The following is a 69773-nucleotide window of genomic DNA, read 5'->3' as shown; positions in this document are numbered from 1 at the left end:
GATGGAATATGCTTCTTATATGTTAGCTAAACTTTTAGGCCCTGATCTTGTGTCAAGGTCCAGTAGTGCAGTCCTCTGTGCCCATGTGGAGTCCCATTGACTGCAGTAGAACTCTGCAATGATGCAGGGCTTTGCACTGTTAGAACATGATGCAGGTTTGAGGAGCGCAAGAAAGTTACTGTTGTAATCCGCATCATTTAGTGGGGAGTAAGTGGTGGAGGGCACTGCTAGGACCACACTACTCCTGTTCTCTTTTGTTATGCTCGTTTCACATGTAGTTACCAGATTTGTTCACATAAATATGGTAACTGTGCAAATTTGGTTCACAACACTACCTAAATTATTTGGAAAAAGCGGCCCATAAAGTGTCATAATCAGGCTTAAGAGTCAACACCCTATTGAGATGACTGGGGGACAGTTCACACCTCTCCTAGAGTTGCTGTTTCAGGCTACTTTCAGGCTACTTGTCTCCTACTGGAGACAACACATCAGCTTTTCAGGTGTTTATACTCAGGCCTGGCCTAGACTAAAAAATTATATCGACCCAGCTACATTGCTCAATGGTGTGAAAAATTCACACCCCTGAGTGGCATAGTTAAGATGACCAAACCCTGGTGTACATAGTTCTAGGTGGATGGAAGAACTCTTCTGTCAGCCTAGCTCTCACCTCCCAGGGAGGTGGATTACTTGCGCCAACAGGGGAACCCCTCCCTTCACCATAGGTAGTGTCTACACTGAAGCGCTACAGTGACCCAGCTGCAGCTGTGCTGCTATAGCATTTCAAGTGTAGACAAGCCCTCAGTTCATGTTTAGAAGACTGTCTTTGTAGAACACTTTAAATATGCAGAATCAGATATTCATGGGGCCATGTAATACCTGAGGCAGGCAAGATTTGCCCATGGGTTGGGTGTTTGGCTCCACTGGCTCAGACCATGGACATCTGTAATAGGTAGGTATCAAACATCTGTCCCGTATATATATCCCTCTTCTGTTGAGAGAGACCCATCTGACAGAGAGGCAAACTTCATTTCATAGTTATCTTGGGGGTAGATGGATCTGTGAGGAGGGTGGGTTTACATCCCCCTGTGGTGATGGAGGGCCTACCTGCTCCTTGGACAGTTAGGTGTCAACCTCTTCTCACACCTGTAGCAGAGAGGAATGTATTGCCTAAGGGGTGAGGGTGGAGTTCTTCCCAGCTCTGAGGTGGGGGTGTAGCCCTTTGAGGGGTGGAGGTCAGGGGGTCCGTTCCCTTGCAGCTCAGAGGTGGGGAGATAAGTAGGGTATGTTTGGGGTGGATATAGGTTTTGATATTTTCTACATATTAGTGGAAACTACATCCTCTAAAATCTTGGCATGGGGAGGTGCAAAGCTCTTGGGGTGCTGATAGTATAAACTTCTGTGTTTTTCTAAGTAGGATGTGTCCTCTGAAGAGGAATCACTTTCTTTCAAGTATAATCCCATAATGGAGTGGGTGGTTTGTGCTGGGACGGTATTAATCCTAAAAATGATTTGAGGGAGGTTATAAAGAGAATTCCAAAACAAGGGGGTGAATCTGCAGTGGGGGTGGGAATGTGTCCTGGCAATGGCTGTGGTAAAAAGAGGGGGGAATTTGACATCAGTGGAGAACCAGGTGATCTAGTACGGCCAGGATTAGATGTAGTAAACTGAAGGAAACTAGGTCCTGGGTGGAGAAAGGATGGTGAAATTGCTGATGTGGAGGGGAAGTATTACGTGGAGAAAACAGGGAAATACATTTTGGTTGGGATGAAACATAAGGTAGAGGTTATATAATAAAAATGGGAGGAGTAGATCCTGGGGGAACATCGATGTGTGGAAAAGGGATTAGACCATTGGCAGTAGGTTGTGTGGTCAAAGTGGAGGAATTAGATTTTAGGAAGGAGCTGGGGCAGTGGAGATGAGGGCTGTAGTAGTGATGGGGAAGGGTTGCCACTTCATAGTCAGGAGGTGTGTGAATTCAGAATGAAGATGAGCTCCTGGGGCTGGGGTGCAGGGAAAAATTGTAGTAAAGGTACTTTCTCAGGGTAGAAGAAGAAATTACTTTGAGTGTTAAGGATGTGATAGAGGGGGTTCACTGAGAGAAGGAGTGTGTTAACCAAATGAGGATGTGAAAGGAGTAAGAGTAGGTGACAGAGTGGAGGTGTGATTAGTTTTCATGTCTCATGTTATCTCTTGGGAGGCATGGGAATCTATTTCTGGGTTATCAAATGTGTCATTCTTTTTATCCAGTGATAGTGAATTGCTTATATTAATGTGTGTCCCTTATGGGGCTCTTGGGGTGGGGTTGCGCTCTTTCTAGTGAGAAGTAACTCCTAGATTTTTAAGTCCAGAAAGGACTATTATGATCATCTAGTCTCATTACAATGATCATCTAGTTTTGATTACAAGGAAACTGCCTCCTATGAACTCCCTTGGTGCCAAATGCACCACACATAGTAGCCAAAACCTTAGTCTTCTTCCTTGATGACTTCTACAGTGTAGTTGTGAGTGGTTGGTACAAAATTCTTTAGCTTATATTGACAACTAATAGTGGGGATACTGTAGAACAAATTGAGTTTAATATAAAAAACAAGAGCCACTACTGATTATTTTAACTTTCATTCAACAAAAACCTTATTTGCCAAAATTTCCTTCCTTTTTTTTTTAATCTACCACAAGAGTGCCACAGATTTTAGAGTGATGATAGCCATCTTGGTCCCAGGATGTGAGAGAAACAAGGTGGGTGAGGTAATATCTTCTATTGGACCAACTTCTGTGGCTGAAAGAAACAAGCTTTCGAGCTTACACAGAGCTCTTCTTTAGTCCTGAAAAAGATCACTGTATAAGCTCAAAAGTCTGTCTTTCAACAACAGAAGTTGATCCAATAAAACATACTACCTCACCCACCATGTTTCTCTCAGATTTTAGGTTCAGTTGGCTGTACAATATGGGAACCTTGACAAAAGGGAGTTCAACTTCCACTTCAGTGAAACGCCTAGGTGTTCAGAACAAGTTGACTTATGAGGTTGGTCATTGCTAACAGCAGTGTGATCTCCACTATAGTCTACATTTTTAGGGCACTTGGGTATGTCCCTCTTGACAGAGGCACATACATTTTGTACTGTTTTCAGAATAAATGAACCTGAGGCAGTTGGATTCACTTACAGTTAGTAGGTATGATGAATGTTGCCAAGATGGAGGGCAGATTCGCCTTAGAACAGCAATTGACAGTTGTGATTTTTATTTTTAATATTTTGTATGCTAAGGATGGACTTCAGCATTCATATCCCTACCAAGTTGTAATGACTGTTGAATACTGCTAGTCTTGTGTATTTAGTTGTCTTCAAAAGTGCTGGTATGAAATGCAGAATTATCATGTGACGCATTCCTTAGTGGGTACATTTCAATTGCCCGCTCTGTCTGAGAGCTGCCCTGTCTAACAATAATTTTTATACAGGGCAACCTTTCCTTATACTGTATTAGTAACACAATAGCTGACATTTAACAAACTCTGATTTATGCAGACCATGACTGTTTTTCTCCCTTTGTAGTATTTATATATAAACTACTCTGAAGTTCAAGTATCAGGTTTGTATGGGTGCAAGCTTTTTAGGGGAAAATATTTTTATGTATTGCATCTCCTGCTTTAGGATCTGGGAGTGGCACAGACTTTTCCTGCCTTAGTTTCTTTCCTGATGCTGCCTGAATGTTATTGAAAATGACCTGCAGTCACTTGTCTTGCAGTCCAGTTCTGTCAATTTCTGATGGTTACCACAAATTTTCTGTTGAACAAAGTTTACAAATGTTACCTGCTTGACAGGAACAGACAGCCATGAGGATTTCGTGAGGAGAAACATCCAAATAGTGAGATCTTTTTCCTTGTGGTGGTGGTGGTATTTTCCGACTCTGCCAATACATGGGCTAGTTAAAAACTTTAAAAGCAAACAAAAAAAATAGTTAAAATAACTGTGGCTTTGCTGTGTGAACTCCAGAGAAAGCACTCTCCTTAAATAATCCATGAGGGAAATCAGGTAGGAGATTGCATATCAGTGCTCTCTTAGTCTGTTTACTAATTAATGACAAGAAAAGCCCAGTTTCTAGGTAGGGTATAATTTTCCAGAACTCAACTGGATGGGAGCCCACTGTTAATCCAGTCTGAGATCAGTTTTAAAGTGAATATAGAACACAAGAACGGCCATACTGGGTTAGACCAAAAGTCCATCTAGCCCAGTATCCTGTCTTCCAACAGTGGCCAATGCCAGGTGCCCCAGAGGGAATGAACGGAACAGGTAATCATCAAGTGATCCATTCCCTGTCGCCCATTCGGAGCCTCTGGCAAATAGAGGCTAGGGACACCATCCCTGCCCATCCTGTTTAATAGCCATTAATGGACCTATCCTCAATGAATTTATCTAGTTCTTTTTTGAACCCTGTTATAGTCTTGGCCTTCACAACATCCTCTGGCAAGGAGTTCCACAGGCTGACTGTGCATTATGTGAAGAAATACTTCCTTTTGTTTGTTTTAAATCTGCTGCCTATTAATTTCATTTGGTGACCCCTAGTTCTTGTGTTATGAGAAGGAGTAAATAACACTTCCTTATTTACTTTCTCCACACCAGTCATGATTTTATAGACCTCTCTCATAACCTCTCCCCTTCCTCCCCCTGTTGTCTCTTTTCCAAGCTGAAAAGTCCCAGTCTTATTAATCTTTCCTCATGCAGAAGCCGTTCCATACCCCTAATAATTTTTGTTGCCCTTTTCTGAACCTTTTCCAATTCCAATATGTTTGTTGAGATGGGGCAACCACATCTGCTTGCATATAGTGGTGCTGAAATCTCCCTTTCTGACTTGAAGGAGCAGTTATTTACTGTTGCCAAGTGGAGAAGTCCAGCAGCTACAAGCTTGATAAAGGGTTATAGTTTGGATATGGCTGGCCAAAGCCCCAGCAGAACAAGGTTTATATTTGGCAGACTGATGAGGAGAGAGAGAGATTGGCTTTGCATTGGAATTCTTGCAAGAGCTTTTGCTTTGGGTGGTGTCTATTACAAATTTGCAGAGGTATATGCTTTTTTTATGCATTCCATGACTTTCAGCCTTTGGTGCATGACTTGCACCCTTCAGTTATCCTGTAATCTATGATATTCTAGTGGCACAGCACCAATTGGCACAATGTGGCATGTGTGGGGAAAAGGACACTAATGTGTACCACTGTCTTATACTAGATGTATTAGTTTGGCAACACTTGTTTACTCTGGTACGTTAATAAAGCTTTTAAAATTGGATTGAGTTTCTCTTCTGCCAGTCTCTTAGGTAACGTAGCACTAACACCTGCCATACTTTGAGGATAACAGGGAACGATAGGATGAAAGCTCCTTCAGCCCAATTCAGAAGTGGGAATGAAAGAGCCTGTGCTTTAATGAGAATACTTGGGGTTGGACTTTTAGTTGTGATATAGCTGCCGCAATAGAACTTGGGAACCTGAGAGAATTCAGTAGACTTCATCTAGAACAGGTCCTAGAGTTTTTGGGTCTATGAAACAAAGCCAGACAGTTTTCCTTCCTCTAATGCAGTGATACTCAGATGGAGGCTCAGGAGCAACAAGCAGCTCTTTAATGTGTCTCCTGCGGGTCTTTGCAGCACTTGATATTAAAACACTGTGCGATTTAATTATTAACCAGTCAAGATGCTTTTATGATGTTAACCAATTGTAGAATACTTGGTCATTTTGCTGTGAGAATTATATAAATAAAATGGTAAATGAAACAATGAATTCACACTACTGTGATTCTTCTGGGTAATGCCGATTACTAATTTGGTTCCTGAACCACTGAGGTTTGAGTATCACTGCTCTAATGTAACTGACTTCTGTGATCACACTACAATGCACAGAACTAGCCTTAATATTTAAGGGAGGATCAGTGAGACTTTTTTGGGGGTGGGGGAGAGCCTCCCAAAGTCAACAGACTACATAAAGTGTTTGTTGGGCATGGAGTGGGAGAGAGTGGAAGGAAACCTCCTGGCTACTAGCAGCCTCCTGTTGCAGGACTAGTTCCCAGTTGTTTGGGCCAGGTTGCATATGTCACTGCCAATACTTACACAAGTTTTGCATGCGATAGTTGCCCAGATAAATTGGGGACCATTAGAGGGATCTGTGGGTATTCCTTTGAAATTTAACCCTTATAAAGTTGTCTGCAAACATCAGCAGATTAATTGCCTCAGTGAGCACCCCTGTCAGATGGGTGTAGTACTTTCTCCATTTTACAGATGGCAGAACAAACTTTCCTGCCATTTCCAGTTATAAAGGCTTGATCAAATTTTCTTTTGAGTTTAAGTTGCAAACTCTTCCCTTGTTGCCTGAGTTGACAGAGAGGGGTCTCAGGCTTTATAAAATCTGACTCATTTCTCCACAGCTGAGCATCACCACCCATTTAAAAGGAAACTGGAAGGATAGCTTTGGCTCAAAGTGTAGTTCAGGAGGCAACAATGGTGGGAGAACAAGACTGGGGTAGCCAAACTTACTAACCCTCCGAGTCGCATATGACACTCTTCAGAAGTTCAAGAGCCAGGGCGCGCCTGCTCCTGCTGAAGCCTCGATCCCCAGCAGGCACGCGCCACGGGGCTGAAGCCCTGTGACCTCCCTCCCTGCTGGGCAGAAGCCCCTACCCCACCACCCCGCTACAAGGCACAGTCCGGAGCTCCCCCCACAAGTCTGGTAGGTGGAAAATGGGAGGGAGGCGTGGGAGGCTCCACGAGCCACACTTTAACTGTAAAAGAGCCGCATGCAGCTCGTGAGCCATGATTTGGCCACCCCTGGATAAACTTAAACATTTTGTCTATTGGTGTTGGGTTTTTTAATCTCTGAATTTCAATAGAATGTTTTGTTTGGATTTTAAAATTTGATTTTATTTTCAAGTTGACGTTGTCCCTTTAACAGGCAAATGGATTCCTGGAAAAAAAGATGCAAAACACCAGTCCTGGTAAATCCAAACCAATTTACATTTCTAGTTGGATTATGAAAAATTCAGATTGCTGGAGTTCCTGTATCCCTGTAGATATGCAAACCAAGTCCCTGTTGCCAAATTGAATTTGTTTTTAATGTAAACCACAGCAGTCACTAGTTCTTCTGTTTTAGGGTTAAGAATGGGATTTTTGAGTACTGAGTGAAGGAAAGACTACCTTCTTTTTGACCAGATAGGCTTCACTGTGGTCATCTACAGTGTGTCTAGATATTTTATTTAGAGTAACATGCACTTTGTGCTAAGCCCTTTCCAGATATAAGAACAGTCCCTACTCCAGGGAGCCCACAGTTGAGATTAGCCAGACAAAGAGGCAGAGGTTAGAGGAAAGGGAATGATAACAGACAGTTTGTATGTAAGTCAACTTCTTTTAGAATGTTTCCAGTAACTACACTGGACATCTTTAAACATTGGTTATTTCAGAGGTGGACCTAAGCCTTAATTCTGAAAGGTGGTATTTTCCCCCCAGTGGTGCGGTAGAGAAATAGATGCAGGTTTGGAAAGGATTCTTTTTCATTCTTGCTCCTTAGGCCACTTGGTGGGGGGGTTATTCATCATAATTTTGCACCTCTCCGATACCTGGTAAAAAGTGGTAATTTCAGAATGAGCAGGCTGTTTTCTTTCCTAGCTACATGAACACTGCTACAATTACAGCTGTTAATGAGCTTATGTGGGGAAAGTAGGAGTGAGTGGAAAGCCTCTGGACCCATCTGAGTAGTCAGACTTTGCTCTAGTTCTTTCCTTAGAGAAACCTGTTTGGTATATGCGCTTTCTAGGGCTGATGAAGTGAGGGGAAGATTTCCCTGGATCTCTGGGGGCAACAGGCAGCCACAAGAAATAATTTTTAAAAAATTGGATAATCTTGTCAGTGCTCATCTTGTTCCTCTGGAGACATTTTCTGCCAGCTTAGTCTGACTCTTATAACTGGGTCATCTTCTGTAATGGTCACATTACATACTATTGAAAAGAGTTCAGCCGTGTTCTGTCTAGATAAACTTGTAACTTTCTGGTAATATTCTGCTGCTGCTGGAAGTAGTGAAGCAGTGCTTCTACTACCCACTCTATGGATTGTTACTATTTAGTGATGTTTGTATCCAGGGATGTCTTATTTATACACTTACTCAGAAAGGTCAGGAGTTAGATAGCTGTTGCAACATTCCTCAGGCCACCAGTCTTCTGGGAGTTCTTGACTTCCAGTTCAATTAGTGTCAATGTAAGCACTCAGACTCAGTGTGACACTTGTTTTAGGTGTAGGGCCCTGAAGAATCCCATGCTCAGAATTTTCTGCAAGGAGAGCTTGGTGCCAGAAGAACTTCCACTGAAAGGGAAAAGGCATTCCCATAACTTAGTTACGCTCTCAATAAAATATACAAAGTGCCTTTTCAAAACAGTTTTCAGAAATACCTGTCTCCAGAACTGTGAAGGGTGCAGGTATCTCATAGGAAGCTACGTTTTGCTGACATTTTGTATAGAATTCTTCTGCTGAGAAGTAAATTGACACACAAGAATTGCCACACATCTTATTTATTAATATTACTTTTTTGTGCTGTAAATGTACACCACCCTTTAGAAAACACAAGTTCTCTGATATGAGGGGCTTACTATTGAAATTAATGAGAGCAGATTTTAAAAGTTGTCAATCTTGTTGTTTTTTTTTTTTAATGGCTAATTTAACTGTGGCTTAAACTAATCAAAATATTTTTTTTAAATAGAATTTTAAGCATCTCAGTCTCAGCTTTCTCATCATTCTAGTGGTGAGCTGCATTTCTTGTGTCCTACCCTACAGAGTCAAGCTCTCAAGATGGCATACTGTTTGCATCTTGTTACTGACTTGAATGTTAGAGAACGGATTTAATCCTTTGAATAGATATAGAAAAGAGGATTGTAATGTGCATGGTACCTAGCACAATTGCTTCTGATCTCTGATTGGTGCCTTTAGCCGCTACTCTAATACAATTAATAATCAATTATACACTTCATATTTCATTTAACTGTGGTCTCATGCTTTTACTCTGCATAGGATAAATTAAGTTTTGTGGGGTACTTCCAATAAGGATGTTATATGAAATAGTGATAAGCCCATTCGCAGTTTGGTTAGGAAAATTTCAAATGGTCTCTAAGAGTTTGTTTGCATGGGGAAATTGACCAGCATAGTTATAGCACAGGGGCTCTCAAACTTCATTGCACCGCGACCTCCTTCTGACAACAAGAATTACTACACGACCCCAGGAGGGGGGACCAAAACCTAAGCCTGCCCAAGCCCTGCTGCTGTAGGCGGGGGGCCAAAGCCGAAGCCCAAGGGCTTCAGCCCCAGGCTGGAGGCCTGTAACCTGAGCCCCACCACCCAGGGCTAAAGCCCTCTGGCTCGGGCTTTGGCCCCAGGCGCCAGCAAGTCTAACTCTAGCCTTGGCGACCCCATTAAAATGGGGTCACGACCCACAGTTTGAGCTGCTGCTGTAGCAGTTTCCAGAGTAGTGTTCACACCTGGGAATTACAGCCGTTGCAGAATCTTTCTGAATTATCCTGCTATAGCAATGTTGGTCAATTTCCCCATGTAGACAAATCCTTAGTGTTGAACAATCTTTAATCTTTCTAAAGCCAGACTCTTTTCCTCCTTCACCCCTCTGTCTGATCTCCAATATAGCATTGCCTAGAAACCTAAGACCGTGATTCTCACTTAAACCATGTTTGTGGTAGAGGTGGGCCTTCTCCAAGTCTTTAGAAATCATTGGTTACATTCACCACTTATGAGGAGGTGCTGAGATTTCTTCAGAGCTGTACTGCATCACTACGGGCCTCAAGTACTATGATGCTTTGCTTCGGTGACACTTGGTTTCCTTGCTTTGCAGTGCTTAGTGCCCCAGGATGTTTTTTGTCTCTGTGGGCAGGATGACAATTTTGTATTTTGTTTTAGTATCTGGTGAGGATAGTAATGTGAACTGTAGGTTAGAGTAATCCAGCTGCTGGCACTTGTCTCCATGTGTCTGCCTTTTCAGTATTACATGTGCTTCTGCTGAAGATTAGGGAGTTCAAATACCTGTTGCAATCAGGAGCAGTGACCATTGTTGCTTTTAGGCCCTGTTCATGCTACAGCGTGTATTGAATCAGTTAACTGGCATGGTTGGCTCTGGCACATGCTTGCCTTCCTGTAACCAGTTCAGCACGCACTGTATTTTGCAATGTGGACATGACCCAGTCTTCCCCCCACTTCCCCCCAACACATTTATGTGACTAGTTTGGTGGTTCCTTCTTTCTCCTAGCTCTATGTGCAATAAGACATCCTGGACATGGAACAATGCCACACTGCATTTCCTCCATGTACTCTAGTCTCTGAGATTCACTATAGGATAGCTAAATTTTCCCTAAATGAACAGGTATTGTCAGGCAGTTTGGTATGTGCAGATGCACAAACAAGATTGTGAAGGCTAGAAAGTTGCTGTGTGGAAACAAACTTCTCTTTATTGCTTGTAGCCACTTTGACAGTGCCTTTTAATCTGTTACAAAATCACAGGTCAGAAATAGTGTGGACGGGGGCCTCTGTTCTGTCTTGTGCTTTTCCCCATCATTTTTGTTGTTTGACATACTGAACATTTTGTTCACTTTGTTGGCTTCATTGCTGTTTGGTTTGAAGGGAAGTGTGTCCACCCAGATTTGAGAGCTTAAATGATGGAAGCAGGAAGTGGAGATGATAGCGTTCATGCAGAAATAAACAAGTCACATGCTACATATAGGCTCTGTCCACACTACAGGTGTAACTGTGGTTTTGTAACCAGTTCATTACACTCATTTGACCTAGGTACAACTCAGCTGTTTGAGTTGTCCATAGTGCAGCTTTTCTTCCTCACAGCTATGGGTTGAACTGTATTTTGCATGTTCCCGCCTATCTCACTGCCTAACCGTGTTGGTATCGGTACATTTTGGCCAGGAACTTAAATCATCTTTTTTTGCCCTCTTGAGATTGGGGATGAAATACGCATTAACCCTCCCCACCCCACCCACAACACATTTCTTATTGAAAGGGATGAGAGAATTGACAGTGCTGGTCACTTTTGGTTTTAAAGAAAATGGAAGATGATATGCAAGTAATGTTACATTTACTTTAAAATCAAAAATGACCACTACTGTCAAATTCTCTCATTCTTCCTCATATAGAACTGTGGAGGTAAATACATATTTATCCTTCCAGTCCCAGAAGTTTGTGTGGAATTGTTGGGGAATCTCCAGTGGGTGGTGGTTTTCTGAGGTGCCTTTTCGGAGGGGTTCTTCATACTGTACATCCTGTGTCAGGCTATTACTGCATGACTTAGGAAGCCATCTACTGTGAAATTTGCCCTGTTGACTAGTATGATTCACTTTTTTCAACAAAATGATGAAATCGTTCCTCTAGAAGAAGCTAGACCAGATGGAGCACTCTAGAATTCTTATTGATATTTAAATCCTTGTAAGAGTTCAAACTAAAACAGCCAAGTCAGTTTAGACTAGCTTAGAATCAGCTAGTTCTACAAAGAGTATTACTAGAAAACTCTCCTTTGCTATTATGCCTACAAAACTTGACAATGACTAGATCGCTGGTATGTTGAGACCACTGCATATCATGCTGACTGATATTTTCTCATTGTTTCCTTGTCTTTTCCCCTGCCCCCCATCCCGCAAATCTGTCTGTCTCCATCCGTCTTGTCTTATACTTGGATTGTAAATTCTTTGGGGGAGACTGTCTTTTTGTTCTGTTTGTACAATGCCGAACACAATGGGGTCCAGGTCAGTGACTGGGCTCCTAGGCACTATAATAATATAAATAATCTCAAATTAGAAAATTAACCAGCTGAAACATTGCTAATTAGTCTTGCATGATTTCTGTGCATCCAACCAGCTAGGTTTCTAACTTTAGCTTTTTAGTTGCATAAATGGAAAGTCTCTGTCACTCTGCTGGGAGGGAGCAGGGTAAGGAAGTGAATAAAAATGAAAGTTTTGACTTGAAATGTACGATCTTAATAGATTGCAGTATACTAAGTGCATTTTAGTAAACTTGTGGATTCTTGCGGTGTATAATTACACTTCAGGGGCTTTTCCATCTATCTGCACTCCTAATTTCTAGTTGTGCAGGTCATGCAGAGCCACACTCATGGCCTTAGACCTTAGATGATTGCTGCATGGTTTTCTACAGTAATATTAGTTTGTTGCAAAGGCATAATACTCTCTTCTGCTATTTTCAGTTGGTGCTCCAGGCCCACTCAGCTGAGCTGCTCTGAAATGCACCAGTAAATGAGTCTTTTATTCTGCATTGTATTGGAGGCGTCAATCATATCTCTGATTCAGACAGTGCGATGAGGATGCACACCTTCGTAACCTTGAGGCTGTATTATCACAATGACTTCTACTTGGAGCTACACTTAAAAAGCACCTGCATGTGGCAGTTACTGCAAAATGCTGCAGCCCATGATCTGAGTAGGGTCCTACCAAATTCATGGTCCATTTTGGTCAGTTTCAGTCATAGGGTTTTAAAAATCATAAATTTCATGATTTCAGCTATTTCAATATGGAATTTCATGGTGGTGTAATTATAGGGGTCTTGACCCAAAAAGGAGTTGTGGGGGGAGGGAGGTCGCAAGGTTATTGTAAGGGTGGGTTGCAGTATTGCTACCCTTACTTCTGCACTGCTGCTGGCGATAGCGCTGCCCTCAGAGCTGGGCAGCTAGAGAGCGGCAGCTGCTGGCCGGGATCCCAGCTCTGAAGGCAGAGCCGCCACCAGTAGCAGTGCAGAAGTAAGGATGGCATGGTATAGTATTGCCACCCTTACCTCTGCATTGGCAATACCGCAACCCCCCTAAAATAACCTTGCAACTCCCTTTTGGGGGTCAGGACCCCCAATTTGGGAAATGCTGGTCTCCCCTATTAAATATGTATAGTATAGGGTAAAAGCGCACAAACGACCAGATTTCACGAGGTGGGAGACCAGATTTCACAGTCCGTGACGTGTTTTTCATGACTGTGAATTTGGTAGGGCCCTAGGTATGAGCCACTAAGAGCACCTAACCAGTGCAGAGAACAGATTCTACTTGCTTGTTTCTGGGTATAGCTCAAGATGTTGGTTACATTGTACAAAGTCCAAAAGAGTCTCAGATTCTGGTCACCTGAGAAATTACCTCTCCCTTTGTCCTTACATAGGGATTATGGGCCAGTAAATTGCTTCCTGCAGTTGGCTTGTCATCTATTAAGGGCAGGGGATGGAATGCTCTCAGTGGAGAGTCTATACCTCTGGGACTTGTCCCTTTGGTTGGGTGGCACAACCTAAATTTAGCATGCTTCAGGGTGCTGTGCAAGGCTTGTTGATAAAGCCATAGAATGTAGAGCTGGAAGGGATCTCAAGAGGTTATGTAGTCCAGCTTCCTGTGCTGAGGCAGGACCAAGTATACCTAGACCATCCCTGACAGGAGTTTGTCGAACCTGTTCTTACAAACCTTCAGTGATGATAGGGCTTCCACAACCTTCCTTTGTAACCTGTTCTAGTGCATAACTATCCTTATAGTTTGAAAGTTTTTCCTAATAGCTAACCTAAATCTCCCTAATTGCAGATTGAGCTGATTACTACTTGTCCTACCTTCAGTGGACATGGAGTACAGTTGATCACCGTCCTATTTATAACAGCCCTTAACATATTTGAAGACTCTCATCAGAGCTCCCCTCAGCCTTCTTTTCTCAAGACTAAACATGCCCAGTGTTTCACCCTTTCTTCGCAGGTCAGGTTTTCTAAACCTTGTGTCATTTTTGTTGCTCTTCTCTGGACTCTTTCCAATTTGTCAACTTCTTTCCTAAAGCGTGGCACCCAGAACTGGACCGTTCTCCAGCTGGGGCCTTTCCAGGGCTGAGTACAGTGGTACAGTTACCTCCGGTATCTAACATACGACATTCTTGTTCATACGCTCCAGAATATTAGCCTTTTTCACAGCTGCATCCTACTATTGACTCATATTCAATTTGTGACCCACTACAACCCCCCAATCCTCTTCAGCAGCACTACCACCTAGCCAGTTATTCCACACTTTGTAGTTACACATTTGATTCTTTCTTCCTAAGTGTAGTACTTTGCACTTCTCTATTGAATTTCACCTTGTTGATTTCAGACAAATTCTCCAATTTGTCACGGTTGTATTGAATTCTTATCTTGTCCTACAAAATGATAGCAGCTCCTCCCCTCTTGGTGTCATCCACATATTTTATAAGCATATGTCCATTCCATTATCGGAGTTATTCATAAAAATATTGACTAGTACTGACCCTTGTGGGCCTCTGTTAGATACACCCTCTGTTTGACAGCAAACCATTGATAACTACTTTTTGAATATGGTCTTTCAACCAGTTTTGCACCCAACTTATAGTAACTTCACGTAGAGTACATTTCCTAGGTTATTTGAGACTGTCATGAGGGACTGTGTCAAAAGCCTTACTAAAATCAAGATATCACATCTCCTGGTCCTTCCCATCCACTAGGCCAGCAGTCCCAATCTGTGGGGCTTGTCCCCTAGGGGAGCGCTGAGGAACATTCAGGGGGGCATGGCTGGGACCCGGGCCAGCCCCCACGGTGGATAGGGAGGGAGCACCACCCAGCCCAGCTCCTGGCCCTGCGCCCAGGGCTCCGCTTCCAGCTCACCAGCCCCACGCCCGCCTCCAGCTGTGGCCCCACGCTTGGCCCCTTACCCCAAGGAGGGGGGCACGGACAGGGGTGAGGGGGACACTGCACTAGGCCAGTAACCCTATCAAAGAAGGAAATAAGGTTGGTTTGGCATGATTTGTTCTTGACAAATCCATGTTGGCTATTTCTTCCCACCCTGTTATCCTCTGTTTACAAATTGATTGTTTAATAATTTGTTCCAGTATCTTTTCAGGTATCAAAGTTAGGCTGGCAGACTTGTAATTTCCCAGGTATTCTTTGTTCCCTTTTTTTCTAGGTCACTAATTGACCAGTGGAGCTATTACTTCAGTAGATACTTAATTAGACTACAAAATATGAATAGAGGCCTGTGTTTTTTGTAAGGAGCAAGGTGTAAGGTGCAGCACGTACATGGTTGAATTATTTAGATTGTGCCCACTCTGATCTAGGTGTCTTCCACACAAAGGAAGACACAATCTCTACCCCGACTGTACAATCTAAATAGTACACTTCTAAGGGTTTGTTGCGGGGGGGGGGGGGGGAGGGAGGGGGTTGTTGTGGACCATTCTGAAATACAGCTGTCTTCTTCTTTTCCAAAACTGTTTTCTAAAGCTAGCAAAGATTTTTATTTGGGACCATTTAAACCAGTGGTTCTCAAACTTTTTTTGTATTGGTGACCACTTTCACACAGCAAGCCTCTGAATGCAAGGGTTTCGGGGTAGAGGCTGACAGCTCGCAACCCCCATGTAATAACCTCCTGCCCCCCCTGATTTAAACAAGTGTGTTGCCTCACCCCTTGAGTTGAAGGGGTGAGGATATGCAAGAATACAGGAAATATCTCCCTCTTTAGGAGGGAAGAAATGTAAGATTGCAAACCCCAGGATTCACTTAATATGACTCTGAAGGGTGAGTGTCCTGTAATGCACACCTGTGGTGCAATATAAATACTAGTCACTTCTATAGAGCCTTCCATCTGAGGAGCTGTAGGTGCTTTATGGTCTCTAAGTGAGCTCATAACCTTGTGAGAGAGCTATTCGTCTCAATTTATGGATACTAATATGAGATCGTGAGCATTGATATCTGTTCTAGGAGTAATCATGACTCTAGTCTCTTTAGATTTGTATACTATGCTCAATACCATAGGATCTATGCGCCTTCCAAAAGTGCATTCAACAATGTGACTAGTATCTCTCCTGCATGACTTTCTCCCTTCCTCCTACCAAGGAGATATTGTATGGGATTTTTTAAATGGATTATATGTACACTTTGCTCTGTTTGTATTACCAAAGGCAAGGTCAAAATATGCCTTGCATTTGGAGCAAAAGGTGGTGAGGTTTGTGGTGGGTTAAATGGTACTGAAGTTCATTCCACCATATTGGACCAGCTCCTGAGAGAGCTGTCTTCTGCACAAATGAGCTTTACCCTTACAATGGACAATTCCATTTTGCCTGAAGATCAGAGTAGTCAACCGCGATCCCCAGCCCAGTTTTAGGTGATATTTTAAGTGCTCTGGGCCGAGACCATTGCATGAGCATTTAACAATAATAGGTGGCCCTTGTGGAGGAGTAGACTAGTTATGCTATGTGTTCAGGTCTAGATTTCAGACCAGATGGAAGTTACCCATAACATTTTAAATATCAAATTTTTCCCTTGGAATTGAAGTTAGTCTGTTCTGACTCATTCTGACTGGTTATTACAGTGGCATTAATTTACATTAAAGCAAGGGCAAAGCTTAACTGAACACTCAGTGAGAGTCACACTAAAAACGAGAACATGAGAAACTGTTTGCAATACTCCTAACAAGCAAGATGCAGAGCAGTGTCGTCAGACAATCATTTGAATGTGAGACCACAGCGTTGAGAGCCACATCTTCTTGTAGGCCAATCAGATTTGAAGTCTTAACTTTTTATGGTCAAGTGATCAAAATTATTTTCCTCTGCCTGTAGAATTTCCCCTAGTTAATGCAGCAGGCCCTGGTGATGAGTCACAAGCTATTGAGAATAGTTTCAAACCAATGCTTAAAACTCTGGATAGCTCACAATGATCAGTCTTACTAAGGCCATGTCTACACAGTTCTTGCACTGGAATAACTGTCAGCCAGGTGCGGTTTTTTAATGATGCAACACTTAGTCTGGACACGATTACATCAATATAAAAGTGTCTTATACAGGTATAGCTTATTCCTTTTCCCATATGGGAATAGCTCCACAGGTATAAGCACCTTTATAGTGATATAACAACATGCACACTGGGGATGTCCTGCCTTAACTATACCAGTAAAGTTAAAGCAGTACAACTTTTGTGTGTAGGTAAGCCCTAAGGTACATGCCGAGCCCTTAAAAGCATGAGGACCGAGAGACTGGCTGTTGTTACTATCTTGTTTGATCTTAAGTTAATGTGTCAAAGTTGGCTTTTGTGTGTAGAGGATGTCAGCGTTGGGACGTCTGTGCAGAAGAATATGAACATAGACACTTCTCCGCTATTTCTCAGAACAAGAGGAAGTTGGAAAAGTTTTACACCACAAAACAGAAAAAATATTCAAAGGAGTGTTGGGTTGACTTCAGTTACTTTGTTGCTGTTAGGTTGCATTTGGGGTCCTAGACGTGTTTTGAATCTACTAAACTTAGACTTTTATTTCTTGAGAGAGTAAGTAAGCTGTATTAAAAAGTCTGGTTATTTCTGTTTGACACAAGCCTTTTCAACGAGATTTGTGGTCAGTACAAACTTTCCTGCTTAGATATGGAAGGATCCTTGCTCTGAAGCAAATTTCAAGGGTTTTTTACGCAAGTTATGGGAGGTCTTATGGAGGTGGCTAACCTTTATCTAAATACATAATGGGAGAGAAGTTGTTTATCTAGTTACTAGCTAATTCCTTAAGTGGCATGGAGAAGCCACAGCAGTGACTCAAGGCCAGTGATTCTTTCCATTCCAAAAAATGGATATATGTGGTCATAAAAGCATATCTCCTGCATGTTAGTCTAGATAAAATGCTTGGATTTATATCTGTTCTCAGTGGAGGAGATGGAGTACATTACAGATGACAAGCACTGGGAAGCAGTAGAGAAGGATTTGTTTTACTGCAGGATTGTTGGCTGGGACACTAAGCATCAATATTTTTGTTCATTAACATAGCATCCACAGTGTTCTAGATGCTTTAGCGGTAAAAAAAAAAAAAAAGCCACAATCTCTGCCCTGAGGAGTTTTCACTCTAGATGGTATAAAACTGTGTTGAATGATCAGTGAAATGTGCACAAGTCTTGACGTGCGGTGACTTTTTTTCTTTGCTTTTTGCAGATTTAGGATTTGTTGGATGTGGAAAAATCAGTAGCCAACTATTTTAAATTAGGATAGGGATCCCTTTGGGCAAGGGTTGTCTGCTCTTGGTTGAGTGGTTGTACTCGCAATAGCTGGGATAAGACAGACAGTGTTTACTAAATATATGCTGGGTAAGTCTCTCACCACTTTGAAATGCCCCATCAACAGAAGACCTCTTTGAGATCTCTTGGGCCATTGGCAGAGGCCAAAGCAAGGAAGTGTTTCTAGACACCCAAAAGGTCTTTCATTTCTAAACTTCACTTTTTTTTTTACAGTTTTCCCTGGTATTTTGGCTGTAGATGGAAAACTAATTTTCTGAACATAAAATAACTTTGGGATTAGACTGGAATCGGGTTGAAACTCTTGGGCTTGAGTTTAATAAAAAGCAAGCATAGGGACAAGGGAGAGTGAAAAGAAATGTATAAGCCTCTTTTCATGCATATTTGCACTACAAGGTAACGAAATCATAGGCTACTTTTGCCCCGATGCATTTATAGTTCTTAGACACACACGATTATAAGTAAAGATTGAAATATTTAAATACAAAATATTGTTACTGTTTTTATAAAAAGTCTACTCCAGAAAACTTGTCAAACTGCCCATCATCCCCCTATATTATGCAGCATCATTTATCACTGCATTACAAATAGGTGGTGTATTCCAGTCATATACGTCACCTTTTAATGTGGATATAGTAGATTGGGCTCTTCAATGCACGGTGACTTGGGCATTGTTTCTCTACTGGAGGGTTAAGGAGTTGGATGTTGTTGCTTTCAGAACATGGTTAAACTAGGAGTTTGTCTGCAGATTCAGACCACACTCATTGATTCCCATTTGCAACCATGAAAGTTAGAAAACTTTTTTTAAAAGTGAAATTTTGAATCTGCCAAAATGGATGGGGTAGTGCTCCTTCCCACTTACTCAGGGTGAGCAAGCAAATACGTTTTTCAAGCCCTGAGGAATGATCTCCGGCCCATGGCCAGTTTCCAGTTCTGCTGGACAGCTTTTAATGATTAAGTTAAACATTTTAATATTGCCTTGAGATTTTAACCTTTGTTCGTTTTGTTTCTGTAGTTGGAAAAACCAAAGGCCCATCCGAGGCCTTCACCCTGTGTCCGGTTTTGAGCTCAGAGGCTACCAGAAATCTAAACACCTAATATAACTCCACCCAGCAACCTGTCCGATATGTCAGGACCCGTGCCAAGCAGGGCCAGAGTTTACACTGACGTAAACACGCACAGACCCCGAGAGTACTGGGACTATGAGTCACATGTTGTCGAATGGGGGTAAGTGTCTGCACTTCATATTGACTGTGCTGGGCATGGGGTTGGTCCTTGTTGGATCTGGCTGAGTGGTGTGTGGGAAGCTATCAGTTCGAGCACCTATAATGCTTAAGGTTTTTCTTGCGTTTTGCCAGTATTCTAGTAAGAATGGTGTACGTTAGGGTTGTAAGGTTTATCATTAATTGTAGAAATAGCACAGTGCCCCTTCACAGTGTCTGAAAGATTTTCTTGTGTCACTATTTTAAAACCACAACAGTATAAGAAAACTTTGAGCAGCTCCCTCCTTCCTTTAATCTAGTTGCTTTTCAATGGTGATGGAGAAACTAAGATCTTAGCTCTGGGTGAATAATTTGGAAAGCTGTCAAGGTACCTCTGTAAACTGGGTGATAATAGAAGAGACTTTTTTTTCAGTGTCTCTGTGTATATCACTTTGTAACAATCTCATTGCTCAGCTCTCTGCAAGGGTCTGGAGAAGTTTTGTACATTTAATTCAAAGGAATGGAGTGTTTAAATTGAGCTTAGAACTAAAACCTCCCAAGATTCAGACAGCATTGGTGCCAGCTGATATTGCAGCATTTCTGCTTTTATATAGCAGCATCTGGGCTGTGTAGGCCCTTCCTGTGCCTGACTCTGGAATGTACGTTGTCTTCTGAGCATAAGCAGTGCCCCAGGCTCAGTCCATTTTAAACAGGTTTTATAGCACCTGTCTATAGGTGCTGTCTCCCTTAGTAATTTTAATTGATGTTAACAGTCTGTTAGATTTTTGTGATGTGCATGGAAGTCATACACATCAAGTCTGTGCTGGAAGGACCGAACAAACGTAGTGGGGTGGTCTCAACTGAAACACACCATTTTTCCCAGCCCTTCACTCAAGGGAAAAGATTGGATACTGGGCTTATCTTGTCGCTTGTTGGAGGAGAAACACCTTAACTGATTACTCTCATTATAGTTAGTATGGCAACACCCATTTTTTCATGTCCTTGGTCTATATATATCTTCCTACTGTATTTTCCACTGCATGCATCTGATGAAGTGGGTTTTGGCCCATGAAAGCTTATGCTCAAATAAATGTGTTAGTCTCTAAGGTGCCACAAGGACTCCTCGTTCTTTTTGCTGATCAGTTCAAGTGAACTTGGTTCTTGTGACATCCCAGGGAATAAATCCCCTATCCAAGAAAAGATGCAAAAAGGCAGTGACAATGAAAGGTTTCCTACACTCCTCTCCCGATGTTCTTCAGCCCTGAACAGGAGGGGTCACCTCTCTGTGTGAGGGTAGCTGTCTACATGGTCCCTTCAGTCCTTGACCTCTCTTGATGAGAATGCTTCAAGGTCTCCATGTATGAAGGTGGGTTTTTTTGTGAACTCCTGTTGAGGAGGAACTACATGGAGACCAGATCATTACAAATAGGCAATTATCAAATGGCAGCTACTCTTGGTCATTACTCACCTGGGTTGGATTTGTATTGAGATGGAAAGGTGAGGTTCCATATTTCTCTATCAGTCTTTGATCTTTTATTTTAGAAAGAGGAGTCCAGGCAGCCATACTGCCTAGCTTTTATAGAAGACTAGGCAGACAGCTGATGTCTGTAGAGGGACAGTTTTGTGAATGAAAAAGGACTGACTGAGCTCTTTGGGGACTCTGTGCCTTTATCTCTCCACAGAAATCAAGATGACTACCAGCTAGTTCGGAAATTAGGCCGGGGCAAATACAGCGAAGTGTTTGAAGCCATCAACATCACAAATAATGAAAAAGTAGTAGTTAAAATCCTCAAGGTGAGCAAGGGACCGTGTGGAAGATGGAAATCTGTCCCTGGGGTATTTAGGTGGATATAAAGTGCAAGGCTTTGGCATAGAACATCTGAGTCTCCTGAAATAATTCTGTTATGGGAAATGTCACTCAGTGGCACTTGGAACCCCTTTGAGGTTCCTGTAACTTAGCACTATTCTCAGTCCATCTGTGCAAGCCCCATGCTTGCTTACCATGTCAAATCTGTCTATAGGAAATTTCTGCTTGTAGCAGCATCCGCTTCTGTGCCTATCCATCCTTCCAAAGTGCTACTCTATATCACGGTGTGCTGCCATGGCTTTCTCCGCACTGCATTAGGAAACTAGGTTTTCTTTGAGATCAATGCCAGTGCACCAGACATTAGCTTTTAGAGCTGAGCTCATAACCTGTTGACACCAAAGGGATGATTAGAAAATTCTCTTGCCCTGTGTGAAGCCATGAGCTCCCTCCCCCATGAGCACTCTGGCTATTTCCCCCTTAAGAACAGAGAGGCAAAACACCCAAGAGTCAAGCTGGAATTGTTCCTCTTTAAGGCCACGGATTAGCTAAACCAGGGGTCGGCAACCTTTCAGAAGTGCTGTGCCGAGTCTTCATTTATTCACTCTAATTTAAGGTTTTGCGTGCCAGTAATACATGTTAACGTTTTTAGAAGGTCTCTTTCTATAGGTCTATAATATAGAACTAAACTATTGTATGTAAAGTAAATAAGGTTTTTAAAATGTTTAAGAAGCTTCATTTAAAATTAAATTAAAATGCAGAGCCCCCCGGACCGGTGGCCAGGACCCGGGCAGTATGAGTGCCACTGAAAATCAGCTCGCGTGCTGCAGGTTGCCTACCCTTGAGCTAAACTTTAGTGACTACTAACCTTAGAGCATTGCTTTTCTGCTCTACAGAATGTCACCATAGTTAAGATTTACATCTAAAATGCAGACTCAAGAGGTAGGCTCTCAATTGCTAACTGCTAAAGACTCTGGCATGTTGTCTCTGGCTAATAAACGGTCACTAGCACTGGAACGCACACATCTTGCAGCCTTAATTGGTGAACTGTTGTAATCCAGAGTTTCTCAAACTGGTTGTATTGCTGGTGTTCCACTCAGAGCTTGCTGGTCACATGGTGCTACTTCTCATTTCCAGCTGTCTGATCAGATAGATAGTATCAGGATCGTTTTGTATTTTTGGCTACCTTTCCAGGTAATAAGTGGCTTTAGCTGTTGCTCTCACCAGGTGGTTGTACAACTGAGAGTGGAAGGAGAGATGGTCTGTTATCACAGCTGTTTGAGACGCCCCTCCTTCTAATGCATGCAAAATCAGATCATGAAACGTGAAAGTTTGGCTTTTTAACCTAATTCCGTAAGGGCTCTGACAGCCCCTTTTAAGAGAGAGACAGATGCTGAGCTGCGGCTTTTCCATTAGTCTTACTCACTGGAATGTTTTATTTGACCAATGCTTTGGGGTTTTTCCTTCAGCCGGTAAAAAAGAAGAAAATCAAGCGTGAAATCAAGATCTTAGAGAACTTGCGAGGTGGTCCCAATATAATCACCCTTGCAGATATAGTAAAAGACCCTGTGGTGAGTATAAATGGCTTAGGGATGGTGCTCAAATTGCTGGGTTTGATTTCAGTGTTGACCTGTCCTCACTCTGCTTTCTCCTCTGCTCTTAAATCCTGTCTTTAAATTGTTTAATCAGATCAGCCTTCTAATCAGTTTAGCTTCTTTCAGAGGGCCCTACCCCATCCAGAGACCATTTCTTAGGCTTTGTCTACACTTAAAACACTAACAGCGGCACAGCTGCAGTGCTTCAGTGTAGACACTCGCTACAGCAACTGGAGGGGTAGCTATGTTGACAGACAAATTCTTCCATCAACCTAGCGCTACCTACGCTGGAGGACATAGCTCTATCTCTCAGGGGTGTGGATTTTTCACACCCCCGAGAGGCACAGTTATACCGATGTACGTTTTCAGTGTAAACCGGCCCTTACCCTTCTAGCGTAAGGGGCAGTAACACTGAACTGAAATGTGGGAATTCATTCTGCAAACACAGGGCCAATGCAAAGTAGTGCTGGCTTCAGCTCTGCCATCTCTTTGTGAATCCCAGAAAACAACTGAAGCATGTCAATTGTCCAAGGGGGAAGGGATTTTAGTGGTAATCATAGAAAATCACCAGATTCATTCATAACTGTGTACAAAGATTGCTTATCAAAGATTTAACATAGCTAAATACTTCTTTCTCTCTTCCTAGTCCCGGACCCCTGCTTTGGTTTTTGAACATGTAAACAACACAGACTTTAAGGTACAGTTTGAGATATCTGCTTGTAATTGTATCAGAGGGGTAGCCGTGTTAGTCTGAATCTGTAAAAAGTAACAGAGGGTCCTGTGGCACCTTTAAGACTAACAGAAGTATTGGGAGCATAAGCTTTCGTGGGTAAGTGAGGTTCTTACCCACGAAAGCTTATGCTCCCAATACTTCTGTTAGTCTTAAAGGTGCCACAGGACCCTCTGTTACTTTTTACTGCTTGTAATTGTGTTCTTTTCCATTTGAAAGCCACCTCCCTTAACTTTTATTTATGGAGGGGGGGACTAGTACCATTGTCTTGGGCAGGTAATTCAATCGCTGTTTCCTTTTGGCATGTTAGCCTAACATTAAAGGGGGCAGAGGTTTGTAACTTGCTCATTCATTATGTCTCCGTAGTAGAACACTTAATAGAATCCAGGAATCCTGATCCCAAGTCCCATACTGTTAAATACTTCTTGTGCATCAGGTGAATCTCCCCAACATTCATTGCCCTGGTCACTTCCCAATTTTGAAATGTGAAAATGCATGTTACTGTGGCTTCAGTTCTGTGGAGAGAGAGTTAAGTGCTGCTTGCCCTGACCTCTTTTGACATACCTCTGGAGTTATTTACCCCTTCACATAACACAAGAACCAGGGGTCACTCAAAGAAATTAATAAACAGCACGTTTAAAACAAACATAAAGGAAGTACTTCTTCACACAATGCACAGTCATCCTGTGGAACTTGTTGCCAAGAGACTTTGTGAAAGCCAAAAGTTAACGGGGTTCCATGAAGAATTAGGTTCATGGAGGACAGGTCCATCAATGGATATTCAACAAGATGGTCAGGGATGCAACTGCATGTTCTGGGTGTCCCTAAACCTCTGACTGCCAGAAGCTGGGACTGGACGACAGGGGATGGATCAGTCAATAATTGCCATGGTCTGTTTATTCCCTCTGAAGCATTTACCACTAACCACTGTCAGAAAACAGGATACTGGGCTAGATGGACGATTGGTCTGATCCAGTATGGCCACTCTTTTGTTAACACCATCTGGAATAGTTGTCTTAATTCTGCGGAAATCTTCAGCCTCTGAGAGCCAGCCTGCAAGCCATTGCTTTTCATGACCCTGCATTCGAGGGTGGAGGGTGTCTGTGGGAAATGAAATCAGAACTGTACTTGGAAGTGAGCATTACATTGGCCAAAATTAGAGGTGAATGATGCAGCTGAATTATGGGAGGAAGGGGGCAGGGCTGAGTGGCTAGTGGATTGAGGAAATGTTGCTACTGCCATGAATGCAGCTGGAAAAACATAGCTGCAGGGAACCTGGTTGTTTTATTCTGCATTGGCATGGCTGTGATTTCCTGCTCTGGTCTTAACACTGAAGTGATGTCTTTGTCTCCCACAGCAATTGTACCAGACATTAACAGACTATGATATTAGGTTCTACATGTATGAGATTTTGAAGGTAAGTGGATGTTCTCCAGTTCATTGATTTTTATCAGTTTTGTGTGGATCTGGGATTTGCCCCCAATACAGTCCTACAGTGGCTGGCGTGACTAGTCAGTGATAGAAAACAAATGCAGGTGGGAGAAGGATCGGGTCTCTGAATGACAGAAGTGAGAGGGCTAATATCGAGTTTACAGGAACTGGCCTGCCTTGTTCCCACATATTCTAGCCCTGCTGGGTATAGACGGGCTGCTGCCTTTGAATTTTTGGGTACATTGAGACAAGTAGAAATACTAAATCAGATGTGCGTGTACAGCCTGAGAAAGGGGAAAACTTGGATTGGAAGCTATGATGTGCTGGCTTCCTGCCTTAATGTAGTCTGTGAACTGAGTGCGTTTGCAGCACAAAATCCCCTTTCTTACCCAAATGGGGGGTGTCCCTTTTTCCCCCTTCATCAGAGTTTGAAGGAAGCAAGACCTGTTTGGTCCATGGTGCCTTATATCTCTGCTTTTACGGACATTATTGAAATTCCACTTACATTAGGAGGCATCTGAGGTGAAGCTAGAAGCATTGCTCTCCCCAAAACATATTGATGGGCCTACTCCTGGGGAGAAGGTATTGAAAAGCAAGTTCTATAGGTTTTCTTTTCTGAGTAGAACAGACCTCGGATGATAGTCAGGTCTGCTGTGTGGTGAGATTGGGGTATGCATGAAAACACTTCCCCACCTGCTGGGTTTGCAGAAAGCTGTATCTCAAACATTATTCCTGTAACCAGTATTAACTTTACAATGGTTCGGTTCATAAATATGTCTGAAGTAGGGCAGTTATCTATTTTTGGAATCCCTCCTCATACAGCTTCCTCCTTTCCTATACATGGGAGCCTTGTCAAGGGAGTAGATCTCAAGGAACACCAAATGGTGTCGTTCCTTTGTGACCCCTGCTTTGGTCAGAGTGGGTGCAAAAGAAAGCTGCTAACCTGTGTTGAATGACTTCTTCCTTTCCTCTGTTCTATACACAGGCTTTAGATTACTGTCATAGCATGGGGATCATGCACAGAGATGTCAAACCCCACAACGTCATGATTGACCATGAGCACAGAAAGGTAAGGAGCAGAATGCTGGATGGGTTTCACTTTTTTCTTCAGATCTACAGCACCTCCATCATGCCATCGCTGCGCTGTGGTGCTGCCAGAGATCAAGGCTCAAAGTGGCAGCTTTTCCATCATGTGAATAAGTCTAAAATGAAAATCTGTAAAAAGCCTTTAACTAAATAGCTACAGTTAAACTTTATACAGAATTACAACTGTTTAAGTGACGGCTCTTCCTCACATGTTGTAGTTCATACTGTAACATGTATAGCTAGGGGTGATTACGTGTACATGCATTCAGAGGTGATTCCTCTGTGTGGTTGGAATGTGGCCACTGCTTTTACTTGCAAGTCTAGCTATGCTAGTGACTATAATGTGGTTCCTTTGTCCCTCAAAAACTGATCTTGTATGAGACATCCCCACCCTGTTAACCCAGACAGAAGCAGCTTGTGCTAAGAAATTTCCTTCCTACTACGTTAGATCTTGGAACTGAAATGCAATGCTCTGACTTGCTCAAATAGTCTCAAATGTGTGGGGGGGGTTGATTAAGTATTTCCAGCACAAAGATAGAGGGGTAGCGGTGTCGAGTTGAGACTAATCCTCTACCAAGAATCAACACACATGTTCATGATCTCACTTCTAGTGGATTAAAAAGACCCAATTTAGTCCAAAATTTCACCAAATTAAAATTTTCTGAGACATGGTGTCTAAAGTATTTGGAGAGCCAAGGCCCAGACCAGGCCTTCTTACCTCTTCCTCTTCCATTTTTAGCTGAGGCTAATAGACTGGGGTCTGGCTGAATTCTATCATCCTGGCCAGGAGTACAATGTCAGAGTGGCTTCCCGATACTTCAAAGGACCTGAACTCCTTGTAGATTATCAGGTAAGAATCACAAGTGAGGTTCAGACCAAAGTTGCTTAACTCTGGCTTATGCAGAAGCCCAATACCATACCAGAGTAGGAGACTAAAGGAACTAGAACATCTGAAGACTTGACAGAATTCAAGAACCTTGGAGGACCTGTCCTCCAATGCAGGGAAAAAAAGGAGCAGAGGGTATTCAGCACCAGTATACTGGAGAGACTAATGTTTCTAAGAGGCTCTAGAGAAGAGCCAAAAAACTTACAGGCCTGCTTCCTTGATTTCAGAAGCAAGGGAAGATAAGGGGACCAGCCTTGTACTAAGGAAGAGCATACAAAGAATTGAACTGGATCCATGTTTACACTCAGGGTAACTAAATGTATGGCATAAATTACTAAATGGAGCCATTAAAATCCTAAAGAAAGGTTATTGCTGTAGTTCATTTTAGCTACAGGCTGTTTCCATTGTGGAGGGTTACAAACTGCGTGCTGGGGATGGAAAGATGTTACTGACTGACCAAGGGGCCCAGCACTCCCAGATTCTGTTCTGGTTCAGGGCCAAGCCAACTTCTCACCTGCCAATTTTTCCTAGGGGAGAAACAACCTGTTTCTATTCTTCCTTGCTTACCCCACATTACTTCTCTGGCAACACAACCTGCCAATTGATCAGTTCCATAATATCTACTTCCAGTGAATGTAACAAGGTGTGTGAGGGCTGCAGTTCCATCAAGATAGAAAGATGGAGCTGAGGACAACTGCCACTGTTCTTTTAAGTTCCCAGAGCCCAGTTTGAGCAACTGGAATTTTAGAGCCAAACAAGGTTTTTTAGGATCGTATTGTGTGAGCACGTTTCATTCTTTATTCCTAACATCATCTGGCCTATATATCATTTGGACAACACTCTCTTTAGCATTGGAGTCACTTAAGAAGTTAGCTTGCCAGAAGGAGTGAATCGTGTCTTTGCTTTTTCCAGATGTATGATTATAGTCTGGATATGTGGAGCTTGGGTTGCATGTTGGCCAGTATGATCTTCCGAAAGGAGCCATTTTTCCATGGCCACGACAATTATGATCAGGTGAGTTTGGCAGGTGCAATCCCCATGGTCCAGGTTTCTGGTTTGCATTTCCAGCCATCACAAGGGGCTGAAGAATTAGCATTTATCATCACTATTTTTGTCAATCTGAAGCCATGTTTTAGTCTCTATTCAATGTGTAACATTTATCTACTGATTCAATGGAAACGTATGGATAGAAGGAACAGTACATCATTTGAGCCCTGTCTCAGCTGGTGTATCTGAAGATACTTGTTCTCCTCAAGAGCGATGATTCTATTTAGCATAGTAGACCGTGTGTTTCAGAACAACAGCATGAACCAGTAACATTATATGAAAAGCCCTTCCTGATACCCATCTTCAGTCTTTCTCTCAGACTTACCCAGCATCTTCATGGTTTCTCTTATTCAATAAAGTGACTGATTTCACACAAGGTTCATTATTTATCCCCTTTTGGTACTTATGCACCAGAATTATATAGGTTCTAGGACCATGGGCCAAAACTTTCAAATGGAACATGTCTAAAATTAAGCCCTTAATCCCCATGGATTTAGGTGCTCCCATGGATTTAAGTGCCTAAACTGATATGTGAAGTTAAAGAATGTTGGCCTTCTTGTTCAGACCTTCATTCCCGAGCCCTCTAAGATAGTGTATTGCCCTTCAGTGGCTCATTCTGGGGCTTCTGCCTTTTCCCTGGTTTTATTCTTGCCTTCCCACACAGTTGCTATTTTGGGACTTTTCCTCTACAAATTGAATTAGAATATTGCATGCCCTCCTCTAATAGACTGACATGACTGACCAGAAGAACTGAATATCGGTAAGGGCATGTTTGCCGTATTTGTGATTCTATGCAGTCTGGGGAGTAGGAGCCACAAGACCACCCCTGAACGTGGATTCAGTGTTCTGGAATAGCACTTCAGTGCTCATAAGGGGATATACTGTTACTTTCATGATGGTTGTATCACATCCTTCTTCCCCCTTCATAGCGGTTTATCTTTTGTTGTTTGATACCAGTTGGTGAGGATAGCCAAGGTGCTGGGGACAGAAGATCTATATGACTACATCGACAAATACAACATTGAGCTGGATCCACGCTTCAATGACATCTTGGGCAGGTGAGCCAGGAACCTTTAAGATCAACCCAAAATCTTTGAGCAGGTAGACTAATGCTCTGGCAGCAGCGCTGTGTGTAGACACAGACCACTGTCTAGGAAGAAAGCAGCTGTAGGGCTCCTAAAACTAACCTGGTTCTTGTGTGATATCAATCCAGTAGAGCAGTGCTGCCTTGAAAAGAATCCTGTCTGCAGATGTGGCTAAGGACAGATGCTGACAGATTCTGGGAGATCTTGTAGGCAATAAATGTACAGTTGGAGTTAGTGACTAGGCAGATGCTACCACTCTTCTTCAGGGGAATTTGATGAGGTAGCTGTTGACTTTGTTATAGCAAATCAATCACTGTTTAGGAGGAGGTAGATTTTTCTAGTACAGTGATCGTTTTCAGTGGTGACATCCACCAAAACTACCTTGGGGGAGGTGGAGTAGGGAGAGATAGGGCTTATCTACACTACCGGCCAGATCGACGGGCAGCGATCGATCCAGCGGGGGTCGATTTATCGTGTCTAGTATAGACACAGTAAATCGACCGCCAATCGCACTAGCGTCGACTCCGGTACTCCACCTCAATGAGAAGCGCAAGGGGAATCAATGGGAGAGCGTCTCCCGTCGACACACCGCAGTAAGTAGATCTAAGTACGTCGACTTCAGCTACGTTATTCACATAGCTGAAGTTGCATAACTCAGGCCTGGTCTACGCTGGAGGGGTGGGGATTGATCGATCTAAGTTACGCAACTTCAGCTACGTGAATAACGTAGCTGAAGTCGACGTACTTAGATCTACTTACTGCGGTGTCTTTGCTGTGGTAAGTCGATGGGAGAGCGCTCGGCTGGATCGATCACTGCCCATTGATCCAGCGCGTAATGTAGACAAGCCCTTAGATCGATTCCCCCCATAGTGTAGACCAGCCCGAAGTGTGGGCTGGGAGTTAATTTCACAACCTGAATCAGAGTGCTGTAAGAAGTCGCATTGACTACTGTGCCACCAAGAGGTGGCATGGTGTACTTCAACTTTATAATCTACAGTACAATTTTGATCATATTTGCTGCCACATTGAATAGTGACAGTATCTCTTGTGGCATACACCTGGCCAACAGGCCCTGTTTAAAAGAGGAAAAGCCATATTCAACAGTGGTGGTGCAGACACCGCTCATTTGACTTTCCTCACTCTACAGGCACTCCCGTAAGCGATGGGAGCGCTTTGTTCACAGTGAGAACCAACACTTGGTGAGCCCAGAAGCTCTGGATTTCTTAGACAAATTGCTGCGGTATGATCACCAGTCACGACTCACAGCAAGAGAAGCCATGGAACACCCCTACTTCTGTAAGTATAAACCTTCTCATGTTTTGCTACAGTTTGAGCTGCTGGTTCTATTGGTTAATGATGATGGAGATGGGGCAAGTGGCTGTAAAGTGAGCCTTGTCTCTCCAGACACTTGCATAGGATCTGAGAGATTGTTTGCCTCTGACGTTGGTAGATGGGGTAGTCCATTACACCTAAGCCAGCCTGGACTTGCCCTTCTGGGAAGGGAAGGCACTCCCAGGAGGGAGAATGAGTTGTGGTATATGGTATTGTCAAACCAGTCAATCAGCTGCCTTGTTAATGAAGACACTTAGTGGTGCTGCTTTGGTGATAATTGCAGCACAGATGCCTGATTTCTTATCTATCTCCTGTGTTTTAATAAAACCAAATGAATAGTACCTCATCCCATCTTGTTGTTTAATGTGTAACTGAATGAATAACTTGTTTTAGTTTTTGCCTATATTTTGTTTGATAGTATGGCAAAATTCTCATACATTTGTTCAAACTTATTTGCGATTTCTTCAACAAATAATTCTTGGTCTGCAGATTTTTTGTGAATAGTTGCAAAAATGTTAAATCTGATGATTTGCTTAGTAACACTAGTCACGTTGTCTTCTTGGTCCCTGATTGACTCATACAATTAACCAACACAGTCTACAATGAAAATTTTGCAACTTAATACACAACTCAGTTTGCTTTTGGCAAATGTTAAGAGCTAAAAAATGGATTGTCATGGTTATTAGTAATTGTAAAGCTTGAGTGCTAGAACTTTCATGACGAGCAAATGCAAAAGACTTCTAGAAAGAGCCGAAGAGAATTTTATGCTAAATATGAACAAGTATCTGCAGAAAAATGGTTTCAAGATTTACTCAGCTCCTAGCTCAGCAGCAACCAGGGAAACATTTATGGTTCCTTGTGCTGCTGCTGCAGAAGCAGGCTCTGGGTCTTTTATCCTCAGCCATGGGTGTGGCCCTGTCTGACTGCAGCTGGGACGAAAAGGGGCAGTTAATGAAACAGAGGCTTTTTATGAAAGATAAAGACCTAAAAAGTAATTGTCACCCCCGAAGTTATAGTATCATGTTAAATCCTCAATACACTGAACAACTTAGGGTTGTATTTGGAAATTATCTGTTAATTTGGGATAAATCTTGGTCTCTGGTCCACTAAACTCACTTTCAGAGATCAGCTTTATTACAAGTCAAATCACTTAGTCTTTCCTTCCCAAACTAACTTTGGATGCATTTCCTTCAGCTTCCTTTTATTATGTCAAGCACACCCACTGAGACTAGAGTGCTGCATTAGTGCAGCTTATCAGTGATCAAATGCAACCCTCATACACCTGTGTGCATTTCCTGCTGAAGTCAGAGGGCAGAATTTGACACTTCATATACAAATGCTTAGTACATACTTATACAGCAGTTAGCAGTGCATATACAGGTCTTGTGCTTCTGAGATGCTGTCTGGCAGAACAAAACCTAACCCCTCGTATGTTGTTAGATCCCATTGTGAAGGACCAGGCTCGGATGGGTTCATCCAGCATGCCAGGTGGCAGCACTCCTGTCAGCAGCGCAAGTATGATGTCAGGTCAGTTCCTTCTTGGTAATTGCTGTAAAACTTCCTGTACAACAGCGAGATGGGAGGTGAGGAAAGCAATCAGGACTAGTGAATTCTGCAGGCAAAGCTGCTAGCTGTCGGCCCCAGGGTATGACCTATGTAAGGGGGCTACAAACGAGTTGGGGATGAAATAGGAGGAAAGATTGGGTATGGCTTCACTAACCTGCCATGGTCTCTGCTTGTTTCACAGGGAAGTGCTCTATTGTTTTGAATGCCTTTGGGGCAGGGTTGAAAGATGTCGAGATGGGAGGATAGCACTTATCCAGAGTCACGTGTCTGCTCCCAAGAGGAGACGTGTACAAACATGATTCTCCCCCCACCATTTGAGACCAATGGTGATTGTTTAGAGGCCAATGAAAGCTCTTGTTCTTTAGAACGTAGTGGCATTTTGCTACACTCCCACTAAAGTGACCTCCCAAAGTAGCTGGCCTTGAGAAGCATATTGGGTTGCCTCAGGTATGATGTGCCATGCCTGCTCTAATTCATGCTGAACTGTCTTGTTTCAGGGATCTCTTCAGTGCCAACACCTTCACCCCTTGGACCTCTAGCAGGCTCACCCGTGATTTCTGCCACCAATACTCTGGGGATGCCGGTTCCAGCTGCTGCAGGAGCTCAGCAGTAGTGATGGGTTTTGTCTCCGAATGCCTGAGCTGAGTCAGGTGGGGAAGAGGTTCCCCCTCTACCTCTCCCCAGGCTGCAGCTTGCACCTGGCAGGGGAAGGGAGGGGATGGAACACTTTGGAGGCACCGTGTCTGAACAGTTGCTTGTGGATTTATAGTAGTTCAGTCATTATATAAAAAAATTATTATAGGCTGATTTTTTTTTTCTTTTTTTTTTTTTTTTTTTACTTGAACTTTTCGTAACTCAGGGGAATCCCTGAAAATACTGCAGATGGAATATTTCTCGGACAATTTTTTTCCCAAACTCCTCATCACTTGAGAACAAAGATGAACCAACTACATTTCCAGGCTGTTGTATCCTGCTGGAAATCTCTTCTCTTCATAGTCCCACCATTACTCCTCCACCAGCTCACCCTTTGGGGGGATTGTCTTGTGCTTTTCTCTGGAGTCTACCAGACCAAGTCTTCACAAGGCAGTGGGAGGGGGATTCTTAAAGTACCAGTCACTTTAACACCATATTCTGCATATGACTCAACTGGGGTACATTGAGGAGACAACTTCAGTTTGTAGAGATGGTAAAAACTTGTAAGAAATAAGTGCAGATAAGGCCTAAAACCCTATTCTGTCCTGTATGAATCATGTCTCTCTAGGAGCTAACCAGAGCGCTGACTCTCTCCCTTGCATGTAATTTTAGTCTTAAAGCATAAAGTTACTGATCCAGTTGACGTTCTTGCCATCTGCTGTTGAAGGTGCTCCAGTAGGGTAAGCTGTACTCTAATCAGTACCTTTTCCACATAAGGTTCTTCCGGCCAATCCCTTGGCTTGGAATTCTGGAATTAATTTGTTACTGGGTATATTGTTTTGTTTTTTTTAAATTGTTTATACAGATTTCAAAATGGTGGCTACTTAAAGAGCTGGAAAATCAGACTGCGCCAAGTCACATATTGAGTCATCACCCACCACCCCCACCCTCCTGTGCCATGTGGTGAGAATATTGGTTACCTCACAGTCTTGTAAATATGCACTGAGAGGAAGGAGCAAGTAGACTAACTTAAACTGAAATGGTAGACCTGTAATTGTGGACAGATATTACTATTGATGACAAAGCACCCTTGTTACAGCCTTGCTACCCTTTGCTGTGTATATATACTTTGTCCTTCATATGTGAAAGATCCAGTGTTGGAATTCTTTGGTGTAAATAAACATTTGGTTTTATTTATCAAGGTTAGATTTAAGTTCCCTGTGTAGAGGTCTCACTGGGTTGGTGTCGCACACTTTTACACAGGAGTGGCCTGCAGGCCTGCACATATTGAGGGAGGCTGCTTTCCTATTCATATGCACCTTTGTATGATCTGTTGTAGTGAGCAGTGCAAAGAAGCCTTATAGAAGCATCACAAGCCAAAGTATCTCCTGGGATAAGGATCTTTTGCCATAGAACTCCTTTTGTTTCTCAGCCATGCTGGGATTTGTGGTAGGGAAACAATTCCCAGCTTTTTGTGCATTGCTCTTCACTGAAATCAAACCACTTAAGCTTGTCAGGTGCTCCACTGGAGAGACTTTAAGCACAATGGCACCCATCACTTCTGGATCCTCGTTTTAATGCCGTTGCAGCAGCAGCTGCTTGTTCTGGGCATTGAGTACTCTTCTAGTTCTTGCAACAAGTCCTGAAGCCTTGGCATTTCACCCCTGCTTGTTCTATAAGCACCTACCACTTTAATTTTGTGGGGGGGAGGGGGGGTCCAACCATTATTTCCTTATTGCTTCAATTAATTCTGCAAAGTAAGGCAGTTGAGTGCATGGGCTGGATTAAATTGAGAGAAACTGGCCAGCATGGAACCCATAGTCCCCTTTACATTAGGATCACCTAAATGGGAGATGAATTTTTAATGAGCACCAGGGTAGCTTTCTTCTCCATGATGTCATCCAGTGGAAATTTATTGTACTTAATCTTTTTATATCCTAGAATGATGTGAAAATCGGACCATGTTGACTGTTTCCTTGATGTGCAGTAGCTAAAAGCACCAAGTATGGCAAAGATATCACTTGTGGTTTGTTTGCACTAGGTCGGGAGCTACACAGGACACTTAACCAATTTTTATTTTTTTTTTGTAAATGAGGAAGGAGGACTGTAAATCAAAACAGTTGGCTCCTTCCTAGCTAAGAGAGCATCATTGTAGATAAGGCTGTATAATAAGGAAACCACAAACAGCTGAAGGTTCTTGTGCCCATCAAGCCTTGCAAAAGAAAGCAAGAAAACAAGATGAGAATGGAAGGACTCCGTTCTGGAAGTGACACAAGCTCTTTATATAAAATGCTACATCAGATTCACTGCACAAGCATGCAACTAAATAGACTGGGATAGTGTGTCCAAGTGGTGATGGGAGGGCAAGGGTTTACAGATTGTAACAACTTCTGTGTTGTAGATTACCTCATCTGTATACCTTGTATTGGAACACTTGTTTCTCAGCAGTACTTGTCTCTGCATTGTGTTAAATGGCAGGAAATCAAATGCCAATATATTAGTCCTGTTGGCAACTAACCTTCAGGGTCTTTTTTTTTTAAAGGTTTTTTATCTTGTTTGAAGTGGCCCTTTTTTTGTTGAAGTTAGACTTTCTTTTCTCGATTTATTGGTTGTAATTGTATTGTAATTGTTATAACTAAACTTAACCATGCTGGGAAGAAGTTGTGCCATGGAGGTCTTTAATTTTTTTTTAATAAAAACATTGAAACAAAATCACCACCACAGAGTGAGCAGTACAGTAACCTGCAGCTAGTTGCACATGCATACTAAATTGCTTTGATTTTACACAAATTACATTGGTGTCTTCCAAAAAAGGAAATAAAGATGAAATGTTATTGTATCCATTCTAATGCTGCAGAAACTTGTGCCCTGCTCAGACAGTACTTTTTCATCTTCTGTACCTGTGCCACTTTGTGCCTTGGTTTTTCCAAGCTCACACAAGCAAGCAGGTCCTGGCTTGTCAGAGCTTGGATGGAGGCCTCCAAAGAGCATCTAGGTGCTGCAGGAAGTGGTGTTGATTTGGCGGGTGCATTCTTTCCTCTGAGTCGGTCTCTGTGGCGATTAGGGGCACACTATTGCTGGCAACACTGTCACTTGGGTGAAGGATGAAAACAAATGTCCTGGTCATTTGTGGTCACTAAAAACCTTATGTTGGTCTTCGAAAGTATTCGATTTTGTGTAGGAGAGTGGGGATAATTCGAGTAATTCTATTTCCACCCAAATTGCCCCTGCAGTTTGAGCTGGATTAAGGCAGTGACTCTCAAATTCTGGAATTAGGAGTGTGTGGAGCCCTTCCTCTTAATCCATGGAATGAAACTTCAGGAACACAAGCAATGTGATGGAGGATATGTAGTTAACTGAAAAGGGATCTTTGTCTTGCAAAGCAAGTGTTGAGTTTCTGGTGATCTGGTATTTAATTCCTGGCCTAAACTACTGGTGTGCTGCTAAATAGTTGCCACATTACAACCCAGAGCTGGCTGCATTTAAATGGCAAGTGATGCAATCTCAAAGTTTGTCTTTAACACCAAGAAGCCCCAGTGAGGATCAGGGCCTCCTTGTGCCAGAAGCTGTACAAATACACACTGGAGAAAGTCCATACCTGCAAGAACTCCCTTTTGTAAAGTGGTGTTAATGGATGAGGTGCTATGTAAATGCATGATACACCTCTACCCCGATATAACGCAGCCCGATATAACACGAATTCGGATATAACACGTTAAAGCAGCGCTCCGGGGGGGCGGGGCTGCGCTGCACACTCCAGAGGATCAAAGCAAGTTCAATATAACGTGGTTTCACCTATAACGCGGTAAGATTTTTTGGCTCCCGAGGACAGCGTTGTATCAGGGTAGAGGTGTACTATTAAACTGGGCCTGAAATGTAGGGGGGGAAATGTGAGAAGGGAGGAAAAAATTAAAGCAAATTAGAAGTAAAAAATTCCAGGCTGGCTAACTCTGCTATAGAAGATCTTAATACAACTACTTGTGACATCTGTTTTGGTACAGTCTCATTGATGGTCAATTTGCTTATTTTCATCTTCGTTTGCACTGTAGAGAGGAGCCCTTCTGAGTGTCAGTTGATGGATTTGGCTTATTTCTCTGTTCCACATGTTTCTCTGGGTCACCTTCTATCTTTCCAGGTGGTGTCCATGTGGACTTTACTTGATGTGGAAGTCATGTTGGTGGCATCCTTAAAGGATGTCCTAAATGTGATCATCTTTGTCATCTTACCATATTTGATGCTTTAGGTTGGTTTGCTCTCCTTAGAACTTCTGATTTTGCAGAAACGCTTTCCAAGAAACTCTGAACTTTCACAGGCATTTTCTTTGGAATGAAATAATCTTATCAATTTTCTTATAGATTTCCATGACTCTGCTCCATAAAGGACAGCCATGATGCTGGCGTTAAATATTCGTATTTTTGTTGGTGTCAATCTGGCCATTTTTCCAAATCTCCAAGTTTATGAAAGTTGTTTGCTTTTGATATTCATTGCTTGACATTTACCATGGTGTCACCCTCATTGCACATTTTTCCCTGGGAAGGTAACGTGACTTACTACTTTTACTCTGAATGCTTTGGGAACATTAGTAGTCATCTATTTTGTCTTCCTGTTAATGAACATACTACTTTTGTTGTGCATGCCAAAAGCACTGTGTTTTCTTCCATTAAATTATGTGTTGAACTAAGCAGGACGATGTCATCACGAAAAACAGACATCCAATTGTGATTGATCATTTGCCCATAAAATTACTCGGTTGCCTTCTGCGGTTACTTTCTTCCTGACATAGCAAATGATGAATGGAAACAATAGGGGGGACATAATACACCCTTGCCTTACTACAGTTGTTGCTGCAAACTATTGGCTATTGTCACCATCTCTGGCTGCATGTTCAGAATTATCATATAGAGCCTTAATTATTCAAATTGGTTTTGCTGGTATTCCATAGCATACATAATTTTGCAAAGGCTGTTTCTGTGTGCAATCAAGAAAACTTATTGCGAGGTGCTTGCCACTCCATACTTTGTTCTGAGAATAACAATATAGTCTGCACATGATCTCAATGAAAGAGAGGAACAAGCAGGTTAAGTTGGAGTTGTATTTGCTTCTTGATACATTCCAGGATGCATTATTTCCTAGGCACTGAGTAATGATTCCTCTCCAGCTATGGCAGTTGGTAAGGTCACCTTTCTTTGGCAATTTTACTAAAAGGCCTCTTTCAGTGGAATGGATTCTTTTCTTCTATCCATATTTTATTGAAAAACCCCAAGAAAGTCTGCGGGCTGTTTCAGCACTTGCTTTAAGTGTCTTTCCAGTAATATCCTCTCCTGGTGCTTTGCCATTTTTAAGATTACTGATGGCTTTTCTAACATCCACTAGAATATCTCCTAAACCAATACCAAACTCGGGTGGTAGGTCTTTGTCACAAATGTCTAGTAATTTTGCTTGGGCTTGGTCTGTTTAAAACAGCCTGAAAATGTTTTGCCCATCTTTCCCTTTGTTCTTCTGCACTAGAAGTCTTTTCTATTTGCATCTTTAATAGGGCTTCCACTATTGCTAAAGTTTCCTTTGATGTTTGATCCTTATACAAGGTTGTAAGGTCACTCTTTGGCTAGCATGGTCAGCCTCTTGACATGTTTTGTCAATATATATGCCCTTTTATCTCCTCTAGTACTCCTTTTTATCTCTCTGGCTAGAGCTCTGTCATAGTCTTCCACTTGCTTATGTCTTCGTCTTAGCATGCAAGAGATTTTGCTTTAGCTTCTTTTCCACTGCTGCCTAAATCACATTGCTAATCCATCCTTCCCTTTTTAGACTCTGTTGCTGTTAGGACTGTCTTTGCCATTTCTAAGTAGCACGCTCTGATATCTTCCTGTAGAGCATATGTCTTGATTTTTTTTCAGTTGACTCTACTACAATAAACTGAAGACTGGTTTCAACAAACTGAACTTAGTGTCTGGGTCTTTTAATAGTGTGCTGTTGATGTGCGGTCTTCTAACCTTCTTCATCCTTTTTAATGTGAACTTCAATTTAATGATAGTAAGGTTATGGCCACTGCCCACATCTGTTCCTCTACATCTGCTAACAAATTAGAACTTCTTTGAAATGCAGATGTGATCTACCTCGTCCTTCATAGTACCCTCTGGGGCACTGTCACTTTATGAATTTCTTTGAGGGAATATTGTTCCCAGTCACTAGGTTGTTAAATATGATTTTCTACTAATCATTCACCATTTCAATTCATCTCTACCCCCCCCCCCCCCCGCTGTACTTGCCTACAACTTAATCCAACCCAACATTGCTACTTCCAACCTGTGTGTTAAAATTATCCATAGACACTTATGTTTTGGGATCTGGGTTAACACATGCTGTGACAAATCATAAAAAGCATCTTCTTCCTTCTCTGGATATTTAGTGGCTGGTTTGTAACACTGAGTGTTGGGCTGGAGACTGTAATGTAAAAGTGCTAGCTTTAGGTAAAGCTCTTTGTACGTGTCACCATTCTACCACCCCGTGCAAGCTTCGCGGGTTGTTTCTTTTCCTTGTCCCCTTGCCAGCAGCGATGCAGAAGGCAGGGCTACCTCTGCATCTTGCTGGTCAGTTCCAGTCACTTGCCGAGCTGGAGCTGGCCCGTGCGTGCTTTCCCCCAGGTGCACCCTGGGTTTACCCTTTACCCAGAGCAAGTTCTTAACGCAGAAAATTGGGCAGGTCCCGCCGCCGCTCTGCGTGCAGGAGGGACAGGCTTGCTCTGATTTCTGACACGGCAGCCCCCAGCCCCGCACCGATTTGCTCACAGCCACGTGTCGCAGGCGCGCGCTGGGGGGGAGGAGCTCCTCCGCTGCTCTTCCGGGGGCAGGGACCGAGCGCGAGAAGCAGCGCGCGCAGGCAGGACTCTCAGGAGGCTGCGTCCGTTAGGCGCACGCGTAGTGGCTTCTACGGGTCTCTTCCGCCCTGGCCATGGGACGGGAGCCTCACGCGCAAGCGCTCGGCGCGATGACATAGGAGGCCGCGCGCCGCTAGCGGAGGAAGCGGAGCCGGGCCCCGCCCGCCCGGGATGCGCTTCGGCGCCCGGAGACCATGTACCTGCGCAGGCCGCCGCCGGACGGTATCGCGCCGCACGGTACCGGGGGACTGGGCCCCGCGCGTGGCCCCGGCCTGGGGGGAGGGGGTCTCTGCAAGCCCCGCCCCTCCGGAGCCCCCGTGTCCCAGCTGCCCCCGCGGCCGGGCCGGGCCGGGCCCGCTCCTGCCTCAGTGAGCGGCCCGTCTCCCCCGCCGGGCCTGGCGCCGTTCGGGGGCCCGGCCAGGCGCGCGCTCACCCGCCCGCCGCCTGTCCCGGCGCTACCCCGGCCCGGTCCCGGAAGCCCCCGGGGCTCGGCCGGGCTCTAACCCCCGTACAAACGAGCTTTCCTACCCCCGAGGCCGACGGCGGCGGTTCGGCGGCTTGTTCCCCGTTTCAGGGGGGGTCTGTAGCGGGCCCGGCCCTCCCCTGGCGGGTGCGAGCCCAGCCACTGCCCCGCTGGGCCCGGACACTGACCGCCGCCTCTCACCCGCGGCGGTTCCCTCCGTGGCTTGTTCGAACAGCAGCAGCACCCGCCGGCTTCTGCCCTGGCGGCCCCGGGCTGGGCGCCTGGCCTGGCCTGGCCATGGCGCAGTGACAAGCCCGCCCACTTCCCAGCAGCGTTCCCTTTGCAGTCCCCCAAAGGGGCGGTGGTAGCCCGGGAAGGAATTCGCTAGTTGTTTACCCTCTTGAGTGCTTCTGTCGGGAGGTGTTTTGTCAATAGCTGTTGTTACAATATGCAGGGGGTTCTTGAATGTTGTGCCCCAAAGGGACTGCCCAAGGGGTAGGCAAGTCTATAGCAGAACTAGGAGTTCAGGTTCACACCACTGATGACACAGGCAAAGGGTTTGTTACCCTCCAAGAGTATTTATAACAAGTAAATTAGACTCTGTTCATGTGTGGTTTCAGTACTGCTACCCTCATCCATTCATCCCCCGTCCTTCCTGTTGTCTGTTGCCTTTTGGTTACCTTGAACCAGACTCTTTGGGGCCCTGTGTCTTGTGTTTGTGCACCACCTACCGCCATAGGGCCCTAAGTGTGCCTCTGAAATACAAATACACCCACTCTCTTCATATTTGTGACGTTGGCCCCAGTCCTGCAAGTATCAGGGGGTAGCTGTGTTTGTCTGTATCCACAGAAACTACAAGGAGTCCGGTGGCACCTTAAAGACTAACAGATTTATTTGGGCATAAGCTTTCATGGGTAAAAACCTCACTTCTTCAGATGCAACACAAATGTGCACACGTCCTGCAAATGTGCACATGCTTACCTTTAAGCGTGAGTAGTCCCAATGACTACTTAGGGGGAAAGCAAGTCAAATAGGGCAATCTTAGTTTTGTGTCTTGACAAGCAGAATATAATTGTTCTTCCATTGCCTGCGAGATTAACGGGCTCCGTGACTGTGGCTTGAACGGAGGGCTAGAAGTTCCATTCCCAGTGCAGCATTGGACCATTCCCTTAGACGTCTTTGAGCCTCAGTTTCCCCATCTGTAAAATGAGAGAATATTTGCTGCCATCACAGGAGTGCTGCAATCTTTACAAAGTGTTACCTCGGTGTTAAATATTATCAATGTGGTGCCAATGCTTTCTGTTTCCGCATGCCATTGGAATTGTAGAGTTCTCTCAGCATAATTACTGAAATCAGACACTGGTACATGTGCCCATCTCTATATAGCCCTTTAGCATCCTAGGTGATCATCTGCACCTTTGTTTTATTTATTTCTTTAGCTTTCTATTTGTACAACTGTGTAAAAGAGCACCTATCACAGGCTTTGAGCTCCATCGTTAGTCCTGGACATAAACAAAATCCAGCTGAGCCTTATTTTATGGAGGACCTGGAATTACTTGTATAGCAAAACCTACCTCATCCCTTTGGCTGCACATTTCTCTCAGACAAGGTGGTGGTGATTGATACTTGCTAGGGACTTGAGTAGAAATTGTTGGTGGATCAAAAACATGTTTGAAAATATGCATTCTTTCCACCCCCACGCAACAGTTCTCGATTTTCACGCTTTCAACTTTAAAAATAATGTAATGTGGGGGAGGCCAGTGCAGCATATATTTTCTTTCCTGGGTGTTGCTTCCTACATTCTTTGAGCATTCTCTTTTATAAGCTTTCTCTTCTCCTTCCTGATTCATTCACTATGTGTCAGTCCAGTGTTTGTGTTGACATTAAAGCTTGACTTCAGTAGGCAGTAGCTGAGTAGAAATGAGGTAACTTCTGTTCACACACTAACACCTTGGTGTGCAGCAGGGAGGAGAAAGGAAATACAGGGATAGTAGAATTACTGTGTAAGGTTTTGATAACTTTCTCTGTTTACTGGCATCAGGTGACTTGTTTCTTAAGAGGGAGTTGCAGACCTATCAAAAACTAAACAGAACTACATCTTGATTGAAAAACAAGCTATACAAAATGAGTTTTGAAAGGGATGCTGTTTAGATGGGTACCATCCACCACTTGAGCTACTGACTTGTTTGTAGGTGTTTGAAAAGCCTGTCATCCTGTCCATTTCTCTCATTCAGACACTTCAGAACATAATGCTATAAACTGAGCACTCAGGAGCAACTCTCTAATAGCAGACAAGGGTGGAAGAGCAGTGGGGAGGAAACACACTTCTGATATCAAATGTTCAAAGGGCTGCTGTAAACTACAGTGAGTGAAAGCATGGTGGGAAAGCCAACAGTTTTCTTCATTAGGCCAGTTTTAGTCCATCCCTGTCCATCTGCCCCCCAAAAAATCCCATCCAGACTGACTTAGTACCAGTTTAATGCAGTTCAAATCAAAGGGGTGATATAATGGATGGTGAGAGTGGGGTTTAGACTGGAAGCCACACAAACATGATCTTGTTGTGAAAGCTTTTGAAGGCAGGCTAGATGTACTCTCTCATTTTACTCACTGGAACTATGGCTCTCAAACAAAACCTTCAAACGTACTGAAGGATTTTGCTGCCAAAGGATATGGAAATCAGCTGATTCTCAGCTGCCTTTCTTTTCCCACATAGCATAGTGCTGGCAAGTACCCCACTGCAAATATGGCCACGCTGGAATCTGCTCTAAGGAAATATTTCTGTATCCTGTATAATGCCTTTAACCTGTTAATAAGCAGTTCACTACATGCATTGTGTGTGTCATTCTTTTCCCCACCTAATGTCCCTAAAAATCAAATGTCCTATAAAGGCATCATGGTATATTTGCTTGACAGTACTTAGCCCTGACATCACTTTACAAATATTAATTGGCAAATCCTTGCAACACTCCAGAAGGATGGGTAGGTATGATCTGTATGGAAATGGAGTATAATTCTAATGTAAATGCTCCTGTGCACATATGGCAGCATTGGGGAAATGTTCAGTTATGTGATATTTCTAGGTACTGATTTGGGGTAAGCTCAGCTCAACAATACTAGAGTCTATCTGCCAGCCAGTAGCAATGCAGAGTACCAGTCTTATGAAACACTTGACACCTCAGCTGGAAGCTGAGCCATCCCAGCAGTGGAAGGCAAACAGTTGCAAAGTGGCTTTGAATAGTAACTACTGGGTCAGGTGCAGTGGCAGTTCTGTTGACATTAGAATTGAAGGACAAGGGATCCTGTAGAACATTAGTGATTGCTTCTCTGACATCTCAGAATGCATATGTCATCTGAAGAACAGTAGCCTATATTCCAGTGAGATCTCACAGGGCGTGAAGGAATTGCAGAGCTGGTAGCAGGGTAGTGGAGTTGGCACTTTAAGTGGTGAAAGTGCCGTTGTTATGCTTGGCCTTTGGTGAAGATTCTTGGTATCCAGTGATGATAGGTCATATATAATCTGCCCTTGCAGGGGAAGCAGAGTGAATAATCTCCTAGGCGCCTCCCATCTCTAGCCGGGGTGACCCAACATGTTTTTTCGATCAATTTTTTTACATGGTCTTTGCATCTGTGAGCTAATCCAGTCTGTGCCTTCGTTTTGCATGCTGGACAATAGCTGTAATCCTGAAACTTTATTTTTTGTTCCTCTTGCAGAGTATAATTCTAAGAAGAAAAGGAAAGTAGCGGAGATTTATCAGGCCCTGAACAGCGATCCCATTGATGTGGCTGCACTCAGACGAATGGCGATCAGTGAAGGGGGTCTCCTGACACATGAGATTCGTTGCAAAGTATGGCCAAAGCTTCTCAACGTGAAGACGGATGATCTGCCTCCTGCTCCAGGTACAGAGAAGCCCTTTCTTTGCTGCTTTGGGAAAAACTCTAGTGATCTTTGTACATACGTAGGGCTTGAATTGGGCTGTTTTTAACTTGCGTTTTCTTCATGTAAATTGAGATGCTTTTTCCATTGCGCTTGCTTGAGAATCATACTTGTGGCGCAGAATGATTCCGTGGTTTCCCCTGCGTTACATATTTAATAATATGAATAGCAGATCCAGGAATGACCTGAATTTTTTATTTTTCCATTGCACTGTAAGAGCCCTTTTACTGTTGGGCCACATTGATTGAAGTAAGCGTGTTTGGAACACAGCTGGTGCGGTCTGGTGTAATTTGCTTGCAAAATGCACGTTAACTAGTAGCAAAAAGCTGCTATGTTGCAAACGTATCTAGTTTAATTACCTTTATCGTGAATGGGAGCTTGGCTTTATTGAATACTAAATGGACCTTCCTGTCCTAGGCATGGGTGAATCAGTGGCCAAATTACTGTAAATTGAAGCTTGTACGTAGAATAAGTCACATCCGAGGCAGGGAAAATTTGCTTGACACGCAGACCTGGAGGAGTTCCATATGCAGTGGTTTTTACTTCCACAGCCTCCAGAGTGTAAGATGGGTTTTTGTGAGCAGAAGTATCTGTTCAAAAGTGTGCATTCCTGGTTGACCTCGAGTAGCTAGGGTTGTATTAAAAATGCAGAGCTGCAGGAGACTGGGGACTAATGTTCAGCTCCTTACAGCTGCGTGCGTGGCTTATGGCACGGTAATGATTTCTTCCACTTACGTGTTTTAAATATCTTAGCTACCCATCCTTAATTTCACTCAATTTCTATTTATTAAACTGTGTGGTGTTGCCTCTACCCCTATGTAATGTCTTAGAGCTATATTCTGCCTTACTCCAGTGGTATGGTGATAGGGCAAAGATTTATGCCAAAGGACAAAGGAAAGATGATGATGTAAGGATCTTAAAATGATGTTTGTACCAAAGAAATTAGTGCCCTGTTTTCTGGCACTGGAATGTCATAAATTGGTATTGACAGTGCCAGAATGTATAGCAGTACTGGGCTCATGTGTAACAAGTGAAAATGGGGATCTAAAATTGGGGACTTGATCAGTTTGGAGCCTAAATTTCATGCCCTTGACTTGTGCAGGGTCCTTCTCTGAACCAGCTCCCTCTAATGCACTCTGTATGCTACTCAGTGACCTGGGTGGGTTTGTAATGCTCTTCTTTCTCCATCAGGAAAGGAGCTGCGGGAGGACAATGAAGACTACCAGCAGGTGTTACTGGATGTGAGGCGATCCCTGCGCCGCTTCCCACCCGGTGAGATGCTCTTCCTGTTTATAGCAGGGAAGCTCCATGTGCACCAGGAGCTCCCTGTCCCCACACCTCCATGTGATGCAGCTCACTTCAGGGGCCACAGTAGATCTGCAGGAGCAGCATTCCAGGGGCCCATAGAAATGGAGTCTTCTGGAAAGGCCTTTCCGATCTGTTTGCAGCAACACCCATTTCAGATATGGTTGCAGGCTTGCACTGCAGCTGTTTTTCAGCATGTTCTTTCCACACTAAATTCTCGCCCTTAACTTGCTGACTCATTCTGCCAGCCCATCTGGTACAGTTAAAACTCGCCCTGTATCTAGAGAGGCCTGACTCAGATATAACCATCCCTGGCCGTTCTGCTGCTCTTCATAGGATGCGACAGACTCGTGTACGGCGTTTGAGGGGTTTACCATTTTCCTACATGTGTCTTGGGCTGAAACATGTCTGGGTTTGGAGCCTGAGTTCACGAATGATTTAAGTGGATTTTGTTTTTTTTAATCATTGCTAAAGCGTGATCCTTCCAGTGACTGTCATGCACCAACCTATAACAACTCTCCATGTTTAATAACAAAACCTTCTTGCTTTCGCTTAGTTCATATGGTTGGTTGGTGCTATTTATAGACCCTTTTACACTAGCAGTTACCTGACTTCGCAGAGCAGCTGTTTATTGCTCCTGGGCAGAAACTGCTTTTCACTGCTTGCTTTTTTCCCTTTGTATAAACAGTCAGTATATTCAGACCATCAGTATGGTGTGGATACCGTGCAGATCCCTGTTGCTCGAGGTTCTGCTAACACCATATTGCTTTTGAATGGCCATATTCTGACAATGCTTAGAATTCATAATAGACCCAAAAAAGATCTTTGTGTTGTCAGAACCTTGCTTGGGATTTTGTGAAGCTTGTTCTGTCGTGGGGCACTGTATCTACTTAAACGGGTCCTGGCAAAAGGTGGATACAGTTTTCTCTACACATGGCGTTCTGTTCCAAAGATGCTTTCTGTCAGTGGGCAGAAGAACCCTGTCTATAGATGGGCAGTGCAGTGGTTTCTGTGAGTTTTGCAAACTCAGCACAGTTTCCACGAAAGGGGGTTAGTTTAATTAGGACATCTGGAATATTAAAAATAATTAAAATCCTCAGCACTTACAGGCATGGAGTGGAATTTAGCCTTCAAGATGTTTTACAAATACTAGTAAATCCTCCCCATCCTTGAATAGTAATATCCAGGAGTTGCTGGTTTCTAGTCCCATGCTCAGACCACGGCCCCATGCTCAGATAGGGTTGGTTGACAGTTGTCAGGACATTGAGATTGTGGCCGTCTCTACATGGCACAGCTGATTAGACTGCTCCTGGGATTCTGTGGGTTGACTGACCCAGTACGTGGCAGGTACCTTGTCAGGTCTCTGACTCAGCCTTGTACTAGGCCCATCTGCTGCTGTCCCCACAGGGATGCCAGATGAGCAGAGGGAAGGGCTCCAGGAAGAACTGATCGACATCATCCTGCAGGTTTTACAGCGCAACCCCCAGCTGCACTACTACCAGGGCTACCATGACATTGTGGTCACTTTTCTGCTGGTCGTAGGGGAGAGACTGGCGACTGCTCTTGTGGAAAAGCTTTCGACCCACCACCTCAGGTACTTCAGCTGGGCATGCGTGGTGCGTCTCCTGCAGAGTGGGGTGACGAGGAGCTTCCTGCCTGCCTTCCCTGTCAGAAGCCGCATGTTGTGGAGAAGCCTTTCCTGCCATTCACATAGGGAAGAGTCTGGAAATGCAGGGAAAACAAAGAAGCCCCTAGAGCCTGAAAAGCAAAGCATGAATAGACTGGCTGCTTTTAGCCGACAGTGCTAACAAGGCCTGGGGTGCTATGAAACTGCAGTGGTAATGACATGAATAGCACATGCCGTGGGGAAAGCTGAACTGAGGGCTGGTTGTTCTAATGTCATCGTGGAATGCACTGCCTCTGTAAATGAAAAACCCACTTCATAGCCCCTCCTGTGACCGCCTGTTCCATTGTCACTTCCATGGCTGCCCCCAGGGTGGCCTAACACAATGGCTCACTTTTCATGCAGTGCAATAGGCTGTCTTGGACCTGCTTAGCGGTGAGCATGGCCAGGTACCGTGGGAGAATCTGAGTCTGAGTGAGTTGTGTGTGTCAGCCAGGCTGGAAGTCAGCCTCTGGCCAATAGGACTGGTTTTGAAGGGAGTCTTCTCCAGTCCCCCAGTGGGGAGCTGTTGGCTACAACCCTTGGCACTGGGAAGGCATTAGGGTTGTGCTAACGTTATTTTCCTAACTCTGGGCCTATCTGCACTCAGGCGTGCACGGACGTAGCAAAAAGTGTGAATAAAATCAGTGCTGTAATTTCGGTGCAAGGTTGTGTGTAGACCAGCGGTTAGTTCTTACTGCTAGCGGTAGGTGGCTGTTGCAGGGAAGAGGGTGTGCTAGGGCAGAGTCCCTGGCTCTTTTCTGACTCCTTGTTGTGAGGCTGGATCTCAGGAAGGGGTGGGATGCAACAGGGTCAGAACTCCCTGAGATGCAGTTGTAGGGACACCCCCACCCCAGGGGTCAATTAGGTTGCAAGTGTGTCTTAACTTCTGACTTGCTCTGTGTGTTGTGCACCCGCAGTGGTGAATGGGACCAGAATGACACTCTTACCTGATGGAGCTTATGTTTGTCTCGTGACAGGGATTTTATGGACCCAACAATGGACAACACCAAGCACATTTTAAATTACCTGATGCCCATTATAGACCAGGTGAACCCTGAACTCCATGACTTCATGCAAAGGTACGTCAGGATTCACCAAACCTTTCCCTTTCTCACGGGGTTCATCGGCAGCTCCCAGCCAAGCCCTGCCGTTCTCGTGGTGTTATTACAAGGCACTGTGTGGCTTAACTGGGTCAGGACCTGCACAGCACAGCGGTGCTTTCCTCAGAATGGAGCTGCAGCCCCACCGCTGATAAATGAGGAAACCCTTGTGGCCCTTGGTTTTCCCGCAGCCCCTTGCTTTTGAAGCCATTACACTGCGTCTTGAGGGCTGGGTCATACTGTGGCATCACCACCCTGGCTCCTTATCATCTGTGTTTGCATGACAAAATGATTAGCAGCTGGTGTGGGACACAGTTCTAATTAGTCAGTTCTGATTGCCTCATTTGTATAGTTCTGTGGGCGCTGAGACATCTCCTCTGGGGGCCTTCTGCAGTTTATCATTGGCCCTGAGGATAATTGGGGCACCTTTCAAAAATGGCGGTGGGTTGAAATCAAGGGAAAGGGGGGGACCTATCCAGAGAAAAGCAGAGGTGGGAAACTTCTGTTCAGAGTCCCTTGCCCACTAGACCCATGGCTGCGCTGTTCACTGTGCTAGCAATATCTCTAGTGATGTTGGCGGCAGACTCCCAGGGGCTGGTAACTCTTCAGAGTGGGGAGCCCTGCTGGCAGGTTTGTAACGCGTACCGTGCAGTTTGCTATACACGAGTGCAGCACACATCACTCTCTTTAAAACCCTCCTGAAGAGAGACTCCAGGGTCAAACTCCCGACCTTTGTGATGGAACTGTGTCCTCTCTGAATGAACCGTTTCCAGGCGGTGGTGATCTGGGAACTGAGGGAATCCTCGGCTACAGGTGACATTCCAAGATGCACCTGAGTGTATGTGATGCAGTCACTGTGCGTTTCCATGGTGGTAGCATCTGTCTGTCGGGGGGAGAGAGGCACAGTTATAGTGGTGGGCTGGGCCCTAACCTCTCATCACTGATGGCCAATGGCCCGTCCCTTACCAGAAATGGAGGAACCCCTGGCATTAAGGGATCACCAGAAGGTACTTTTATCCGCACTGGAGAGGTGTGGCCGAGGAGATTCTGGTAGCAGGTGAGCTGTCTAATTGGATGTTTTCTATTTGCACAGTGCTGAAGTGGGGACCATCTTTGCACTCAGTTGGCTGATCACCTGGTTTGGGCATGTCCTGGCTGACTTCCGACATGTGGTGCGATTGTATGACTTCTTCCTGGCATGTCACCCGCTGATGCCCATTTACTTTGCTGCTGTGGTCGGTATCAGCTGTTGTGATTTTGTAAATGAATGAAACCAGTGTGTACCATTAACAGTTACCCAGATGGGGCTAGTGAATTCAGCATTGGCTTCTAACCCTGTTGCATCTAGAGTGTCAGGTGTACCTAAAGCCCTTTCCGAGGGAATGGGGTTTAGTGAGTTCAGCGTGTTTTTAGTGAAGAACATCATATGTCCCTCTTTGCCCACTGCCCCGATCTCTGAACCCTGGGAGTGGAATCCCAGCTGTATTCACCTTCCTGCTGTTCCCATACAGGGCAGTTGGCATGTCTGCACTGTGTGGCTAAGAGGGAGGCAGGACATACAGCAAGCTTAAGCCTGTTGTTTCATACTACAGCAGTGAGTGAATGTGTTGGGCAGACCCTGGGTGCAATACTGACTGGAATTCTTTTCCTTGGCATTGCCACTGCAATTTGAGATGGAGACTTACCAAGGCATTATTTACAGTAAGGGCCTGGTTGCAAGCAGGTTTCTGATTTGTGTCCATGTGCCATTTATCTGAGTGCCACCTAAACAAATGTCGCTTCCAAAGCAGTTTCACCCCAGGGTGCCTTGTTCAGATACTGACTGGGCCTGGCTCAGGAGTCTTGGACTGCTCCCACAGCCACAGTACCTCCGGCAGGAGCTTTTCATGGCTTCAGAGCAGCTGGGGGAACTTACTGTGTCTCCTATGCACCTCCAGGCTGGATCCTGGAATTCATTAAGAATCGGGGGGGGGTCCCTTTTCATGGCAGGCCGAGTTCCTTCCAGGCCCTAGAGGTGGCAGTCGTGAATGAAAACAGAAAGGGCGCCATCCTACCCCAGAGCACTGAGCTGCTGCTTCCTTCCCTTTGCAGATAGTGTTGTATCGGGAGCAGGAGGTTCTGGACTGCGAATGCGACATGGCCTCTGTCCACCATCTCTTGTCCCAGATCCCACAGGACCTTCCCTACGAGACCCTGATTAGCAGAGCTGGGGATCTCTTCGTCCAGTTTCCTCCATCGGAGCTTGCCAGGAAGGCAACACAGCAGCGTGCTGAGAGGTGAGTTTTCGCTGTGCGACTCCCAGCACGCAGCATTAGCGCAGCTCAGGAGGGAAGCCATACAGGTTGGCTCATTCCATCAGGCTCTGCCTTTCCCTCTTCTGCACAAACTCCCTGACAGCTTCCTCGCTCCCTTGGCACTCCCTATGCTGCCCCCTCCCTGCTGGATCCATTCCTTCTGTGGGCTGGGATTCGTCATCTTGGGCTCCAAAAGCCCAAGCTCCTCTCTGCCATTTGGTCCCCACACAAATCTAAACCCCGTAGCACTTGGTCGGGATAACAGAGCTTTGTTTGAATGTGGTATTAAGATGATATTCTCACTTTGTTGGATGGACTGTTCTTGGGGCTGGTGGATACAACACCAGCAGAACAGTACTTAGGGGCTGACTAACATAAGAACGGCATTACTGGGTCAGACCAAAGGTCCATCTAGCCCAGTATCCTGTACGGTGGCCAATGCCAGGTGCCCTAGAGGGAATGAACAGAACAGGTACTCACCAAGTGATCCATTCCCTGTTGCCCATTCACAGCTTCTGGCAAACAGAGGCTAGGGACACCATCTCTGCCCATCCTGGCTTAGAGCCATTGAGGGACCTATCCTCCATGAACTATTTTAAAGTGTTAGCAATGCTCTGTTAATGCCTAATCAAACCAGCAAAGCTGAAAGGGCCTCACTACTCCAGAGTGCTGCTTTTCCATGACAAACGTCTCTTTCAGGTTTTGTTTGGAACACCGGTTTCCATCCTTTGCAGTCACTTGCCCTCTGGCTTTGTCCCCGGGGCATTGGCAGTAACTTGTGGAGCAGTGGTTTTTACCAACATTTCTCTTTGCACTTCAGTTTGTTGCTTTCGGGACAGTGTAGGTCCGCAGTCCCCTGCTCCTGCATCGCTCTCATTCAGCCAGCAGAGTGGAGTATGCTGAGGAATGCTCATCCTGCTTGGAGCAGCTTTCTGTGGGCCAACAGTGTCTGGGTGCAGAAGGAACCATTCAGCTCCTTTTCTCTTTATTTCTGTCCCTTCACTTGCAGGACCGCTGCTTCCACCTTTAAAGACTTTGAGTTGGCTTCAGCCCAGCAGAGACCAGACACTGTGCTGCGGCAGCGCTTCAGGGACCGGCTCCGAGTGGAGGAACGGACAAAATCCATCTTGACAAAACCAAGGACCAACCGCTTTGTCAAGCTGGCAGTGATGGGGCTAACAGTGGCACTGGGGGCAGCTGCTCTTGCCGTGGTGAAGAGTGCACTAGAATGGGCACCCAAGTTTGAACTGCAGATTTTCCCCTGATGGAGGGAGAATGGTGCCCTGCCACTTTAAAGATCACGTCCTGCCATGGCAGGAGAGGACGGTGTTTCCTTTATTGAAAGGATTTGTCTAAAAATGACTGGTGTAGAGAATTTTCTAGTCCTGCTGCCCTCCTTAACACGACTTGCCTTTGTCTCCGAGGCGGAGGGGGACTGGCCCAGCAGCAGTGCTCACCTTGTTCTCGCCTCCCTGAGCAGCAAGGAAACTCCTCCTCTCTTACTCTGAGGAATTAGAAGCTAACACTTCCTGAGCTGGCAATGCCTGGAACAGCCTGGCAGGTCAGGTTTCACACACAGTGGCTGGACACCTGCAGGGCTGTGTGTGTGTCGGTCTCTTGAAGCACTCTGACGTTCTCTCCCCAGAGTGTAATGGGAGAGGAAATGACTAAATATTTTCAGGTAGATGAGCGGTCACATCTGCACCAGGAATCAGTCTGGGAACACAGTGGGTTGTAGGGGAGATTAGACTCCTGACGAATGGTGTAAAAAGCTTTCTGGTTCCCATAGCATCCCTTTCTGCCCTCCCCCAGAGCACTCCGCTTTCTGCAGAGTCCTGGACTTACCAACACTCGGATCTTTTTCTTGCTCGGCAGGCAATGTTTTAGTAGAGCAGAGCCCTCTTCACAAATTCCTCTCATGGGAATAGACCCCCTAGACTAACATTAGGGTTCAAGGGTGTCACCACTGTATAACTGCATGAGTTAAGTTAGTGTCCTAATCTCCCCAGTCTGGTATGTTTACAGGAGGGAACATCTATGGGCTTTTTCTGGTCTGCTGGAGAGAGGTCAGCTCTCAGCCAGCCACACCAACTTGACTGGTGGTAAGCGTAGTCGGTTCTTTCAGTTCAGCAAGATAAGACAGGGCTGAGTGTGAGTTATTTGCCCCAGGTGTGAACAGTTACTTGCCAGGCCACACCAGCTCCTGTTACTACACCTAGAGAAGCCATTTCAATTGCTAACTTTTAAACACAGCCTTTAAAATAAAAAAAGATGCTTTCCACCATGCAAAATAGCTTACGGCAGGACAGAAGCCATTGCCACTGGAAGCCCCTTTAAAATGTCTCTCCAAATAACTGTTCAGACTTTCACATCAACCCTTAAAATGCTGCAGGTGAGTGACTTTTCCAGAAATTGACCCCAGGTGCCTAGAGCCCAGCCGCTCACCAGATCTGCCGCGAGCTTCTCCTCCTCCCAGCCCCAAAACCTCCAAGCACCTAGTACTGTCTAACTTAAACTAAGCCAATAGACACTACACATCTCTACCTCCTCCTCCACTGCTGCTAACCCCTCCCACAAGTGCCCTTACCCTGCCCCACTGCTTCCCAGGTGACTGACTGTTCCCTGCTGCATCCCACCCAATGCCATCTGTCCCCGTTTCCAGCAGTGACACACCTGGAAATTAGGTGTTGGTTGAAGAGTTAAGGAAATCTGAATATACTAGAAGCTTTGTGCCCTGCAGTAATCTAGAGCCTTTTATTCATTCTTAATACAGTCAATTTTATATCTGAGTTACTCTGACTGTGCTCTCAGTCCCGAAGGCACCATGCCATTCAGAACTGCAGCGTAAGGAAGTAATAGTGCCTAGATAACAGCAGTGCGCACCTTATACAAGCATAACTTTATCGGATGGGAGCAGGGCTCTGAGCAAACAAATTGCCCTTTGCTTCTGCAGTGGCTGATGTCTGTGGTATGTTTTGATTCAAGAAACAAAAACAAAAAAGCAAGGAGGAAATTTGCACCATTCCCCTTTCTGTTGTTGGCCCCTCTTTGTGGGCACCTTGCTTTCTAGTGACATCTGGCTAGTCACTGATCAAGCAATCACTCCTCCCCTTGGCCAGCATGTCTTCTAACATGCTGCATGTGTAAAAGGTATTGTCAATTTCTGGCTGCAGGGGAGTGGGCTGCCCAACCAATGGGAAGTTTTGGTGGCATCTTCTGCGTTGCAATAAATGGAGTTGGGGGTATGGGAAGAGCTGTTAAATGAAGCACTTTATTTAAAAAAAAAAAAAAAAAAAAACACTTCTAGAAGAGGAGGGCGCTCTCCCCGGGGGTTATTTTCTCACATGGTTTACCTTCCTTGCCTAAATACAAACCCAGGACCCTGTTTCTATCCGGGGCACCTTGGATGCTTGCAGTTGATCTCATTGAGACAGAAGATACCTTCCTATATAGCTCCCAAGAGAGATGAGCCTTTCTGCAGTGTTTGGCCCTTGTTTAACTTGGTGTGGTTTGTGGTAGGCCCAGGCAGGGAATTAAGAGAGGGAGTGTGTGAGAGGATTTTTCCAAAGCACTGAGATGAGTTGAAAGTACAAGTCCCATTCAGTGGGGTTTATGCTCCTAATTCAGGGGCTTCTGCAAATCCTGCCTGACCTGTACAATTAAAATACAGTGGGGGGGTTGGCCTTTTCTGTTGTGTAAAGGCAGTTGGAAAGGAGTTCCTTCCCCCATCTGAAAATCTGCTGTTTAAAAAAAAACATTAGAAATTCAGATCTTGTCTCACCTGCTTTGCTTATCAGATGCTGGGCAACTAGAGAGCTGGTAGGATTGATATCACAGGTATCGAGGAGCAAATACTGAGCAGTTGAGAGGTATAGTCAGCTTTTAACATTGTTTTTCCTGTTAACACCTCTAGCTCCAACACCAGATGCAGTTGGCAGGAAAGATCTTTGTTAAAGGTCGAAACCCTCTGTCCATGCTTCAGTTACAGGCTATGAGTGCCTGTTCCAGCTCTCTGGGCCTCCACCACACACAGGGAAGAGGAGACTTGATGTTACTGACTCCTGAGGGAAAAACACAAACATCTCTGCCGCCAAGTGAAGCGACAAGGTGCCATTGCAGGGACCTGTTGTGGCGCTGAGTGTTGTGTGCACTGTGTGATTTCCCCTTGCGTGTACAGATCAAAAGGCCTAGCAGGTAGCCTGGAGATGCTGCTGGAAAGCAGCACAGCTTGGGGATCCAGTCAGACACCTCCCTCACCTAAGTGTGAGCCCCTGCCTTACACGCTCGGAGCGGTTTCCAGCCCATTCCCGCCTGGAGGGGTTACTGAGCCTTCAGTACCCTTCCGTGGCTGAGGGTCCCTGGAGACTGACAGCTGGTGCGCTTGGCCTGCACTCAGGCTCTCCAGGAACGTAACCGTTTCATTCTCTTTTCACACCTTCATGGAGGAGGCCAGGATGGCCCCTGCTGAAAGACACTGTTCTCTTCAGGTGGTTTACTCTGTATAAAGACTTGTATACACGTGTAAATGCTGTTTTGTACAGAACTGTGTAAAATAAACAGCACTACCCAGTTACCACATACCTCCCCCGTGTGAGTGCGCCTCGGGGCTAGCAGGTCTCCTGGCTGCCCAGGCACGTGGCTTGTGCGGTGCAAAATTGGCTTTTCTGTCTCCCCCGAGCCTGGAGCTGGTCGTGCTGTGCAGTGAGTGAGTCACCCTGTGGTTCTGTTTCCAGCTCTGCCACCGACTCAGATGTGTCGCTGCTCAAGGAGCTTCATTGGTTCTAGTTCCCTATTTGCCACAGGTTCACTTTTGAACTGAGGAAGGTGAAAGGACGAGAGAATGGGCGGGTGAGCAGGGAGAGGCTGCAATGCACTTAGTGCCATGGTCAGAGATGCTGGTCATGTTGCCCATGTCACTCTTAGCCACCTCGAAAGGAGGCTGTGTGGCACCCATCCAGTCGTCTCCCATTGACCCCAGCCTGGCAGCACCATCTACAGCTGGGTTTGAGTTCATTAGCAGCCCTGCTCTGTTGAGCCCTGCAGAGCCTCTCCCCAGCTCCATGACGTGTTTCAGGCACGCGGTTTACTAGAGTGGGCTGGTGCTATTTTTAGCATGCTGTGACTTCCTCTCAAGAAGTAATTTTCATAATCACGTTTAAAGTTTATGTTGTAGGAATGTTAAATTGGACGTATCACTTCATCCACTGGTGAAACGCAGCCCACCCCTGCACGACAGCAGCTAGTTATCAGCGTTCTGCTATCCAGCAGCATAGGCCAGGAAGGGAGTCGGACTTCACCCCAAAGGAAAAGCCAGGTAGCCAGATCTTGTAAAGGGAAGTGGGATTTACCCATGAATAGCCAGGAGCCCAGGCGGGTCTCGTGCACGGCTCAGGCATTAGCCAGCAGACTGGTTCCTCGGCTGGGATAAATCAGCATGGACGGCAATGGAGCGATGCTGACTTGGCAGCTTGTGTGGAGATTCTCTCACAGTGAGACCAGTTGCTGACAGACACCAGCCCCTCCCCAGCAGGAATCGTTTGGCCTAGTTTGGGATTTACGTCCACAACCCACTGATGTGCGAGGGGCAGGCTAAACCTGCCCCTCAATAGATGCCATATCTGCATAACCAGGCACAGCACCACTGGGTTGACACACAAACTTCCGGACCAAAAGTTGCAGCTCTTTATTGTAAATCCAGGTGGAGGGCAAGGAAAGCTGCCTGCTAAGAACCCAACGCTGCCCGGTCTGTCCCCAGTGCCCTGGAGCGTACTGTGCTCACCAGCTGGGCTGGGTCCTGCTGCACCAGCTGTCTGAGAAGTGCCAATGGGCTGCAGCAGGCAGGCTGGAGGCTGTAACTGGAGCCAGGTGGAGGGGTGGGGGCCCAGGCAGTCCCCTGCACTGCTCAGCAGTTTTGCTCCTCTCTAAGGGGCTGGCCCTTTTTTCTGCTTGGCCACTTGGGAGATGAGGGGCACCAAAAACCTTTTTCACTGTGGCTGGCAAAATGGCTCAGGCTGCAATGCTGACCTGTAGGCGAGGGGGAGCCATGTTTTCCCTGAGGGATGAGGAAGGGCTCCTTCAAGCCTGAGGGCCACTAACGTACCTGCCACCGCCATCAACTAGAGGACCCCGAATGTTCCCAGCCTGCTGTTCCAACCCAGCCCGGTCATTTTCTACACAGCTGCTGCAGCAGGACGTGAAGGGAGCAGCTTGTGAGGTAGGCCCCCCTCAACTTTCACAGGGCACTGGGTTGCCAGCACCCAGCCTTCTCCTAAGTCCGCCTTCAATCCCTGAAACAGGAACGCTCCGCTCGCCCCATGGCTGCTGACCTGCGCAGTCCTTCCCCGAGCGGACACATGAGTCTGTGGTGGGCTCAGGGAGCCAGAAACCGACAGGCCTGGCCCCAGGCTGTGAAGGCATGGTGGGGAGAGTAGCCAGGGGCTCGAGGGGAGCTGTGTGCCCCCCCAACGGGGCTGGAGCACTGTGTAGGGAGCGGCCGCCCCCTCCTTCCTCTTGGCTCCTGCGGGCTCAGTGGCAGTTCTGACAGTGGGGATGGCAAGGAACACCGTTCAGCCTGCAGCAGCAGCCACCGTTGGTATCGCCCGGGCCCTGGGGAGAGGAAAGCAGAGGAGAGATGATGCACATGCAGGCGGTGGAGGGAGGGGTAAGAGGCCGTCAGGACGTGGGACCGGGAGCCAGGCATGCATCCTAGGCTGCTGGCAGGGCTGAGTTTTGGGCAGGCTGGAGGCAGGCAAGGCTCTGGGCACTGGGGGGGGAGGAAATCACATTTTCCTCCCCGTTGTGAGGTGGAAGAGGAAGGAAAATGTAATGGGGGGAGCCCTGGAAGTAACTCCCCACTCCTGCAGCCAGGTGAGCTGTGAGCCGTGACAGCCCTGGCTGGCTCCTGCACCCCCGCCAGCCACTCCAGCATCCCGAGGGCCAGCTGTGCGCAGCAGCAGGCAGTCATTTAAATGGTCACAATTAGGCTTCAGAGTGAACAGCCCTGCTGCGTCCAGTGGTACATGCCTCTCCGAGCACGTGGGTTGGGCTGTTTGCAGACTTGAGAAGGCAGAGCCACAGGGGCTTGTGTTGGGCAGGTTTTTTTAATTCTGGGGCAAGCGACTCCGCAGAATGGCAGGATTCCCCAGGTCAAACCTACAGTCGCACGTGCTGGTTCATGCTCCAAACCTACCGCTGGCCCCCAGCGCGGCCCCTTGGTCACCCAGCAGATCTCCGTGTGACAGACAGTGCAGCGGATCCAGTCACAGCCGTCCTTCTTCTGGACAACGATCTTACAGGTGGGACAGTACATGGCCTCCCCGCTCTGGACCATCAGCTGAAAGGAGAGGAGGGCAATACTAACGTATACGGGGAGCTGATGGCCCCGGCTTCCCATTCCTACCCTGGATCCCCAGCAGTGCCACCTAAGACACTCACTGGGATTTGTCCTTTGCAGCTGATGGGCTAGTGGCTGGGCTGCCCCGAGCTCAGAATCAGTGGACTGGTAGCTTTACCTGGCTCTCTAAAGCCGATCCTCCCTCATTTTGGACCATTGCACCCACCGGGTAGCAGAATGCCCAGGAGCCGAGCCATGCGAGCCCCTCTTGGTGCAGTCACATTCCCCTGGTCTGGCAGTGGGAAGCTGGGGCGTTCACCTATCTCCCACTTTCTACAACCCCCTCCCCATCCGCCTGGGCAGTGCATTTCCTGAAGCCGCAGCAAGGGCTGAGAATGGTCATACGATTCTACCATTAAATCTGCTGTGCCTCCCTGGCCGTGTGTTCAGTGCTAGCCTGCAGCCCCTTCCTATCCTGTCCCCTCTCCCCCCCGCCTCGCTCTGCTCACAAAAGGGCCAGGCCAGAGCGGGCTCTTACCGTCAGCATCTCGGTGGTCTGCCTGGCAGCCTGGTCGTTGTTAGCCCGGCGCTTGAGGTCGTCCTGATACTCCTTGCAGTTCATGTTCTCGTGAATGGCCTGGGGAGAGCACCCTGCTAGTACACCAGGCTCTAACACGCCTCCTGGAGCAGGTGCTACCGCCTGGCCGTGTGTCCCAGCTGCTGCTCCCCGGCTCAGGGGCCAGCACAGGTCCCCTCCCCCCAGCTACAGCAACTGTGCCTAGGGGAACACATCTCCTCCAACACAACCCTGGGGTCACGGAGATGGAGTGGGACCCTGGGGCACCCCCTCACACTGCAGGGCAGGGCCAGCATACACATTCCAAGCCTCTTTTGTGGGGTGAGGATAAGTGACCAGAGTTGAGGGGAAGATCAGAGTGAGCTGGGGCTGGCTCCAGGAGAAGGATGGAGCACAGGGCAGTGGCGACGGGCTGCTGTTGGCAGAGCGAAGGCCACGGCGCAGGTTCACACTGGCCCTGTTAGCACCTCTAGGAATGCTGTTCTCTTTTCCATCTACCTCTGTCCCTTGCACTGAGGGACTATGGCAGGCAGCATGTGCCACCATGGCTCTAGGGCTGCATGGACGTGCCTTAAACAGGCCGCTCCTTCCGGGCTCGTCTAAAGCCCCGGGCAGGGCCTTTGCCAGTTCCGGGGCAGCCATGCAGGGCTCGTGAGCTTGGTCACTGCTGCCACACACAGTTCAAAGGCCACCAGCTGCTTTAAAGCTGGAACCCCCTCCTGCTGGTGCCAGGATCCCCCCACCCCTTCCCTGAATACAGCCATGCCCCATGGCACCTGGCTTCGCAGAGCCCAGCAGGCTCTGAACTCCCCTCCACCCGTCCTGGCCTCTCGGCCGGGGAAGCTGCAAAGCTGCTGGGGCGGAGGCAGGGGGCATCTCACCTTGCAGAGCAAGCAGTTCACCTTCTGGCACACGGGGCAGGCAAACTCGTTCACGTCATCCTCGAAGATGCACCAGCCCCGGCAATCCGTGGTCTTGCAGTGGTAGCTGGACCGGCTGCGGTTCTCGGCGATGGAGACGCCCAGGTCCAGGAAGTGCTGGTATTCGGCAGCGCTCAGGAGCTGTGAGTGGGACCCAACCCTCTCCATCAGCACCGAGACACTCGCCCGTCCCCTGGCAGTGACTGATAACAGCCCCATCCTCTTCTCCCTGCCCCACATCCCACTGCTCCCTCACAAAATAGCTGCCCCGGTTCCCTGCTCTAGCCCAGCCTACAGGACCCGGCCACGCTGGCATGCCATCGCTTTCTTGGGTTGTATCCCGCCTCAGCTGTGCCTGCAGCTCCCACCCCACCCCTGGCTCTGTCCCCTCCTGCTCCTGGCCCCTACCGCTTTGATCTCACGCTCCAGCAGCTGTCCGGTGCAGGAGTACTTCTCGTCGATGTACGGGCAGGGCACCTCAGGCTCCAGGCTGTTCAGTATCGTCCCCTTCAGACAGTCCCTGAAGGGAGCCAGGGGTCAGAGGAGACACAAGCAAGGCACAAACTGCTTGAAGACTGAGCTGGAGGGGGTCACCTAGGGGCCAACCGAGGCGGCAGCAGAGCCAGGCCTGAGGTAAGGAGCAGAATCCCACCAGCAGACCGGGCCCATGGATAACCCAGGGGAGCGTACGCAGCCTGCCTGGGGTCCCCAGTCCCTGGGTGGGTACAGAGGGGATTACAACAGCGATTGGCTCCTTTCCACCTACCTGCAGACTGGCCCCCCAAGGGGGACTGACTTGTACGTAATCTGGCACCCCAGCAATCCCAGGTCTGAACGGTACACAGCACTGGAGGGGGCTCCTAGCTCTCCCTCACCAGCTCCCTGCTGCACTGAAACAAGCTCCCAGCTGATCGGGGGGCACTGGCTGCCAGGGACTCTAAGCCTTCGGCTGGGCAGCACAGCCACTGGTGCCTGCCCATCTCCAATCACTCTGGGTGGGGGCTTGTCATGCAGAGGGTTAGTGGCTGGAGTTAAAGCCCCTGCAGGTAGGTGGCTAATTGATGGCAGGTGCCCATAAACGAGCAGGGCTGACGGCTTGGAAGGGGGGTAGCAGAGAGGCTGGAACAGGGTGGTGATGATTGTATCCCTGATCTGGCACGGGGGCCCGTCAGCACCCAGCACACCATCTCCAGTCCCATTTTCTCCTACTCGGGCCGGTTTGAAGCCTTTGGGTCGAGCAGGAGCACAATCCCACCCGTGACTGGGCCCCGCGGGGGTGGGTTAAGATGTGATGAACACCATGGCGGGGGAGGGGCCCTGACACACTGCTTTTCCCTTCCCCCCTCCCTTCCTGCTAGTGGTTCCTGTCTGGCAGAGCCCCTGCTCCCCACAGCTGATGGGATCCTCATAGATTTTTGAGTAGCCCAGGCCAGTCCGTCCACCCTACACAGCTGGGCCAGGCTAAGAAGGCTAAAGCAGGAGCATAGCCTGTTAACATGATTCAACCAGGCTAGTTCCCTGTCGGGCTACTGATCTTTGGCCATATGGGGCACCCTGCCGACGCCCTCCCTGTTGGCAAGTGAGCCGGGGGAACGCTCTGCCTGTCTTAGCGCAGCCCAGCTGGGCAGCTCTTCCAGCCAGGGGTGTGCAACCAGGCGCTCTAGCCCAGAGACACAAACCAGCTGACAAAGCCTAGGAGGGTCTGAGGCAGGTAAGGCTCCCAGGGTGGATGCCAGACAGGGGAGGGGCCGGGGCTCTTGGGCACAGGCCGGCCAGGCAGGAGAGGGGCCAGGGTTCCCGGGGTGGAGGCACCGGGGCTCCCGGGCGCAGGCCGGTTGGGTAGGAGAGGGGCCGGGGCACCCAGGGCAGAAGCCAGACAGGAGAGGAACCAGGGCAGAGGCCAGTCGGCTGAGCGGGAGAGGGGCTGGGGCTCCCTGGTACAGGCCGGCCGGGGCTTCCAGGGCATAAGCCAGACAGGACAGGAACCAGGGCAGAGGCCAGCCGGCTGGGCAGGAGAGGGGCTGGGGAAGAGGCCAGACAGCTGGGCGGGAAAGGGGCCAGGGCTCCTGGGCGCAGGCCGGCTGGGCGGGAGAGGGGCCGGGGTTAGGGCCGACCCACCTGCAGAAGGAGTGCAGGCACTCCCGGAGGGTCACCCCCTTTCCAGGCTGCAGGGTTGCAAAGCAGATGGGACATTCGATCACTTCAGCGGCGGGCACCAGGCTCTGCCTGTCCACCTGCAGGATGTGCTGGTAGTTCTCGATCTTCTGCTGCTCTGTCACCTAGGCAGACAGAACAGCCAGTGTCAACAGGAGGATCTGGTGGGTGGGGCACTTCGCTTACATTTCCTATCAGGAACCTTGACCCCTATAGGGCTGTGCCCTGGCCTCTCTACGCCACCCCAGCAGCCGACAACCAGCTGGATCCCCACTGCTGAATGCTCTGTGCAATGGGGATTCCCCAGGCTTGCAGGGACAGTGAAAGGGCCTCGCAGAGCAGTGGCCAGGGAAGGGACCTGACCCCAGCATGCTTTGTGCTCCAGCTGTTCTGGGCTGCCAGTCTGTCCCCTAGGGATGATTGCAGCCTCTGACTTGCCAACGCCTTGGCCACCCCACAATGCTGGAAGCTCAAAGGCAGGAATTAGTGAAGTCGCACAGTTTGGTGCTATGAGAACAAAGTCACAATAAGCCAGTGCTCACCTGCTAGGTGGGGAGCCCCATTCAGCGGCAGGGGGACTACTGCTTCCTCCAGCCTATCTCAAACCAGGGTTTGTTTTCAGTGTCCTCTCAGCCTCCCTCCCTCCCTGTCTCCGATAAATGGTGCCCGAGGTGCCCCACCCCAGCCTGGCCAGTGGGATGGGGGAGGGGAAGTCATTAGTATCCCAGCAGCGACTTCCAGCCATCGATGGATTTCAGAGCTGTCCAGAGGGGAACTAAGGCCCAACTCACCCAAACGATTTGGGCGCCTCAACCAATCAATAAGTGACTTGCCCCCAGGGAGGCTGTGGCAGGGCCTGGACCCTCCTTCCCCCGCTCAGGCCTGCTCCTTTGGAGTCATTGCAAATAAACAGGGAGAAGGGACTCGGGGAGGGACTCAGCCTCCTCTGCCATCACCCGGCGCCCACAGCTCTCCCTTGCGTGCCCACCCTGTGATGGGAGCTTTCCCAGCCCGCCGCGCCCCACGCTGCTCCCTTAAAACCAGGAGCAACGCGCAGCTGCAGCCTTCCGGCTCCATTGCAGCTGGCCGCTGCAGGCTGCACCTCCCTGCCCCGCAGCAGGGCCCAGCTGGGGCAGGCCCCTCGGCAGCATGGCGTGGAGGCTGGAAAGAGCCCGGAAATGAGGCTCGTCTGGCTCTGGTGCAGAGCGCAGCTCCGCTGCTGGCCCTGGCGAGGTCTGGGCTACAGGCAGGGCCGGCGCTTCCATTTAGGCGACCTAGGCGGTTGCCTAGGGCACCAGGATTTGGGGGGGCGGCATTTTGCCACCCTCGGTGGCAATTCTGCGGCGGGGGGTCCTTCCGCGCTCCGGGTCTTCGGCGGCAATTCTGCGGCGGGGGGTCCTTCCGCGCTCCGGGTCTTCGGCGGCAATTCTGCGGCGGGTCCTTCACTCGCTCCAGGACCCGCCGCAGAATTGCCAACGACGACCGGGAGTGCGGAAAGACCCCCGCCTAGGGCGCCAAAAACCCTGGCGCCGCTCCTGGCTACAGGCCCCGCTGCTGGAGAGGAGGCACTCTGAGCGGCTGGACCTGCCTGGGGCCCCTGCCTCGCCGGAGCAGCCTGGGAGCGACGGGCCCCCCTCGCAGGCCCCGCTCTCTCACTCCCGAGCCAGAGTGGCTTTCCCTGCCCAGATCAGACGGAGGCCCGTGCTAGCCGCCCCAGGCCTCCCAGCTCAGTGTAACGCGGCGCTCCCGAGTCCTCCTGCCACAGGCTAGACAAGCCGCGGGGAGAACCGGTGTAGCATGAGGGCAGCTCCCCTGACGAGCGCCCCAGGGCCCTGTGCAGCTGAGCGGCGCCAGCCGGGCGTGCAGCTGGCCTAGAGGAAGAAGGGAAGAACCGGTGCCCCCCATCCCCACCTCCTGGTCAGTCTCTGTGCAGGGAACCCTGTGCCAAGAGATGCCCCAAGGGACCAGCCTAGTGGAGCCAGGGCAGGGTGCTGCACCAGGAGCCGCATTACAACGGTTGCTTATGGCGACAGTGCACAAGACAGGATCTGCCCCGGCAGCCAGTGGCGGCGCTGAGCCGCCGCGGCTCCCCAGCGTCCCGGCCTCCAACCTGTTGGGACTGCCTCATGGCTTCCTCCTCGTTCCTCATCCTCGCCAGCTCCTCCTCGTCCGGCTGGTAAGCCGTGGGCACCGCGTAGTCCTCGGGCCGCTCCTTGCAGCAGATCTCGCAGCCGGGGCGGGTGGGCTTGTTGACGTAGGTGCAGCTCGGACAGACCCAGCCGACCTAGGAACACGGTGAGGACACGGGAGGTGAAAGAAACGAGCCGGGAGGGGGGGGCGTTGGCGCCCTGCATCTGGGGCTCCCTTACCTTGGGGGGTTCAGGGGGCAGGGCGGCTTCCACCTGCGAGAGCTCATGCCTCAGCTCCTCCATGCACAGGCTGTCCTGCTCCTGCGCCCCGGCTCCGAGCCCCGCGTCCGCCGGTTCCTGGCTCCCACGAGGCTGCAGGCTGATGTCTCCGAAGCCCAGTTCTAGGGAGGAGAGAGGGAGGGAGTTGCTGCCAGGAGACGGATCTCCCTGCTGCTCCCACACGCTCTGGCCGGCTCTCCAGAGCCAGCACTCGGTGCAGCCCCGGATTTCAGCGCCTGCTTCTTGCCGTGGCCCCGCAAGGGACGTCTCCTCCTGAGACCAGCGCTGGCCCTCTGCCCTGGGGAGCCATCCTCAGCCACAAGTCCAGCAGTCCCCTCTGCTTCCTGCCTGCTGGAATTCCCCAGCGCCAGGCTCTGCCTTTGGGGCTCCCCTCGGCCGCTCCCCCAGCCTCACCTGCCAGGACTCGGCACTGCCGCTCCCTCTGGAATGTCTCTTTGCTGAGCTTGGCCTCTTTGGCAGACCTGAGGTAGAGATAGGCCATGTCACCATCTCGCTGGATGCCGTTGTAGTGCAGGGTCTCCTGGTCTCCGGGGAGCCTCTTGCCCACCACCCACTGCTGAACACTGGGTGGGAAGCCGTAGTGGAGGAATACCTGGGCCAGGAGACACGAAGAGACACCGAGGGCCTCATTCAGAACCTGCTGGCCACCGGGTGCTGTTGCGGGCAGTCACTCAGTGACCTTACGCTGGCGCCCACCGGCAACAGGTGCCAGTAGATCACGCCGCATGAACCAAGGCGAGCAGAGGGCAGCCCAGGAAGGACAGGCAGGGGGTGTCAGTAACACAACAGATACCACAGTCAGCTGGCAGGCTACTTGCTGCCCACGAGGCGGCTGCCGCCTGCAAGGCCGGTGATCACGCACACCCCGGTGCACACCAGCTAATGTCTGGCACACGGCTGCGGCTGGCAGCATTCGAGGCAAACAGAGCAGAGGGCTGCAGGGCCGCACTAGCAGCTCGTGGACTGGGATGTGGAGAGAGACCACCGGCCCTGGTGTCCACACCTGCTCTCGGGAGCCCCCTGCCTAAGCCTGGGCCCGCCTCCAGGCTCACTCTGCTGCTCCGTTGTGTAGCCTGGAGGTGGTGACACATGGGGCTGCCTTGCTCACGCTCTGCAGGGCCCCCTGTGCGAGGCCGCAGGGTCTCACTCCACGCTTCATGCCATCAGTGCCCCCGGCTCCAGCCCTCAGGCCCGTACCATGTCCTTCAGAGAAGCCAAAGTCATATGAGGATTGACTTGCAGGTAGATGGGGACTGTGGTCATCTGGGCGTCCTCCACTCCCACCCACAAGCTGAAAGAAGAGAGGCAGTGAGAGCGGCTCTGGTGTCCCTGCTGCCCTCCCCGAGGTCCCACCGCAAGGTGCGTGCATGGCTCCCGGCGCCTGCCTCAGTCGCTCAGCCTCCAGCTCATGTGCTCCTGCTTTCTGTCTTTCCCATCCTGCTCACGCGGCCCAAGTCGCCTCCTGGGAAGGGAAACATCGTCGCCTCGTTCTTCCCTACGGAGCCCAGGGCTGGCCCACCTCTTGGTTCCACATAGCTGCAGACCTGAGAAGGGGCTTTGACCCAGGGACCATCAGAGCAACAGGTGCAGCCTCCCCCGCAGGAGCCAATGCCCTAGGTCCTTCACGTCTCCTGTGAACTAGTCACTAGAGGGGGGCCAGGCCCCATCGCCTCCTGGCCGGGTCACACCTCACACTGGAGCTGCCCCCAGTGTATGGAGTGAAGGAGGCCAAGGCCACAGGAGCTGCAACGGGGATCCCACCCACTCTGGGGAGTGAGTGGCCACACCCCAGCCCCCTGAAGCTCCTGCCGTGGAGTCTCTTGGAGCAGTGACCACGGTTGGCCACCATCCCCATTGCCCCGAGGCCCACGGGTGGCACCCACCTGATTTCCTTTTTGGGGTAGGCCTCCGGCTTCACCTGCACCGTCACGGGCGCCCGCTGCTCGGCCAGCCAGCCAGCACACTCCAGTGCCAGCTCCTTGTCCCCTCCCTCGATGGCCTCAGCCAGCTTCAGGGCCAGCTCCTCTGCTGAGCACAAGAGACCAGGCTGGACTGGGCCCTATTGGGGGGTCTCCTGGTTCAGGGCCAGGGCAGGACCTGCTCAAAGAGCCATGTGGGCTCCATCTAGGGCAGGGGTCTCAAACACGCGGCCCGGGGGCCGCATGCGGCTCGCGGGGTTGTTTTCTGCGGCCCGCGAGCTCCTCGCGCCCCCCCCCCCCCCAACGGCTCCAGCCCGACGCGCACCGGGGGAAGGGCAGGCTCCCTGCCCCCTGCCACTCCGGGAAGCGGCCGGAACATGGGGCGGGGGGGGGGGCCACAGGGCTCTGTGTGTTGCTCTTGCTTCAGGCAGCGCCCCCAGCAGCTCCCATTGGCCGCAGTTCCCCGTTCCCGGCCAATGGGAGCTGCTGGGGGTGGTGCCTGAAGCAACAGCAAGACACAGACCCCTGTGCCCCTCCTCCCCCAGGTTCCGGCCACTTCCCGGAGCGGTGCGGGGACGGCAGGCAGGCGGCCTGCCCTGCCCCTGGTGCGTGTCGGGCCGGAGCCCGCCCCCCGAGCCCCTCCTGCAGCCCAACCCCCTGCTGTACCCCACACCCCTCCTGCACCCCACACCCCAACTCCCTGCCCTGAGCCCCCACCACACCCCACACCCCTCCTGCCCTCCCTGGGGGCAGGAAGGGGGCAGAGTTGGGGTGGGGATTTCAGGGAAGGGGTTGGAATGGGGGCAGGGCCTCATGGAAGGGGTGGAGTGGGGGCGGGGCCAAGGGTGGCAGGGGGAGGTGTCAGTAATGCGGCCCTCGGCCAATGTACTAGTCCGCATGTGGCCCTCGTGGTCATTTGAGTTTGAGACCCCTGATCTAGGGCCTGGCAGGGGAGCTGCTGGGAGCTGTTTGCTGCCCAAGTTGCTAATTACCATAGACGAATATCATTATTTAGATTTATGCAAAGATTAAGCGGTCCTTCCATGGCTCTGGGGGACCCCCGTCAACAAACTGCAGCCCCACACTGAGCTGCCTCACAGAACAATGAATCCCCCTCCCGACAAACATCTGCTTTCTCTGCCCCCCATCTCCGCCAGCGTGTCCTGCAGCATGCCCACTTAGGGATGTCCAGGCCAAACCTCCGTGCACCGGTGGGTGTTTCCCTGGACCCCACACGGACCCCACCTTTCTTCGTCGTCTCCTCCACGTATTTCGTCCCCATCGCAGCAGAGTCCCGGGGCTGTTTAAAGCAAACAGAAGCATGTCAAACCCAGGCTGGGGGAGCGGGGCTGGATGGCAGGGGCCCGGTGCAGCCGTTGCATCTCCCCGGCAGGGAGCCCAGCCACCCAGGGCGAGGGCGCGGTGCTGCCAGCCTCCCCCAAAGGCAGCGGGAGAGTCCGGGACTCCCCGGGGCTCTGTGCTGGGCTTGGCGTGGCCAGGGCAAGCGACCCGGGTAGGGTCACGTGCACCCTCCCTTCCCACTAGCCATGCACCCGCTTAGCTCTCCCCACCCATGCCCCAGAGCTCCCTCTTGTGTTCTCGGGTGCGCATTACACCTGCTCCATCCCACTCTAGGCTACGCTGGGCCCAGCAGCCCCCTGCTCCCAAAGCAAGGGCGGGCGGACCCCAGCAGGGCTGTTCCAGCGCGGACGTACAGGCCCGGTGGCTGCCTGGCCCTCCTTTTAAAAGTGCTTTCCCAGCGGGCGTGTGGGCACCTTTGTTTCCCTGCAGGAGTCAGCCCCGTTAGCCCAGCCCTGGATCAGCCCAGGTGCAGGCAGTGCTTTCAGGCCATGGCCATGCTGGGTCTTGCAGGCCCCGCCTGTGCTGAGGTGAGTCCCTGCCCTGCATGCCTCAGACCCCGCTCCCCATTCCTGCCGGAGGCTGGACGGATGAGGCCAGGAAAGCGCTGACAGCGAGCTGGGCACTGTGCACCACCCAGCAGGTACAAGCCCTGCCCCGCTGACCTTCCAACCCCAGCCACGTTTGCCAGCCGCCCTGGTCAGCACCGCAGGCCTGCAGCTCGCCGAGCCGGGGCTCTGCCCCGACCACAGCCCCCGCTGGCCCATGGAGCAGGAAGCTGGACTCCAAGCATGCCGCTCACAAGGCGGTCGGCCCGAGGCTACATGAGCGAGCGGTCCCTGCATGTGGCTCCGCGCAGGCCTGACAGACCTCTCCCCCGAGCACACGGCAGCAGGAAGAGGAACTCGGCAGCAGGGAAGCCCGGCAGGCACACAAAAACCCACACCGCCAGGCTGGAGAGCAAAAGCCACCCCCTGAGCGTCCGACCTGCCTGGCTCGCTTACCTCCCGGAGCCCTGCACCAGGGGGCTAGACGCTGGGCAGGGGTCAGGGCCAGCTGAGAGCTCACCACTGACTGAAATGAAAACCGAAAGCAGAAGCGGAGAGATGAGGAAGTGGAGCCAAGGCCTTGAAACAGGGCTGGGCTGAGAGCAACAGGAACAAAACCGCAGAAGCGGCTGCAGGGGACTCAGAAACCGAAAGAGCAGCTCCCCAGCCCTCCCACGGCACGGCACGGCCTGCCGGCCAGCGGAGAAGAATCACTAGGTGCTCCCCCACCCACAGGCTGCGGAGCAGGGCCTCCGACCCTCTCGGCCTCCCGGGGATTCCCATTCCCCGGCGAGCCACCCAGGGAGGGCCGTGCTGGGCTTTGAAGCAAGGGAAGGGGAGGCCTGCCCTGAAGGTGCCGTCCCAGGGGTTGGCAGGGAGTTGAGGCAGGCTGGGACAGGACTTTGGGAGGCCTAGTGAGAGCTGCGGCGCCATCCAGCCCCAGGGTCGCCTTCCGGGGAGTTGCAACGAGAGGAAATTCAGCAACGACAGATGCCAAGTCTGACACTTAGGAAGGAAAAATCAAATGCCCAGCTACAAAATGGGGCCTAGGTGGTGGTGCTGCTGGGGGTCACCGAGGCTCACCAACTGAGCGTGAGTCAATGTGATGCAGTTGTGAAAAGGGCTAAATCCTTCTGGGGTGTTAACAGGAGTGTCGTACGTAAGGCACGGGAGGTCATTGTCCTGCTCTACTCGGCACCGGGGAGGTCTCTGCTGGAGTCCCGTGCCCAGTTCTGGGCACCCCACTTTGGGAGAGATGTGGACAATTTGGAGAGAGTCCAGAGAAGAGCAACAAAAATGGTAAAAGGTTTAGAAAACCTGACCTGTGCGGACAGGTTAAATCAACTGGGCACGTTTCGTCTAGAGACGAGAGCCTGACCGAGGGACCTGGTATCAGTCTTCAGATGTGTTAAGGGCCGTTATAAAGAGGCCGGAATCGGATCAGTTGTTCTCCACGTCCACTGAAGGCAGGACAAGGAGGAATGGGCGTAATCTGCAGCCAGGGGGGTTTAGGTTAAATGGTTGGAGCTTTAAGGGTGATGAAGCTCTGGAACAGGCAGCCGAGGGAGGCTGTGGAATCCCTTTCCTTGGGGGTTTCTAAGGACAGGTTGGACAAATCCATCAGGGCTGGTCTAGGTTTATTTGGTCCTGCCGCAGCGTAGGGGCTGGACTGGATGAGCTCTCGGGGTCCTTCCAGCCCCACGTTTCTACGATTTTATGCTGGGCCTCACGTCAGGGCTTCTCTCCCTTTCCCGTACCGGGCCCCCAGCCCCGCGCACGCTGAGCCAGGAGGGACAGGCAGGTGGAGAAGCCCTGACTGAGTCGTGGGGTGTTCAGTCCCAGCTCCCAGGGACGTGGGTAGCAAGACAACACGGCCTGCTGGTAGGGCTGGGTCTGTCTGTACGAGGGGGAGCCCAGGGCTGGGACTGGCTGACTGCTAGAGGGAGCCCAGGGCTGTGTACTTATCAGCGAACAAAGGGAAGTGTGAGTGAGGCAAGGGGAGAGGGGCGAACCCAGGACCAGCCCCAGGGACGCCGGGCAGCAGGTGGAGGAGATGACGTCCCCATACCTAACGCAAGAGGTTATGGGTCAGCGGCGAGCGATTCCGAGGGGGCTCTGCTGTCCTCCTGCACCAGCCGGGTTGGGCCGAGGAGCGGCCCGTTGCCCCTTCCTGTGCAGCTGCATGGCTAGCCTCTGAACCTTCATCCTTCACCCCATCCCGCGGGCCAAACTGCTCTCCTGCCGCCCCAACCGGGGCCCATTCCCGGGGGCCGCTGAGAGCAGGATGTGCGTCAGTCCTGCCCCTAGCCCCGGTGCAAGGTACATCTCAGCCCAGCACCTCTCCCCTAGTGCCTCCGCCTGGCTGAGTCCCAGCCACTCTGCTTGTGCTCCTCAGCGGGAAGCCCAGAGAGCCCCAGTGCTGAAAAGCTTGGCTTGGAAATGATCCCCAGCCTCCTCTCCAAC

At 48.5% G+C, this 69773-nt stretch overlaps 3 protein-coding genes across 5 annotated transcripts; 2 read left to right on the top strand and 1 right to left on the bottom strand.

Annotated features, from left to right (window-relative positions):
• Positions 1-6427: 6427 nt before the first annotated feature.
• On the top strand, positions 6428-33633 carry CSNK2A1 (casein kinase 2 alpha 1). Its single transcript, XM_065414619.1, has 13 exons — positions 6428-6709; positions 19051-19262; positions 20920-21031; positions 22511-22612; positions 23283-23333; positions 24724-24783; positions 25783-25866; positions 26623-26733; positions 27682-27783; positions 28774-28874; positions 30049-30197; positions 31674-31760; positions 32297-33633. Exons 2-13 carry the CDS (start codon positions 19162-19164, stop codon positions 32410-32412), a joined length of 1176 nt encoding a protein of 391 aa, XP_065270691.1. The 5' UTR covers positions 6428-6709; positions 19051-19161; the 3' UTR covers positions 32413-33633.
• A 5821-nt stretch (positions 33634-39454) lies between these two features.
• TBC1D20 (TBC1 domain family member 20) lies at positions 39455-54642 on the top strand. Of its 3 annotated transcripts, none has more exons than XM_065414618.1 (8): positions 39455-39531; positions 43484-43669; positions 44898-44978; positions 46419-46605; positions 47655-47756; positions 48871-49012; positions 49869-50053; positions 51081-54642. In XM_065414618.1, the coding sequence occupies exons 1-8, from the start codon at positions 39504-39506 to the stop codon at positions 51334-51336; spliced, it is 1167 nt and encodes a 388-aa protein (XP_065270690.1). In that variant the 5' UTR covers positions 39455-39503; the 3' UTR covers positions 51337-54642. The 3 variants fall into 3 exon arrangements, with proteins under 3 accessions (XP_065270690.1, XP_065270689.1, XP_065270688.1); XM_065414617.1 differs by having other exon boundaries at positions 39455-39546; XM_065414616.1 differs by lacking the exon at positions 39455-39531 and having other exon boundaries at positions 43360-43669.
• Positions 54643-56596: 1954 nt separating this feature from the next.
• On the bottom strand, positions 56597-68093 carry RBCK1 (RANBP2-type and C3HC4-type zinc finger containing 1). The gene is made up of 13 exons (XM_065414477.1): positions 68025-68093; positions 66649-66703; positions 65368-65512; positions 64682-64775; positions 63878-64076; positions 63425-63585; positions 63166-63339; positions 61020-61180; positions 59310-59421; positions 58863-59042; positions 57943-58041; positions 57261-57404; positions 56597-56677 (listed from the first exon to the last, which is right to left on the bottom strand). Exons 1-13 carry the CDS (start codon positions 68091-68093, stop codon positions 56597-56599), a joined length of 1674 nt encoding a protein of 557 aa, XP_065270549.1.
• Positions 68094-69773: the final 1680 nt, after the last annotated feature.

Source organism: Emys orbicularis, chromosome 12 (assembly GCF_028017835.1).
Source record: "Emys orbicularis isolate rEmyOrb1 chromosome 12, rEmyOrb1.hap1, whole genome shotgun sequence".
Lineage (NCBI taxonomy): Eukaryota > Metazoa > Chordata > Testudines > Emydidae > Emys > Emys orbicularis.
Note: the sequence above shows the minus strand (reverse complement) of the source record. Positions and strands in the feature narration are given on the sequence as shown.

Coding starts and splice junctions, on each gene's coding strand:
- RBCK1 (XM_065414477.1), bottom strand. CDS start 68,093: ATGGGAATCCCCGGGAGGCCGAGAGGGTCGGAGGCCCTGCTCCGCAGC. Junction 66,704..68,024: donor TGTGGGTGGGGGAGCACCTA/GTGATTCTTCTC, acceptor TGCTTTAAACAG/CCCCGGGACTCTGCTGCGAT. Junction 59,422..61,019: donor TGCCTGCACTCCTTCTGCAG/GTGGGTCGGCCC, acceptor GGCTCCCTTCAG/GGACTGTCTGAAGGGGACGA.
- TBC1D20 (XM_065414616.1), top strand. CDS start 43,360: ATGTTTTTTCGATCAATTTTTTTACATGGTCTTTGCATCTGTGAGCTA. Junction 43,670..44,897: donor TGATCTGCCTCCTGCTCCAG/GTACAGAGAAGC, acceptor TTTCTCCATCAG/GAAAGGAGCTGCGGGAGGAC. Junction 47,757..48,870: donor CTCCATGACTTCATGCAAAG/GTACGTCAGGAT, acceptor CTATTTGCACAG/TGCTGAAGTGGGGACCATCT.
- CSNK2A1 (XM_065414619.1), top strand. CDS start 19,162: ATGTCAGGACCCGTGCCAAGCAGGGCCAGAGTTTACACTGACGTAAAC. Junction 19,263..20,919: donor TCACATGTTGTCGAATGGGG/GTAAGTGTCTGC, acceptor ATCTCTCCACAG/AAATCAAGATGACTACCAGC. Junction 28,875..30,048: donor TTCAATGACATCTTGGGCAG/GTGAGCCAGGAA, acceptor CTCACTCTACAG/GCACTCCCGTAAGCGATGGG.